General features: G+C 36.0%; 2 protein-coding genes and 2 long non-coding RNA genes across 25 annotated transcripts; all 4 read left to right on the top strand.

Moving 5' to 3' along the window:
- Window positions 1–17,375: 17,375 nt before the first annotated feature.
- On the top strand, window positions 17,376–20,414 carry LOC147566787 (uncharacterized). 2 transcript variants are annotated; one of them, XR_015237481.1, is made up of 7 exons: window positions 17,381–17,706; window positions 17,893–17,960; window positions 18,133–18,374; window positions 18,670–18,748; window positions 19,053–19,076; window positions 19,191–19,408; window positions 20,019–20,414. It is a non-coding gene; the product is annotated as an uncharacterized LOC147566787 (long non-coding RNA). The 2 variants fall into 2 exon arrangements; XR_015237480.1 differs by lacking the exon at window positions 20,019–20,414 and having other exon boundaries at window positions 17,376–17,706; window positions 17,908–17,960; window positions 19,191–19,493.
- Window positions 20,415–28,308: 7,894 nt separating this feature from the next.
- On the top strand, window positions 28,309–30,596 carry LOC147566786 (uncharacterized). Its single transcript, XM_086653335.1, has 2 exons — window positions 28,309–29,285; window positions 30,279–30,596. The coding sequence occupies exons 1-2, from the start codon at window positions 28,569–28,571 to the stop codon at window positions 30,393–30,395; spliced, it is 834 nt and encodes a 277-aa protein (XP_086509461.1). The 5' UTR covers window positions 28,309–28,568; the 3' UTR covers window positions 30,396–30,596.
- Window positions 30,597–37,642: 7,046 nt separating this feature from the next.
- Window positions 37,643–56,680, top strand: LOC147566785 (mediator of RNA polymerase II transcription subunit 13-like). Of its 7 annotated transcripts, none has more exons than XM_086653341.1 (24): window positions 37,643–38,157; window positions 39,007–39,152; window positions 39,917–39,990; window positions 40,083–40,222; window positions 40,313–40,399; window positions 40,853–40,940; window positions 41,033–41,113; window positions 42,012–42,089; window positions 42,239–42,321; window positions 43,253–43,331; window positions 43,488–43,829; window positions 43,902–43,961; window positions 44,649–44,883; window positions 45,601–45,852; window positions 46,401–47,771; window positions 50,250–50,511; window positions 50,590–50,740; window positions 51,396–51,483; window positions 51,563–51,641; window positions 52,490–52,773; window positions 53,927–54,293; window positions 54,384–55,010; window positions 55,119–55,508; window positions 55,790–56,680. In XM_086653341.1, exons 2-24 carry the CDS (start codon window positions 39,129–39,131, stop codon window positions 56,407–56,409), a joined length of 5,862 nt encoding a protein of 1,953 aa, XP_086509467.1. In that variant the 5' UTR covers window positions 37,643–38,157; window positions 39,007–39,128; the 3' UTR covers window positions 56,410–56,680. The 7 variants fall into 7 exon arrangements, with proteins under 7 accessions (XP_086509467.1, XP_086509465.1, XP_086509462.1 ...); XM_086653339.1 differs by having other exon boundaries at window positions 53,927–54,302; XM_086653342.1 differs by having other exon boundaries at window positions 37,791–38,157; window positions 39,052–39,152.
- Window positions 56,681–61,835: 5,155 nt separating this feature from the next.
- LOC147566784 (uncharacterized) lies at window positions 61,836–64,813 on the top strand. Of its 15 annotated transcripts, none has more exons than XR_015230559.1 (10): window positions 61,836–62,090; window positions 62,247–62,322; window positions 62,461–62,527; window positions 62,896–62,982; window positions 63,171–63,243; window positions 63,393–63,462; window positions 63,824–63,895; window positions 63,969–64,040; window positions 64,134–64,242; window positions 64,527–64,813. It is a non-coding gene; the product is annotated as an uncharacterized LOC147566784 (long non-coding RNA). The 15 variants fall into 15 exon arrangements; XR_015230556.1 differs by having other exon boundaries at window positions 63,378–63,462; XR_015230551.1 differs by having other exon boundaries at window positions 62,419–62,527; window positions 63,378–63,462.
- Window positions 64,814–72,089: the final 7,276 nt, after the last annotated feature.

Below are 72,089 nucleotides of genomic sequence, written 5' to 3'. Positions count from 1 at the left end.
CGCAGTAATAAAAGACAAGGCTTCGAAACAACTCAGCCGAAATCAGTCCCGGAAAACGGAGCCTACAAAATCAAAGTAACGACCGAGCTTCACGAAACAGCTCTAGTCCAGGTATACCCGTTGTCTTCAGGGTTACTTAAGTTATTTAATGCTTAAAACTTGAGAGTACTTCTACTCCTTAGTTTCTCTACTTTTGACTAAGGAGTGTTGGGACTCGTGATGATGTATAAAATGTCCAGACATTGACTGACGTGACATCAAAAAGTCAAAAATAGACCAGAAGTCCAACGGATAACCCCGGCTTAAGGCAGCAGGACTGCTGAACCCACAACGCTCCGCCACCTACGCCCCTAACTAGGAGGTCAACCAGGATCAACTAAGAGGTATCAGCTCTGTTTCGTCTACAAACACGACCAGATCAACCCTGGAATCTCTAAAGGAATGAGGGGGTCCACGTAAGCTAGGTCGATGCCTCACGCCCTAAACTGGGGAGGCAGAAGTGCGCCCCAAGAATACCGACTCAATCCCAGAATCTCTCTAAAAGATCTCAATCGATTAAAGATCTTAAGTGTTTTAGCAAGCATGGACTTCAAGGGTCTCAGATGAGGAAACATCTCCTAAAAATCTATCACATCAGCAGAATATCTATGAAGTATCCTTGAACTTAGAAACTTCTATTTATCCTAGATACGAGATAGTCTATAAGGGAAACCCTAACCACGAACAGTGGAAAACTTCCCCAAACTGTGGATCACAACCGTTTCATCTACGTCGTCTATCACAGTAGACCGAATTCAACCTATAAACGGGTCCCCATCGTCTTCCACAAGACAAGTTCACTCCATGGAGTTACCAGAACTCGCCCCCAAAAGGTTCAATCAATATTCAATCTTTTACTGCAAAGAGCAATCTGATTGTCTTAAGTGTCGGAATGGTTTTTCAACCTTTTCCCCCCAGGTTTACAAGGAGCAAGAAGCAGGAACAAGAGCAGGAGCAAGGAGCAAGAGCAAAGAGCAGGAACAAGAGTAGGCGGAAGGAGCCTTGATCAACTTAACGGAATTTTGTCCACCACCCTTTAGTGTAACGGTTGGACACCCCTCTTAAGCCCATGAGGTTGTGGGATCGAGTCTTGGTGGAAGCAGTTGCCATCAAGATTTATCCTATGTAATTTAGGCTATCAATAATGTAATAATTTGTCGGGCTTTAAGCCTCTTTGTTGTCGGGTTTTATGTCTCTTTCATTCTTGGTTTAATAAGGCGGTTATCGTGCTTATTACTTCTTCATGATGCATCAATGCCTTGTAACGACTAACGTAGATCGTAGTCGAATTCTCAAAAAAAAAAAGACTTAACAGAAAATTCAATCATAACGGATGTTGTCATGCAACAAGTCCCTATTTCATGACGGATTAACGGAAAACCATTTTTTGACATCAACAATTATAACGGTGGTTCTGGATTCTTAGATTTCGAGAAGAGAAGGAGGGCTTTTAATCAAGGTTTTCTCCCTCTAACTCCTCATCGTGGATCAATGTTGGTTTGGTGTTTAGGTTCTTTCCATGATGGTTTTACTTTCTTTCACTCTTTAAGACAAGCTTCTTTGTCTCTCTAACTGCTCGTTGTGGATAGATGACTAGAAATTTGGAATTGAGGTTGTTTTGGTGATGATAATGAGAAGAGAATAAGGAAAAACAGTAATTAGGGTAGTCAAAGGGGGGGGGGGGGGAACGGCCACTGGGTGCCTAGCCGTCTTATCTGGTACTAACAAACACCGGGCGTGAATAGCAATTCTGTCATGTGGCTTTGGCCAGACCAAATATCAATAAATGTTTGAACCATTAGAAGGGGAAGGATAAGATTATTAGGTCGTAGAGCCATAAGAGAAGCCCTAGTAATGAAGAAAAAGTGACCCACCATGTATCAGAATGTAACCCTAGGAAAAAGATTAATTGGTAGAGATGAAGAAGAGGACTGAGTCATGCTGGAATTCAAATAGAAAACATTAGATAGATACTGATACACATAACACCTTAAAAGAGTTTGGACATTGGACAAGTCAAGAATGCTCCCAAATAAGCACTTCAACTTCTCTCTCCCAAACATCGACAAGAAGCTAGACGTTGGTTGCTTGTCATCTTGTTGTTTACCAATTCACAAGGAGAATGGATATAGAAGAGTTGGGTATAGAATATGTATCCTTTTCAACACAAATGCAAATAGCAAATGTTATATCTATTTCAGATCATCCGCGTTATTTGAAGTTTTACAAGGTTCCGAAAACAAACTCAGTTATTACATCCATTCTATCAAGCATTCTAGTTACATCCCTAAGCCAATGTATTTTCTTCTACACCAAGGTCCAGAGTTTAAATAGTTACTAACAAAGGAAAGCAAATGCAAACAAGGCGAAGGAAATTTGAAAAACAAAAACGTCAAAGAAAGACTAGTTGATTATTTATTTTTTTGGAATTGTGAGCGTGCCTCGAACCTTTGACCTCTAGGGTGGAAGACTAAACGTCAAAGAAAGACTAGTTGATTATTTTTATTTTTTGAAAACCAAAAACGTCAAAGAAAGACTAGTTGATTATTGCTACTACCAAATCTAGAACATGCATGCTAACTAGAGATTCATAATTTTTAATAAAACAAGTACTAGAATGAAGTCAATAGTTTTTAATTCTAGAATGAAAAAAACTTCGGACATGTCCGTCTTAAATTACAATCTGAATAGGGTACTAGCAGTCGGTTTAGCTAGAAAAGGAACACGATAAGCTATACCTTGTTTAATGTCCAACGATCCCGTTCGAACATTATATACTCCCATTTGGTTAGCATCCAACTTTTCGGTTAGCATCCAACTTTTCGAATATAAAACCAGTAGCTCACCGTTATAAAAAAATGGCCAAGAGAACCGATCACACATTAACTTAATTCTCTTTGTAACCCAACAAGTCTTATTCTCGTGATCATCATAGAGCACTGAAATTATCGCTTCACCCCCGTACTGGATAACAAAATTAAGTCGATCTTCTACAACTCCAACCCAAGTACGTATTTGTCTAATACGATAACAAGGAACCTCTTGTGGTGCTTTGAAAGTGTAACCCCTCTCTTTATTCACATCAAATGCAACAATAAATCCTGTTAAAGAGTGCCAGTATAATACTCCTTTAATACAAACAGAATAAGAACCATACATATATACTGACCAATAAGTGTGTTCACAAGTTATTGTCTCTTTAGAATCTCTCCAACGCATTGTATCTGATGTAAAAATCTCTCCAACCTTGACACATAGACCATCCCCTATGTTTCCTCCTATTCTAGAATCATTTTCTCCTTTTTTTTTTTTTTTTGTTGAAGTACAAACAAAACAAAACAAACCAAGAGGACCTAAGTAAAATATTGGTACAAAGATAATGGAAGATCTGATAAAGAAAGCCACACCCAGGTTCCCACGTGCATACGACTCCATTTGGCTAAGTGATCTGCTTTATAGTTTCCTTCTCTGTGAATGTGAGTGTAGATAACTTGGGTGAAATTTGCTTCTAGCTGATGCACTTTGTCTATGAGTTTGCTTGTCTGCCTGCCAGGAGATATCTGATTTTTCTTTGTTTAGAAGCTGAACTATATTACTGTTATCACTTTCAATATGAAGATAAGAAATTTTCTTTTTCATGGACCACTGGAGAGCTTTGATGAAAGCCCAACATTCGCATTCTTCTGCATTTTATCCTCGTACATTGCATGCCGTAGCCGCAAGAAAGTTTGCTTGGTCATTATACATAATACAGCCAACCCCTGCTAATGCCTGCTCATTCATAAAAGAGGCATCCACATTAATCTTAATATAAGGAGGTTTTGGAGGTGACCATAAGATAGTCCTGTCAGTCCGCCGTGATATGCTGTGAAGATTTGGCATAGTTGTAGTACACTTGATTTGATCAATAATCGTCATTGGTAAGATCCTAGTATTAGAAAAGCATTTATCACATCTTGCTTTCCATATCTGCCAAAGGGTATTCGCAAAAAGTCCACTTATTTGTTCATCGATATCTTTCTAGGAAATAATCCAGTCAAGAAGATTAGTGATATTTGTTGAAATGATATTAAAATGAAACCAAATCACAGTCGCCAAGTCACAATGTAAAAGGATATGAATCATCGCTTCGTGTTCCTGACAAAATTCACAGTTATATATATGACCAACATACTTACCAATTTTATCTCTTACCGGTAGGCTGTTAGTACAACATTTCCATAGGAATAGTTTGATTTTAGGCTGAATAGGCAAATATCAAATGAAAGACCATTCCTTTTGTTCATAAGGATAGTGTTCAGTACGTAGATAGTAGTACATGGATTTAATAGTGAATTTACCTGATTTTGTAAGTGACCATCTAGCTATATCATCCATCTGTGCCTGTAAATTAATACTCAAGATAGAATTGCATATATCACTGTTAAAGCATTGAGTTAATATATTCGTATTCCACATATTATTACTAATAAGTTGTGAAACCACAGTGAGGGTGCTATTAGTAGTATTGCTTATGGGAGGAGGTGATTAGGGATCCAGTAATCATGCCAAATGCTAATCTTCTACTACAATTTCTATTTCTCGCTCTCTCTCTCTTTGTAACTGTGAAGATAATAAATCCAGCACAAAACAATATTGATTCAATGATAAACTTTTATTGATAGATTGTTCATGTATTTATATCTTTACAATGGGAGAACTTAGCATAATTAAATCAACATGAAATAGGAAATCTAATTACAAAGAATGGAAATTAATATATTTATTTACAAAGGAAGGTTAATGGATTTTGGAAGGATATTTCCTTTGTGCTAGATCGAGTTGATGGTGGGAGGTGACGTTTGCTATGCGCACCTCCAATATTACTTAAATACCCCCCCCCCCCCCCCCCCCCCCCCCCCCCCCCGCAAGTTGGAGCTGGGGAAGAAAGCTGAGTCAAGCCTAACTTGGAAGTTAATCGGTGGAATTGGTCAGAACCAAGGGGTTTTGTGAAAACATCAGCGACTTGATCTGCGGAGCGAACATGAGACAGCTGGATAAGACCACTTTCAAGTTTCTCACGAACAAAGTGGCAATCGAGTTCGATGTGCTTCGTGCGTTCGTGGAAAACTGGATTAGCAGCTATATGCATAGCCAGCCGCCTTATTGTCACAGAAAACCTGAAAAGGTTCTGGAATGGAAATCCGAAGGTCCTGAAAAGGGTATTTCAACCATTGGAGCTCGGCAGTAAGGAAAGCAAGTGCACGATATTCTGCCTCGGCAGATGATCGGGAAACAGTCGGTTGTTTCTTAGATTTCCAAGACAACGGACTCGCATCAAGCATTGTGAAGTAGCCGGTGGCGGAACGGCGTGTTATGGGACAGCTGGCCCAATCAGAGTCAGAAAAACCCGAAAGTGTCAAAGGGCTAGATGACGAAAGAAGGTGATATCAGGCCTCGTTACAGTGACATAGAGAAGTCGACCAATTAAATGCCGAAAAGAAGTGGGATCGTCTAAAGGTGTACCATTTGTAGGTAATAATTTCAAGTGTTGTTCCATAAGAAATAAACTCGGTTTGGCTCCGAGAAGTCCAAAATCACGGATAATGTCTAAAGTGTACTTCCGTTGATAGAGGAAAATACCCTTAGGGGACCTAGATACTTCTAGGCCTAAAAAAAAATTGAAGTCGTCCGAGATTTTTAAGAGAAAATCGTTTCTCAAGACGTTGTCGAAGGGAGTCAATTTCCTTGTTGTCATTGTCTATAATGATGATGTCATCTATGTAAACAAGAATATAGATAGCAGCCGGACCATTAAAATAGCTGAAAAGAGAATGGTCTGACGAAGATTGAGAAAACCTTCGGCTTTTAAACCGGATGAAAATTTAGCAAACCATTGCCTAGAAGATTGTTTCAAAACATATAATGATCTAGTGTCACCTTTGCTGCTAAAACCTGGAGGAATGGTCATATAGACTTCTTCTTCCAAGTCTCCTTGGAGGAAAGCATTATTGACATCTAATTGATGCAATGACCAGCCATGGATAGACGCAAGGGATAAGAGGACTCGAACAGTTACCAATTTGGCAACTGGAGCAAAAGTATCATGATAGTCGACACCTTCAACCTGGGTATACCCTTTGGCGACGAGGCGTGCCTTATAACGTTCGATAGATCCATCAGAACGATATTTAATTTTGTAAATCCACTTACAACCAATGGATTTCTTGCCAGGTGGCAAGGAAGTCAGAGACCAAGTATTATTAGTTTCGAGGGCTGAAATCTCTTTAGTCATCGCCTCACGCCATTCTGGAGAAGCAGAGGCGATTTTGTAAGATTTAGGTTCTTCCGTGGTGATGACGGAAGTTATAAAACCTTATGAGAATGACTAAAACGGTCGAAACTAATATAGTTAACAAGTGGATAAGTAGTGCGTGAAGACGCCGTTTCTGAACTAAAAAGAATATAGGCAGCCAAATAAGTAGGCGGATTCCTAGCACGAATGGATCGTGTAGGATTATCAGATTCCTCGGCGAGAGAGTCAAGTGATGAAGTGTCACTGGTGGTAGAAGGCGGAGGAGAAGCGGAAGCGAAAAAGTCTGGAGAAGATGCACTATCAGATGAAGCTATAGGCACCTCTAGAGGAGATGGTGAAGATAAATCCTTGCTAAAATCAGAGTGAGTTAGAGGCTCAACCAAAGTAGGAGGTGATGGCTCTATAAAAGATATATAGGGAGAATCAACCGAAGGCGGGGGAGAAGACTCTGCCAAAGGTGGAGGTGGAAAATTTTTGGGTCGCGGCGGAGACCGGGAAGTGTGGGGAAAAGGCACAGGGTCATCCATAATATTTAAAGGAGTAAAAGTTTGCGAGTCAGAGGAAATGTCATTAATCGACTCAAAAGGGAATTTATTTTCAAAAAAGGTGACATTTCGAGAGTCATAGATGGTTTTAGTCTCTAGGTCATAAATGGTGTAACCCTTCTTTCCATAAGGGTACTCGATAAAGATTTCTGGTTTAGCTCGCATATCAAATTTAGTAGTAGCTTTGACATTATGAGCAAAGCACAAACACCCGAAAACACGGAGGGTCGAGTAGTCTGGTGGAGTGTCGTATAAAACCTCATAAGGTGACTTCAGTGATAAAATTGGAGTTGGCATCTGATTAATTAAGTAAGTTATCGTTTTTAAACACTCACCCCAAAAACTGAGGGGGAGATTAGCTTGAAATCGCAAGGCACGGGCGACATCCAGTAAGTGTCTATGTTTGCGTTCAACGACCCCATTTTGTTGTGGAGTATGAACGCAACTGCGTTGGTGGATTATACCATTCGACTGAAACCAAGATTTTAAGTCCTTGGTGAGAAATTCAGTTCCGTTGTCGGAACGAAAGGTCTGAATAGGGCATGTAGAGTGGGTTGCTGAATTAGAAGAGATGGACTTAATAGTATTTTGATATTGTTTAATTGTGAAATTAGAAAAATATTCTAAATATTTCTTAGTCTTAGACTTGGACTGCATAAGGAATGTCCAAGTATATCTGGAATAGTCATCAACTAAGGTGAGAAAGTATCGCTTATTTGTGAGTGAAGGAACAGGAAAAGGTCCCCAAATGTCAGCATGAACTAATTGGAAAGGAAAAGTACTAACAGAATTACTTTTATGAAAAGGTAATTTAGATTGTTTGGCCATAGGACAAATTGTGCAGTCATGCGAGTGATCAAAGCGAATAAAATCAAAACGCTGAGATAAGTGTTTGAGACGATCCAAACTAGGATGTCCCAATTGTCTGTGCCAAAGGTCAATCGACTTATGGATAGTAAGTGCTGAAGATTTATGGCGTAAAATATAGAGGTCGCTAGCTTCAACAGCCTGTCCAATCAGGCGGGTTGTCACAACCTCTGTAAAGACACATAGGGTCGGCGATGTAGACGGTAAAATGTCTACGGGTCGGAAAGTCTGACAGTCAACAGGTCGACGGTCAAAAGTCTTGTCGGGTCGGGTCGGATGGTTCGAGGACCAGCTACGTGTCAAAAAGAACCTGCACACAAAAAGAGAGAAGAGATCGTGAAGCCTCTGGGACACCGGGATGGTGCCGGCCTAAGGGGGCTCCGAGGTCAATTCAGATACAGATACTCGATCAAATATAAAGAAAATGAAAGTGGGCGATAGGGAGGTAATCGTCGTCAGAGTGCTTAGGTGTCGCGGCTCATGGAGTTGTCGGAACAGATCTCCACAGTAGTGATATCGTGACGATAACCTGCTGGTCGTAAGTGGGTTTTGCAATAAGTCGCTGGTCGTAAGTGGGGTTTGCAGTAAGCCGCTGGTAGTAGATGAGCCTTGCGATAAGGCTTTGGTCGTAAGTGGATCGAACGATGATGATTGGTAGGTGGACGGTGTTGATACGCTTAGCTCCTTGTCGCTAGATGTGGCAAGAAGGTGACCGTATTAGGATGGTGATACGGCCAGCTAGTTACTGCTGGATGGGTGTTACGGTCAGCTAGTTACCGTTGGATGAGAAGTATATGAGACCAGAGAGCTCTCTTATGCAATAAGGTGGTGGTCGTATGGTATGGATACGGTTAACTAGGTGTCGTTTGATTTGTGACTACCAGACTCTTATCTCCCAACTTCTAAGACGATGAGTCAGAGACTTTGAGAGAATCGAAAGATCTTTGAGATGCTTATGAGAGAGTAAGTGAGTGGAGAAAATGGGTTTAGCTACTCGAGTACTGTTGTCGAATATTGGATGCCCTGGTCTGGTTGTAGCCTCTTGTATTTATAGTGGTAGAGGAGGGTCGTCTTGATGACGGTCAGCTCAAAACCGACGTAATTATTCCGCGACATTACTCCTGGGAAGTGCGTTATGAGGTAGGGGATCTGACGTATCGACCGTCAGATGAGTATTCGAATCTCTTGGAGGATGGTCAAGATGTTACTGCGTGTGCGATAAGCTACTGGCCGGTAACGTCCGCCTTTAAGTAGTAGATACGGAATATTTACCTTCAGCGTGGTTACGGATAGCGCGATAATCTTCTGGCCGTAAGTTAGCCTAGTATTGGCAGGTGGCTATCGCGTGACACGTGTCAGATATGCTTTGTGTCAAGCCGGTATGGATTCGGTGACCAGAGTAGCGACTTGGGCCATTATCGGGCCTTCTTATTTAGCCCCGCGGGTTTTACCCTTACGAAGCGGTTGTTCATTTATTCTACAGGCCCCTCGTGGGGCGAATATTTGCCCATACAGGCGAGAAAGTCGCAAGACAATTTAAAGATTTACATAATTGTCGTACAGAAATCAAGTTAAACTTGAAATTAGAAATGTGATAAAAATTTTCGATATGTAAAGAGTTGGAAAAAACTACTTTACCGATATGTTTAACAAGAAAGGGGCTCCCATTAGGAATTTGAACGTAAAGTGATGGAGGAGCGAGTTCGTACGAGCTAAAATATTATAAAGAAAAACAGATGTGGTTCGAAGCACCACTATCGATAATCCATGAAGTAAGATGAAAAAAGATTCAAGAGGCGACAACTCTAGTAATGTTGTCATTATAGTCGACGTTAAGATCCTTATGCAAAAAATATCAAATATCGACATAATGAGCGACAACAAAGTTAATGTTGTGTTTGAAGTTGACAAGAAAATCATTGTCAGATATCGTATGAATAAGAGAGTGACAATCATTGACTTAAGAAATGTCAACAAAGTTGTCGTTGTAGTATTTATAGTCGACACGAAACTCATCGTCAAATATAATAATGTCAGAAGTATAATTCTGAAGTAAAAAAGAAGTCATCTAGACTAATGATGGCCGAAAAAATGATCGTAAAGAAGAAAACAAAAGGACAGAGTTATTCGCAACAGTAATCCTACTGTTGGGAAAAATAGTGACAGATGTGACTGTCACAAATATGGGAGATGATGTGATCAATTTATGATCGGAAAAATTGATTGTGAGAAGGTGATTAAGTGGTTTGAATCAAAACAAAACAGTAAGTGGTTTGAATCAAAGCAAAACAGTAAGTGATTTTAATCAAAGCAATTAGTGGTTTTAATCAAAACACTCTTATGTAATCAAAATATTAAGTTATGTAATGAGGCTATCACCATGAACAAGTTAGTGAGAGAAAATTCTGCCAAAATAGCCGGAAAAGAGGTGGTGGCCGTCAAAATAGCTGGTCCGAAAAGGTATTTACGGTTCTGAAACTATGTCGTTGTCTCGATGGACGATCGAGGAACCGATCTACCAGATTGGTCCTCTGAGGATCTCGAACTGTGGAGATGTAGAGAGAGAAAAAGGTGCTGCCAAGGAGGAGATATGGAAGGCGGCAAAGAGAAACACCTATATGGTGATGTCCAGGCGCCAATTTGGTGAGAACGTGAGAGATTAGCCGCAAACCCTAAAGGCACTGTGCACAGTCGAGTGAAGGTCTCGAAGAAAAGGAACCAGGTAGGGTTCAATCTCGGGTTGCTAGAATAGGTCGTCTCGTGGAAACGAAACAATAAAATTCCGAATCTGACAACAATGGTAGATTCGAAAAAAAAATTAAGTAGTTTGACCTACTCCTTGAATCCAATTCAGTGATAAATTTTAACCTAAATTTGATCTTAGGTATGATAAAGGGTGGGTGGCAGATTGTGGTTGGAAAGAACTAAGTTTGTCGTCAAATCAGTTAAAATCAAAAGTGAACTAAGTCTGGCCTTAAGTCTAATGAGGTATAGAGGTCAGACTTAGTCGAAAGTGAACTAAAAAAAAGACTTGAGATTCAAAAAAAAATGACGATGATGAGTGAAGATAAGTGGACTGACCTTTGAGTGCAGATAAAAGGTCTAGAATGAAGATAAGAATCCCAAATAATATCAAAGAGACGAAAAGAATTCCTTATGCTCGTGATACCATGTGAAAATAATAAATCCAGCGCAAAACAACAATATTGATTCAAAGGTAAACTTTTATTGATAGATTGTTCATGTATTTATATCTTTACAATGGGAGAACTTAGCATAATTAAATCAATATGAAATAGGAAATCTAATTACAAAGAATGGAAATTAATATTTTTATTTACAAAGGAAGCAGGTTAATGGATTTTGGAAGGATATTTCCTTTGTGCTAGATCCAATTGATGGTGGGAGGTGCCATTTGCTATGCGCACCTCCAATATTACTTCATTAGTAACTGTTGTGTAAACATCATATTGCATAAATCTAGATATAAATCTAAATCACTTATTTTTCTAATTTAAATTAATATTTAACTCGAATTCGTCAAAATTTATTCAGGACTATGTCACTTTTGCTGGTTTCTAAGTCTAAATGTGGTGGTTTGATTCCAATGTGTATGGGAAGAATCTGAGATTACTACATTTCTCAATCATTGACCAGAGTATGAAAGGTAGTTCATCAGTTTGAATTGTTCAAATGCTTCTTTTAAATATTTCTCCAATATTTTTAGGGTTTAATGAAAATATAGAAAAAAAATCAAAAGAAAGATGGGTTTTATTAGAGTTATAAAAATGGAGTGGAGATTTGGGGAATAACGTGAGAAATTAGAGTTTCTACTCATAAATGGAAAGAAGAAAAAAACTAAAGATGGAGGGTTATTTTGTCCTTCACCATATGCGGTGCATGCACAAGCACCCTTTCGCAGAAGTTTTGATGTAATTTGTGCATTTGGGGTTTTAATGAGACATGAAAATGTCTCATTTGAATCTCTTAACTCGAGTTAGTTAGTCCAGTTCGAGCGGTTACTCTGATGATTTATTTGATTTTCTTTCTCAGGTCTCATTTACGGAGTTCGATGCGAAAACATCGTGATAAAGACATACTTGAGGGGCATTTTGGTCATTTTAATGACAAGGGTATTCTGGTCAGTATTAGTGCTCATGGGAAATTAGAGTCAAAGACGAACTCGGTGGCGAAAACGAAAGTCAAATCGGAGTCTCCGCGAGAAAGTTATAGCATTTCAAGTTTGGGTCAAAATACGGTCAATGCCACGTGGTGGGCTCATCCTCTTAGATTGCTACATGATACACAGAATTGTTCTCATTACAACTCCAGCAAACAAACCTTCACGTGATTGTTTCCAAAGGGTATTGTTCCATATTTTCTCTTTTTAAAAAAAAGATTCCATATTTTATCTTCTTTCTTTTTAAAAGATAACAGGTAAGAGAAAGTGGGGATATTTAAATCATGGAAGGATAAAGAGATTGATGGAAAGAGAGAATAAAAGCTTAAAAGGAAAGCTGAAGATTGGAATTATATGAATGAAATTAAAGATGGAAAGGGAGAATAGCTGGAAATATTTCCAGAGAAAGAAGATTTGAGAGAGATAGGAATTCGAATTCTCTTGTTCTCTGAGTCTCGGTTAGTGATTTTTAGTGAGAGAAAATTGAAGAAAGAATCAATAGTTATGGTCTTGATGAGGGAGGAAAGATATTTTGAGGATTGAAATTAATGGAAAGAAGACAGAGAAGAGATTAAGATAAGATATTTTCTAGAGAGAACAAAGAAGGAGCTGTTATCTTCATATCTCAAAGAGAGAGAGCTGGAAATTTAGACAGATTAGAGAGAATTCTTCTTTATAGAAACAGTGGAGATTGAAAGAGATTTGAAGATTTTTTGTGACATATTTATGGAGGAGTTTATGCTTCCTCTTATTTCTATAAAAACAGAGGAGGCAGGGAAGGATAATCATCTTCTCTTTGGGGACAAAAGCAGGGAGTGGAACTCTAGCCATCTTCCTCCTCTCAAAACTTACATGACATAATTTTCAGAGAGGGAGAGAGAAGAAGGAAGGGGCTTCAACATCAATTCTCATCTTTAGACAGGAGGCACCATCATTATCTATAATCTTTTCTTTCTTTTCTTTGTGAGAGAGTGAAGAGAGAAAACAGAGAAAGAAGTGATTGTTGTGTAGAGAGAGAGAGAGAGAGAGAGAGAGAGAGAGAGGGTTTGTGAGAGACTTTCTTTTATCTCTTCTTCCATTAACAGAGAGAGGTGTGTAAAGAAAAAGAGAGAGAGAATTTCAGAAAAGAGAAAGCTTCTTATCTATTTATCAACATCATCAAAGAGTTTAATATTGGGTGACTTTCTTCCCTTTATTTTTTGTTATACAATGATAATATTTTCTATAATCTTGATGATGCAAATGCCCAATATGAGTTGCTAATTTTTGTATCTAGAGTGAAGATGAAACTTCAAGCATGAATAACTTATTCTCTTTGTTTTCATGATTCTTATGATGTGCGTCATTGTTTAACTATGTTTTAATCAATTCCTTCGAATTATATTAGAACTTCATCGTTTGTGCTTATATCTTGATAGGTCATGCTTAGAAATAAACTTCTTTGATGGTTTATACTTGTCGTTTGATAGACGATAGTTGGGACATGATTATGTAGGATTTGGGATTAACATAATACATCTTGAATAACCTTGTTTCAACGTTTGATTTTCCGATATCTAGATAAGGCTATTTTTCTAGATATTGAGTTATAAAAATTATAGAATCATTTTAGAAAAGAGTTAAATCATTTATGATAGTTTGAGGTGGACTCCGATCTCTAGACTTCTCCCCCCATTTGAGTTCATCTTTTTATTTGTTTTAATATTTTATTTATTTTAATTTATTACCAAAACCTCATCAAAACCAAAAACCGAGTTACTTCCAAGTCTTAGAATAGGTTTCACTTAGTCTCTAAGGAACGAACCGGTCTTACCGGAATTATCACTTGACGCCCGTATACTTGCGGGTGGTGACCTATTTAGGGTAACCTTCTAGGCCCATCAGGTTTTATCACCTATTTTAAGAAATTGGGGGTTTGGTTATAGTACTCATATTCAAGTGGGGGTTAATGTCAAAATGGCCCGAGAAAATAAACAAATTGCCACGCCGATTTATACGAGATATGGCACCATTTTTTTGTATAAATTTTTTATGTTTATAGACCTCGTGTTTTATAGAAATTTTTTATGTTTATAGACTTCATGCTCTGTGGGAATTGAACCGAATGACCAAAAATAAATATCAAATAGAGAAAGAGACTTCTACCAAAGTTAAATGAGCAGCAGGTCCAAATCGGTGCGGTGAGCTTGGTTGGGGAAACATGTATTTTCCCCGCCACATAATGTGATGCCCCAACTCTTAGCAGTTAACGATATTCACCCCGCTTTTTTGACACCCCAGGACCCTCAAAGTACGTATCGACACCGTGGAACCCCCCCCCCCCCCCCCCCCGTACGATTTTGTCCTCACTTAGCCACCACCCGCCGTGGTGTGAGGTCTTTGTTCCATGCCGGGAGGCCTCGAAACTTTCTAAACCTTAGCGTTCACCTATATCACAGGCTCTGGACACTCTCACAAGCGATGTGGGACTATCATAACCCCTACCCTCAACGAAGATGAAAGATATGTCCTTTGACCAAAGCGACAATGCGAGTAATTTGTCGGATAGTACAATTTGTGAAGAAAATCATTTAAGTCCGGACGATTTAGGGATCGTATTGTTTAGCTAGAAACCAACTACGATCGTCGAATCACTAGGTGATTTGCCTTTAACTTCGTCTGAATTATACATCGGGTTACACCAAAGAGTGTCGATTTGATCGGAAGATGTGACTATAGGGATGAGACATATAAGTGTAGCTTAGACCCATAAATATGTCCAAAAGGCCATAGGCAAAGATAGCAAAACCCCAAGACGAAAGGGTAATGGGTCGGGCAAAAGGCCCAGGCATAGGAGGGTCGGCCATGTTATAGGGGTCGGCCCAGACCCATCCCAATAAGGGTCAGATTTGGTTGACCGCCCTATTAGGGTTTTCCAGATGATATACTCATCTAGGAATCCTAATCTGCATGGGATTCAGGTACCTGTTTATGTTGCCATTAAGGAATCCCTGTCTGAATACTCCTGGGATTCTATTTATGGGTCTCTTTAGAACATAAACAAGAGTGTAAAATTCTCAAAGAGATTTCTGTCTTTACAAGATCAAGTAAAGAAAGAAAGTGCAGTGAGTAAAAGTCAGAGAGCGAGAGAGGGGTAGCAAGAGCGATAGAGAGTGAGGAAAAGAAAGAATGAAGAAAAGAAGGAGAAAGAGAAAAAGAAAGAGAAAGAGAGTGAGAGAGGGAAAGATGCAAATGATGATGGTGGTTGTCGGATTTGGTGATAAAAGAGAGATGAGGGAGAAAGATTTGAAAAAAAAAATTAAGGTCGCCAGCAATGGCAGTTTACCGGTGACCCTTGCCTGTATGGAGAAGAAATGGTGAGCAAAATTTTATTTCCCATAACAATTAGAAAATATATTGGTCAATTTTAGTTGACTAATTTTTTATCAAGTCTTTGCACCCCGGATAATTTTCTTATTTTCCCAAATAAGCGACCTTAAAAAAATGATGTAAAACATTTTTAGCGAAATCAAAAAGACAAACAAAAGTGAGAAACTTAACCGGTTGAAAGTACGAACGTTGTAACTCCTTTTAATAATAGCATAGATAGTAAGCAACCACAAGCAAAGAAGTCGTGGGGCTTGTACCAACCTTAAACAACTTTTGTTTAATAAATTGGAACTATTTAATACACACATTTATACAAAGCAATCAAAACAAAAATAAAAAAAAGGAGGATGAATGTTAGGTCCAAATTCACAGGGTCAATAGGTTTAGAGTCCAAAGATAATATTAAATAGAAAATAAATCCACTACGAGTAATAATTTACCTGTTTAACCTCTCTTTTTTCTACTACCTAACCAATTTCATGTTAAATAAAATTACCTACATTAGAATATTCAAATGTATTTTTAGTTTCATGAAAATAATTCCTCAATTGGAAGTTTTCCTCAATTGGAAGTTTTCATTCCTCAATTATATGATAGATTCTTCAAAATATATGCAAAAATTAAATAAATGCTATAAGAAAATTTATGAAAAAGTTTTAACAACGCATATCATGTTGTTAATATTAATAAAATGCTACAAGAATATTGAAAATGTCAACAGTATATATATATATATATATATATATATATATATATATATATATATATATATATATATATCAGCTTACATGCATATTTTAAATGAAAACAAGATTAATAAAAAATTTATTTTAAGATACGATTGTGTTGTTAAAATCAGGTAAATGCTTAAAAATATTGAATTTGTATAAATTTGTAGTTTTTTTGTACTGATAGAGTAATGACCGAAAACATCTCGGTAGACTTGAACCCCACCTTCATACTCTTGACCGATGTGGGTGAGAATTGGACCTCACGCATGCCTTAGTTATTTTCCATTTAAGGTAACAACTATAAGAATTTGCATCACAGAAATTCATTCAATGATTGAATAACTGCCCATAAAAATGTAAAAGCATTATAGTGTAATAAGAATAAAGAAAATAAATATCAGATTGCAGTGATGGAAAATTTAATTTCTTTTCTTACGAAAAGAAAATGATAAAAAAAAATGTTACATTTAAGTATGTTGTTAGAATTAAATAAATGTTTTAAGAAGATTTGAAATTTAATCAACATACATATACTTTTCATAATGATTTTCAAGACAAAATAGTTTGTAGAGATATAAATGTTGTAAGAATATAAAGAGGAAAAGGAAATCTCGTTTTTAGGACAAGAATGAGTGATTTGGTATGGACTTAACAAACTATAAGGTTTGAAAATAAACATTAAAAATAAATTTTAACCATAAATTTTTCTCTTTTAAAATTTGTGGAAACAATATATTTATTAACTCAAACACAAAAAACCTTTGGTTTACTATAGGTTGAAATATATTTATAAAAGGGCAATAAAGAGAGAAAATAAATGGCTTGAAGCATGCGAACCATCAAAAAGTACACTGTTGGACTTATTTTCCATTTCATGTTTTATTTTGGTTTTATAGTGTTTATTGATTTAGGAGTGGATATATGATTAATTACCCCTCCTATTTTTGGACCTTAGACTCAAGAATTCATAAAAAAGAAACACACAAAAAAAGTAACAAATAAATAAATAAAATTTAAAAAATGACATAAAAACCATGTAAAGAAATACTTGAAGAATGGATGACACCCGCTAAACAACTTTAAAGAAATTCGTTCAAGATGTATAGGTAAAGCTTACACGAAACAAACAAATAACTGAAAGTCAGACTGAATGAAAATAAAACCACTTCAAAACTCTAATCTATATAACAAAACACAATGTTTTGTGCTGACTGGGACAAGTCGAAAGACAAATCCGATCGTCTGTTTCGTTTTCGGTCGCATCTTTACCCTTTGATCTATTACCTACCTCAAAAAACTAAAATTTGTTCACCCACTCGATATAAGAAAGTAAACAAGAAGATGAATCTGCGTCGTCACACTTAGATAAACCTTCAACATCTCCACCGTCAGGTTTCTTTCATGGGCGTTACTATCTTCCCTCTCCTGTGTATATCAGCTACATTGGCACGTTACAATCTTCCTTGGTAGTCAGGGCTTCCAAACGTTTCTCTCTTTCAACTTCCCAAATCAATTCCAATTGTCGAAATAAATTTTCTAGAAACCGAAATCACTCTATCTCCCCTTTTAATTGTCGATTTCAATTGCCCTAGCTTTAAATTGCCAAAATCTCACATTTCAGTACCTAATTTCAGAGACTGCCCTCTTCCCCCGAAATGAATCAGCTGAATTGATCGTTAGGTATTTTTTTCCTCATCTAGCTCATTATTTTTTTTAAAAAGTTTTTATTTGATTGTTAATCTTAAGGATGGATTGTTGGGTAACTTTTCTAGCTCTTCACTTTCCTTTTTATGTTTCTCTCTCTAACTATGGCGAACAACATATTACTTACTGTTGGTGTTGGTTATATGGGTATTCATTTTGAAGTTGATGATTTGCCAGTTGGTAGAAATTATCGATTTGATGCTTACCAAGGTGTTGAGGCTGATTTGGAGGTTAGTTTTATGTTCTAGAAATTTCTGAGACTTTAATCCCTCCTTTCATAAGGTTGGTGAATGAAATCATATTTTTTTTATTATTTGTATGGTCAATATGTTAAGAAGATTTCAGTTATATTAGGTCTGATTTGTGGTTTTTCAAGTTATTTTGATTTGAAATGTCTTGCAGGACTTACCTAGCTGTTACTTTTGCAAAAACAAAAAAAATGTGTTTGTCATTAGCATTTGTGGAAAGTTGCAAAAACAATGATTACCTAGCAGACGTTATTCTGAAGGATCGCTATATATGATGGTTCCGACCTGTAGTCTCTGACTCTTCAATTATGTGTTCATTTTTCTCGGACACATGCAATGCGGGAAGGAGGACTTGCGATCAAATGCGAGAAGGTTTCATTTACTTACTCGGAATCGGTGAGTTTCTCTTTAATGAATTTTCTTTTGTAAATCTCTCGAGGCTTGTTGAAGGGCTTAAACGTCTGGCCAAATCTGATCCTATGGTAGTGTGTTCGATTGAGTGTGGTGAACAACTGAACATATCGTTGCAGGTAGTCTTGGCAATCCCCCCCCCCCCCCCCTATCTCTCTCTCTCTCGATTGAGTACCAATTTCTTAATACTTATGAATTTGAGATTTTGTTAATCACAAAGATGAAACTGGTTAGGTGATAATTTTCTTTCTATAATTGTATGATTTCTTTCTTTAATTAGGTAACAAGAATGTGTATGAAACTTCTGCTGTTTGGATTGGACTACCTCGACATAAATAGGACTATACAGTGACATCAAGGTAACTGCCGATTATTCAGTTAGTTATTCCAAGGGAAAATAAAAGTGTTAGTCTACTACTCTTTGGTGAGGAAACATATATAATACTCAATGTTATAATGGCATTAGTTTTTCGGTCTTCACTGTAGAAGAATGCCAGTAATATAGTCATTGTGCTTTTTGTCATATAAACATTTATATTATTGTAAAATCAATGGCGAACCATTATTTGAATTATCTTTTATATTTAGTGATTATAAAGACTTGATTTGTAGAGATTTTTTGATTTTTTTGTCCTTTTGTATGTCATACCGAATTTGGATCAGTTTGACAATGAGCTTTCAGTGAAGGTGAGACTTTTATTCCACCTCTAGATGCTGTTGTTGTAATTGAAAAATCTTTATTTTTTAAACCTTTGATTTTTTATTCTTAAACCTTCGTCTTTTTTGATGTTACACAACCAGATGTGCTAAAGAGGTCTTAAAAATGCATTACAACGATGGCGACAGGATTTCGTTTTCGTATATCGTCATCGAAAGAGCAAGCATCTCAACTAATGTAGTAGAACATCTCAGTTTGCGGGAGAAAGTGATGGCAAAAGCATTATAATTACAATTTGTCTGTTTCAACTCAGTGTGATTTCATGGTGAGATTTTTCAATGTCGGTTTATCGGATAAGCAGGTTAGCATCATTCCTATTTTATAATATTTGTTCTCTTGATGGAATAAGTTGGTACAAATAAAATCACACATCTTAATGGACTTAATCTGGTTATTTTATGTTTCTGTTTCTCTTGATGAGTTTCTTTTATGTATTTGTTCTCTACCTAGAGAGTTATGGTAGTTAAATACATATGTTTTGCCAAACAACCCTTTTGACTACTCTATTATCCATTACATTTTCATCATAAACAATTACTGTAATACTATATATTGGTCTTTTTATTGAGTAGAGTTTTTGCTTCTTTCTGGCTCTTGCGTCTTTCGTGTGTAAGTTGTCATGTACTTGTGGTATTGTTTTTCTTTATCAGGAGGTGCTCCTGCACGAACTGCATCTTGAAGAACTAACTGGTGGAGATGCCTTGAAAAAGTGTATACATGTACATCTATAATTATGTAGTTTATTAAGATTACAGTTTAGCTCTTTCTCTTAGATAGAAATACCTGTTCTTTCTTAGTGTGAGTTGAAATGATTGGGAGTGCATCCTTATTTGGCTTTAAGTGTAATATTTTACGTATTAGTTGCTCCCCTCAAAATTTTGTTTTTATATAAACTAGATAACCATGTACAGAGGGATTTTGTTTCGACGCAATCAAAAGAGGCAGCGAGTAGGATTATGGTTGCGGAAAGAAAAGCGTTTGAGTTTGAAGAACTTCCGAATCTTAAAAAAGCACTTGATATGTTGTTCAAATTATCAGGAAGATTTACGCAGGTTGTGTATCTCATTTTCTCCGTACTCTATGCAGGTAGCATGTCATGCTTCTCTCCTCATTGCCTTTTATCTCTCTTTGTTTTGTTTTGAGTTATCCTTGACATAGATGCTATATTTTATTGCTTTGTGTGAAGTTGGTAGTAAGCTAAGACCTCCATGCTTACACTGGAAGTCCATAATGACCTTTTCTCACAAGTAGTTTGTAAGAAAAGAATTTGACTGTGTCGGTAACTTATACAACATTCGTATTTGCAACCATTGACTTAGTTACTTTTTTGGTTTTTATTTTTGCAACATATATAGCATTTTGGACTCAGAAATGTAAAAACCGAGTTGGTATTCTAATAACAAATGATGTCACTAGAGGATTTTGTAGTTTAACAAAGCTTTAGTTTGCAGTGTTAGTAGAATAGCAGTGTAATCACAAATTCTCGTGACGTGTTTAAAAAGAACTATTTGTGTCCTATAAACACTGGTTGCATTGATGTGTTCCAAGCCACGTGTTTAAAAGCAGTTTTAGGTCTTTTGTGTTTGAAGAAGGTAAACTGAAAGGTCTGTTTATTTGAGCTTATTTGCAACCAGAGAAAGAGTTGAGATTTTGAATACAAAGCTTATCTACTGAAGCCACTTAGCATTCGACAAAAGATGAGACTTCTAATCGTTTGTATGTGCAGACTAGCATTAAAGAAAAGATGAGACCTAATACGTTTGTATATGCGGAGTATAAGGACTTTACAGGTAAGCACTCCGCAAATATATAAGTACACATATATTTCAGAGTTAGTAATAGATTCGTGCACCAATACAGATCCAGCTGTAATGTAATAAAAGAACCTTCCCGTGCCCTACGGGCACGGGATATACCTAGTCTATTATATAAAACAGAAGGGAAAACGATGACTGGGACAAACATCCTTATTTAATAAGAGATATTGTCTAGAAGCCCTTCTCAAAATTTAAGATATAGTCCTTCGTAGAAATAAAGTTACCTATTTAAAAAACAATAATCCTTTCCTTCTTAGAAATAAAATAACTAATTTAAGAAAAAAAGAAACAAAATAAATTTGAAGGGTTAAAAAAGAAATTAAAATCTCTCTCTCACATAATAACTAATTTAAGAGAAAAGAAACGAAAAAAATAATAAAAACAATAATCTATATAATAAAACAGAAGGGAAAACGATGACTTGGACAAGCATCCTTTTTTAATAAAGGATATTGTCTAGAAGCCCTTCTCAAAATTTAAGATATAGTCCTTCGTAGAAATAAAGTTACCTATTTAAAAAACAATAATCCTTTCCTTCTTAGAAATAAAAATTCTAATTTAAGAAAAAAAGAAACAAAATAAATTTCAAGGATTAAAAAAAGAAATTAAATTCTCTCTCTCTCTCAATAAAATAATAACTAATTTAAGAGAAAACAAACAAAAAAATAATAACAAATAAAAATCTCTCTCACAAATTACTTATTATTTTTAAAATAAATTAGTAACTAATGTATTTAAAATCTCTTCTCAATAAAATAATAACTAATGTATTTAATTAGTTATTAGTTTAAAATAACATAATGAATTTAAATAATAACTAATTAAAATCTCTCTCTCAAATTAGTTATTATTTTTTTCCCTAAGAAATAAAATAATGAATTAGTTATTATTTAGTCCTTCGTAGAAATAAAATAATCTATTTAAAAAAATGATCGCGTCCTTCTTAAAAATAAAATAATGAATTTAGGGTAAGAAAGTTTCTACTCAGATTTCCATAAGAGGAGTTCTACACAATTTTGGAAAAGTCTCTACTTAGATTTGGGAAAGTTTCTACTCAATCCTCAAGTATTTATGGTGAAAATAAGAGGAGTTTTCTCAAATTTGAATTGAACTTCACTTCAGGGTTTTAATCTTCACTTTCTTCTTATGCCTTTTTATCTTAAATTATCATCTTCTTTGTTAATTACTAAGATTTCTGGGGAGCCTATGAAATCTCCATAGTTAAGTTGGTTAATTATGAAACAACTATTACGGAACAACATATATACCGATTGAGTTTAAGAAAACTAGAGAAAGTTCGGGTAGGCCCACATGCGACACATATGCAGACACATAAATTTACTACCATAGTTTTTTTGTTGTTGAAAGTTTACTACCATCGTTGTTAATTAAATATCATTGTTCTCCAATAAAATGTTGGTGAATTAACATAAAGTTCTTTTTTTTACTATCATTGTTGTAAATCCATTGTTAAGTTGTTTGTTGTAGGCTTTGAATTATCATAAACTTTAGTTTTTTTTAAGTGTTTGTTTGATTAAATTTCTGTTTATTTCGTTGTGGTTGCATATGTTGTTTGATTTAACTGAAGACATATTTTTATCAATACATTTCCTACCCACTAAATCTTTGTAAATCTCCATTGTTAAGTTGGTTAAGTTATCATCTCAATTGTTAATTAAACACTATGAAATTTGTATTGGTTATTTACAAAGATTTGTGGTGAGCCTATTGAAATTTGAAAAGAACCTTATGCTATTTTAGATGTTCATTACATAAAGTTTTGTATGTTTGATCTCAACCATTTTTCCTTATTTTTATATATGTGATTTTTGTTTTAGTTTTAGTTATAGTTTTAATATTTTTATTTAAGAGCTAATTAGAGTCACACATAAGACAAAAACTTTGCATGCGAAAAATATTCACTGCAAAACATTCAACTATTTAAATACTCAACATTTTAACAAAAAATTTAAATACTCAACAAATTTCGTCCGTGCCTTGGGCACGGGCTATACCCTAGTTTCTTCTAATGGCAAAAGATTACTCTTAAATATAAGTAGCTTCTCCTTTCAACAACAAAAAAGAAAGGACCACTATTTCAGTTTGACTAACGGAATCTTGGCCGTGGGGGCTAACTTGGAGCATTGGATAATTATAGGGGCCAAATTTTGAGTTGGTTATAAATTGAGGGTCAAATTGAAATTAACCCATAGTTGTTTTACCTCACGAGAAAGGACCACTATTTCTTCTAATGGCAAAAGATTACTCTTAAATATAAGTAGCTTCTCCTTTCAACAACAAAAAAGAAAGTAGCTTCTCTAGTGGTTGTACATACCAGCAAACCTGAGAGTAGATTGATTGCCTCAAGGAAGTAATAGATTAGAAGAACTTGCAACATACCTTATCAGCAAACATGGGAGTATATTGATTGTGCCACCGAAACAGCAGATTTGAACAAATTCAACATACCTTGCTGGGACGCCTGTGGCTGGGGCAATGTCTCATACGACAAGCAGTTTAAGAACAATGCTGGTAGTGCTCAGACCATTCAGTCTACCATAGGAAGTTGTGTATACGTGTACATTATACAAAATTCAATTGTAAGAAAAAACAAATATGAAAAAAAAAATAATAGAACTAAAAACTAAGACTGATTAATGATTTTACAAAAATAATTTCTCAATTCCACTATACAGTTTGAAATCGGGAAAAATTTTAAAGCGAGGTAAACTCTTGGCCGCCACTTTGAAGTAAAAAGTTTTTTTTTAATTTTAATATTTTGGGAGAGAAAATATGATTACATGCTAAAAATTCGATTTGCCTCCTTGATGATTCAGATTCTAGTCGACATTTGTTTCCCGGTTACTCCGTTGACTTCTTGACTCTGCCAAAGCTGAAGATTTTTTGGCTCATCACGACTAAGTAATAATTCAGCTAACTATATAAGAAACAATGCCAAGAATAAGTAAGCAAATACATTTACTAACCGGTAGTTCGTGATATATTATTCTTGTATGGAATTTAGTGGCTAATCATAGCCTATTGAAACTATAACAACAGATGATGTTATGTTAAAATGGGATTTCTAACATTAGTTGTTCGGATTGAGCCAGGGACATAGAAAAGTATAACCATTAACGTAACAAAAAAACAAAATTTGTGAAAATTAAAATACTATTGTCTTAGGAATTTTCTCAAACCGGTTGTGTGAGAATTAGGAAAATACTGGGATAAGTAGAAGATGATAGTCGTGAGTCAGTCTCATTCAATACTCAATAATAAAAAGAATACAAACAACAATAATCTCATCTTTACAAAGATAAAAAAAATAAGGGAGAAATCGACTAATTAGAAATCAAATCGGAAATAATGTGGGAGGAGTTAGTACAAAGAATTAAGATAGAAAATAATTATAGAGAAGTTGATAGTGGATGAAGAAGAGGTAAAGATGGAGAGGTAATAATTATCGAGAAATTAAAAGGAAGTAAATCCATATCCTAATTTGTCGTAATCACATATTCTAGTCAAATTCTTTTATATTAATTATGTCTTAGTCATATTAATATGTTTTGTAATATAGATTTGTTATCTTGTAAACCTAACTACAACCAATGAAACCCTAGACTCCATTAAAGGATTCTCACTTCTCTAACCTTCCTCTCTTTGCATATTAGTGTGTTGGTATTGATTTCTACAGTTATAGCTTATTATTGTTATTTCTTGTTGCTCCTGTGTTGTTGTTGATTCCTTTTGGTTTTCATTGTTATTTTTTCATTGTTGTTGCGTTAAACACTTCAAATTGTCGAAATGCTTATTTTTTGTTGACTTAGAATAATTTGACCCTGTAATTTTGTATGTTCTTTTGGCAAGTGGAGCTTCAGCACTACTTTATCTTCATAATTGTCTTCTGATGACTTTGATCCACTGACATGTTTCAATTTCGAAGTTTTGTATAGCTCACTAGATCTGAATCTTTAAGCTTATGAAGTTCATAAGTCGATTCAATTGGAAAAATATATAAAGGCGAGTCAAAATCGAAGTTTCTTCTGAATGATAATGTTATCCTTCAACTTTTTATTTCGTAGTAATTTTAGTTGTGTTCTTTTAAATGTAAGTAGTTACTCCTCCTAGTTAGAAACTTCTTTCAGGTTTGTTCGTCTACATAAACGGAAGTTCCGTCCATGCAGTGACTTGATTCCTACCACCATCCAGGGGCATGGGTGAGGGGGTGCAGCCGGTGCGGCCGCCCCCTCTACCTAAGGGCCCCATTTTGATAAATGCTAAGTAAACAAGTTATAAAACAATTTATATGTCTATCTAAAACATAAAGTGATATGCGGCTTTGTTGGTAAGGAACTTGTCCTACACATTTGAGTCCCATCATCTACCTAATTATGTATATTTCTTTTTATCTTACTATATCTTACTAAGTTCTAACCTCTATATATAGGCGCCTCTATATTAGGTTCAAAACCTCTACATGCCATACACAAGATAAAAAGCCCACTTCAATGATTTTGTAACTTATAAATAGATATTCTAAAACCTCTATAGGCAGCCCATGCATGGTTTTATTGGGTTCCAACTTCTAAAGAGGTCCCATACTCAAGAAATAAAGCTACTTTAGTTTCTAATTTTTACCTTTAGTCTTCTCTCTACTATCTCCCTTCAATGCTTTCAACAAAAAAAAAAATCTCCCTTCAATGTGTAATAGTTTTCTATATTTTATCTCCCAAATATACATTATTTTCTTTTTCTGATATTTTACACAAAACAATATTATTGTTACCTGTTGCAGCAGATTTTCTATATCATACTTATTTTACGCGAACATTTGTTTTAATTTATGTTCTTAGACGTATATAACACATCAAGTGTAGTTTAAATATTTTTAATGGAGTTAGTTATGTAATTACTGCAGATATTCGTACGTTTTCTTTTGGATAAACATATATTTTTCACGAAATTTCAATTTCTTTGGACAAATTATTTAGTTATTCATCTATTATATTACACGTAATTTAAGAGCCCCGAAAAAAATTTCGCACCGAGCCTCCGAAATCTCGGTCACGCCACTGCCACCATCTGCTACAGAAAGGTAGATCTAGGTTAGATTTTATGTAATATAGTATAGTATACGTGTTTTTCATTAAGAAGAAAATTGTGCTAGAAGTTTAGAACCCTTGAAAGGCTTGTCAATCAATAAACCCAAAAATGGCTTTCACTTTCACTTTTCCCCTTCAAACCTTCCCTCCATTTGTCCCCCGTCCTCTCTTGGAAATATGTGATTCCTTTCGTTCCCTACAAACAACCGACACCCACCTCCCTTTTCCTTTCCTGTTAGATTCACTGAATCTCTTTTATTTTTTTTAGATCCCTCCTTCATACGTGGAAATTTATGAAATTTTAATCCATAATCATCAAATTAGGTTTCTTTTCAGAAAAATTGGTTTAGTAAGATCATATTCATAAGTCTCAACTCGATTTCACTCTAACTTTGGCATAGATATTCACATAACACGATTAGTTCTAAGATGTTTGAGTCTACTTTTGTGAAGTTTTTTTCTTATTTTCCTCTGTCTTCTACCGTTTTGGATGGGATTTCCTATTTTATGACTTTGGGGAACGATCAAACGTGAATTACTTTTTAGTTTAAATGAAAAGGTTAAAATCAATGAATAAATTTGAATTTTGATTTGTCAAAAGTGCAAAATACCTACAGTCTAATGCAATACAAATTGAAATTTCTGTAATACAAATGGAGCTTCAAGAAAAATCTTAAATTTTCTTATACTTTGTGTAGGTTGTTTTTTTCGTAAGCGAGTGTAATTCATATATAGTGAGGTTCTCTATAACATTAAAAGAACGATTTGATCAAATTAGATGGAGCAGATATTCCATAGTCAACTTTCAAAGTCTAATCTTTTTTTAACCCTATTTTACACTGGTGGTGGTGGTGAGAGGAATAAGACTAAATTGATTTATCTCTTTGCTGAAGGTCCACCGGTTTACTAACGACATTTTTCGATGATCCATTTCGATAAAATTAAAGAAAGAAAATGTAGAAGAAAATACTTTTCAAGATCAGGTAAAAATGTTGAAAAAATTTAACAGTTAACATTGACTTTCGAAAATATAATCTTGAAAGCTATTATAATAAGTTTGAAAAATATATAAATCAAATTTTCGAGTTGCCTACTATTTGAGACTAAAATTGAAATCGGTAGAAAAAATCCCCTCCTAACTAAATATATTGTGAACATTGAGAAGGATCGTAGAAAAACACCATCCTGAGAATGTGTCCCTATATGTACCTCAATTAATCACCTAACAATCGGCCACTAATGTTCTCACATCGAACGGCTATAAATCATGAGTCAGGTTTTTCGTGTAGGCACTAAATACAAGTGACCGGAAGGTATAACCCACAAGTGTATCTCAACAAAAAAAAAAAAAAATAACCCACAAGTGTAAGTAAGTGAACATTATTGAAACTTGAAAGAATAGAGGTGTCTACTCTCCCACGTGATCATTAGGCCCACCTATAAAATCGTAACGGAGAAGAATTGATTTTCAGTTTTGATCTCAAAAATCAGGTCAAGAGTCCCTGTCTTCCACGTGGTCTTCACATTTAAAAAATCCCCTCCTATATACTAGCCACTTGTCAATGGAAGTCAAAATAAGACTAAGTACTAACCTCTATAAGAAAAATAGTAAAAATAATAGTGTATATTTATATATAAATATATATTTATTTATTTATGAATTAGATGTAGTAGAAATATTAGATTACTAGAATCACATAAGCAAACCCTATAAATATGTAAGTTATGAATGATTCAAATGGAGATAGATATAAGTGTTAATGTGAACTAATTTAAGTTAGAATTTGTGTGAACAATTTTTATTATGGTAATAATCATTTTACAATAGTTCACATGAGCTAGGTATTTTGAAATAATGGATTAATTTTGTTACCCTTTTAGATTGGTCATACGTGCAAGAGTTTTTTCCAAGAGAATCACATTTGGGAGCTCCGATTGTGAATGCAACATTTATCAATGACAACTCGAAACTTTATGTAAAAGCAATTTATTTCAAGAGGATTTACATTCTTAACTAGTCCATTATCAGCTCATATTCATAATAATCATATGTGTAGATTATGTATGTTACTCTATAGTATCCAAAATACAATCTAACAATAGTGTTTACTCCTTTCTTTTGGGGCTCACTTTGACCTCATAGGATAGTGTAAACAAACTAAAGAATCAAAAGAAAAAGAAAATGAAAGAACCACATTTAGTAAAAGTGTAAAAGAATTACAAGGAAATATCTAAAGAAATACCTTATGAAGAAAAGTCTTGTATTCCCATCTTTTGGTGTGGATCCCATTAGACATTTCCAACTTTGTCACTATTGGGTTGGATAAGCTCTTACTCCACTTCTCTCTTCCCTTAAGCTTTCACTTCATGAACAAAAAGACATGAAATGATGGCTGCTCATAGAAGAAAAAATATCAAACACCAACTCCATGAAAGCTCATCTTGTTAATTTGGATCCAATTTAAACCCTACCCACCCTTCACCTTCATCATTGAAAAAAAAAACCCAAGAAAGAAAAATAAGAAAGAATCAAGAGCAAATGGATTTAGATGAATGGGAATTTCTTTCTGATCATGAAGGTTTACTTGATTTTCATCATTCTCATCATGAAGATGATAAAAAGGGTTTAATTGATCAAAACAAAGATGCTTTTGATATGAATTACTTTGTTATACCATCACCAAAATCAAATTCAAGTGTTATTAAGGGTTTAAATCAACTTGTTCCAATTTCAATTGAATTGGAACTAAAAGAGAAGAAAGAACCAGAACAAGAAATACTAAAAGAAGTAACAAAACATCCAATTGTTGAGATAAAATCTCCTAAAAAGAATTTGTTAGTTATGGGAGAAGATCAAGAAACAATTTCACAAGTCTTCTTTAAGAAAATGAAGGAGAATGAATTCGTCGACATGAAATTGGATTCACCAAAATCCGGTTCTAGAGGAATCAAGACTCAAATTGAAACAGGATTTATTCAATTTGAGGATAAAGAAGTGGTCAAGAAAAGTGATGATGTCACTGAAAGTAAGAAGATCTCTACTCAAGAGAGTGGTGGTGATGGTGGTGCTAGTGGCGGTGCCGGAGGTGGTGGTGGTTTAAATATTTGGAGGTGGAGATTAACTGGAATAGGAGCACTCTGTTCTATTGGATTTACGGCAGCTACTATCTGTATTTTAATATTGGGAAGCAGAAAACAACACAAAATTAATCAGCAAAACCAGAAATTCAGGATCCAAATTTTCGCAGAAGATAAGGTATGAAATTTTATTTACCCATTTCTTAATTTTCATAACAAAACTTAATTTGAGAGATACTGTGAAATTGATGGAATAATAATTGAAGATCAAAAAGTAATTTTAATGATTATAAATAAGTTATATTTTAGGGTTTATATTAAGGTTACAGTATAAATACAAAGATAAGAAGTACTAAAATCAAATTAATCTGGATCTGAAATCTATTTTTCTTTGTGAAAATAGTGTAGTTTTTATGATTGATTATATTTTTTAAAATAAGAGAAGTTGTACAATTAAATGGATTTTTTCCTCCTTACATATTAAAAGAAGATTTGGGTCCTGAATAAATGGTTGAATAGAAGAGCTTAGATCTGTAATCTGAAAATTGGATAAAACAAATGTAAGAACATTTAAAATTTCAGTATTTATGAACATTGTTAGTGTTTGTTTTTATTTTTCCAAAATCAAATCTTAAATCTCACTTGATACCGAGTCGTACTAATTGTTTATTTTATTTTTGTTTAATTTGTGGGATGTCGGTTTAACTCAGACGTTATTTGACAAATTATATGCATACTACTATACTAGACTAGGCTTAAACTAAAAGAAGCACTAAATAATAGTATATGGGTTATTTTTCCAATGACTCCTAATTTATGATCAGCTTCTCGCGTAGTCTCTTAATTTATCAAGAATATTCAGATATGTTTGTCTTCTTCACCTAAAAAACTAAAAACCCATATTGACCCATTCTCCATGATGGAAGGAATTCTTTGTTCTTTCTATTGCTAATGAAGGAACAGTTAAAGAAGATGCCGAGAGAGAAACACTTGCTTTATCATATAGCAATGCTCTAGCCCTAAGTTGAATTTAAGCCCTAGTATTAGAATCATTAGTTCTCAAGAAGGATTGCCATTTTGTAATGGAGAAGATAAGAAATTATTGTAATTTGATTTTCCATTTTCAATTTAAAAAAATCTAAGAGTAAAAAAACTTGTGATATTTGTGCAGAGGATTAAACAAGTGGTTCACCATGCAACCAAACTGAATCATGCAATGGCAGCTGCAAGAGGCGTGCCTCTTACTAGAGGTCATATTACCTTTGGAGGTTATTATGATGGTTTCTAAAGCTTCCAATATATATATATATGTTCTCAAATAAATTATGATATTGTTTCTTAGAGTTTAGATGGTGAATTTTATAGTATAATAATTTGCTTATAATGATGTAATTATGAAGTGAACGTTATTCATACAATATCTTCGAACTCTATGTACATATGGATAGTTTACTTTCAATGGTTTATTAGATACATAGTTATTGAAGAAGATTAGGTGTTATTTAATTTGTCATTTGTACTTATGAATATATATATATATATATATATATATATATATATATATATATTATAGTCTCTCTAAAACCTAGCTCTTCATCTCTGACATTGACTCAAAAGATTCAGCAATGGAACAACTCTAAAATCAACATTTTCTTCTTCTTGATTTTGTAAATCAGGGTGATTTTCTCCTAATTCAGTTGCTTCTTCTTCTAAATCAGAGTTCATTCTTCCAGATTGAGTAGAGATAAGAGAGAGATCAAGAGTCATAGAGAGAAGAAGAGAGACCGAGAGTTGTAGAGACAAGAAGGTAAAGGAAGCGAGAGGGTGAGAAGCTGGGTCGACTGAGAGCGAATGCGAGAGAGAATCAATTAGGGCACAATATTTTGTTGGCGAAAGATTTCTACGAAAATTTGACGAAAAGTTTCCTCCAAAATTTGGGGGGAAAATTTCCACGAAAATAGAAATTATTTTCGACGGCAAACGAAATTCAAACCGTCGAAATAAGTACTTTTCCACGGAACAAAATGTCGTGAGCATATTCAAGCAGTCGCCAGAATATACTATTTTCGTTGGTATTCTGAAATTCCATAAAAATAGCCTTATTTTTTACGGCGGGCGATTTAACCCTTCTCTGAGAAATAGTATGCCACAAAATTACGAATTTTTGTGGTGAAAGGTGCCACCTAGCACTCTAACATGTCCAAATATATGGACTTAAAGCTCTTGTTAAGTGACGAAGGATAGAACTAAACTTGGTTGGCTCTACTTAAAGATCAATGCAAACATAGGTTCAACAATATGAGGTAGGTCTCCCTTATTAACCACAATCTTTAGTTCTAAACTAGATAGAAACTTATAATCCATTAAAATTAGTGGTTAACTTGACTTAAAAGTCGATACAAATACATGTGTGTTAGCATTAACTTGTACAACCGTGTAGATCACATATTTAACTTCTAGTTTGACAAGTATTTTACAAACAGAGGTTAACTCGACTTCTGCTCAATCAGACATGCAAATCTATAGAAAGCATCAAAGAGTTTCACTCTTTTATCTCCTGCCCTAATTTAGTCGGGATCCACAGCCACAATAGGTAACCGGGACTAAACAACAGGGACATATATAACTTCAACAATCAACTCTTATCTTCAATAAAAGACCAAGGGGGAGTCAATCCATGTCAAGCTATTTGTACAACAGGAAAGCAGACTAGAGAAGACATCCTTAAATAACATGCGGGCCACATCAATCCAGGGAAGACATTCTCTTTTTTAACTCTTATCTTTTTCTGATCTGCAATTCAAGTGCCTCCTATTAATTTTTTTGGGTGTGTTCGGTTGGTTTATTTTCCGTGATTTTGCTGTAGTTTCTTAGGATTCATAGTTTAGGGCTTTCAATTTACTAGCTATTAGGTGGGGTCTATAGTTTCATCCTTGCTTTAGAATTAGGCTTCGGTGCATTTCTTAGTTTAGGTCGAATCTTGATTTCCCTTGGTAGGTTTTCTCTGCATAAGTTTGATCCTAACTAGAAGCAGCAGCCGAAGATAGAAGTAATCCCTAATTGCAACTGTTTATAAGCTGAGTCAGGGAAGTAATACTCCACTAATCCTCTTTCACCATTAATTTTTCTATCATTAACTTCAGCAGGTCACTCTGTTAATCTTGGTCCTAGATACTCTGTGTGTGATGTTATCTTCTATATGTTAGTATCATAGTGGTTAGCCTTGCTCATCACTCTAATAAGTTTATATTTTCAGATTAGTTAGTTTCTATATATTATTTTTGGTCATATATATATATATATAGAGTTATGTTAATTTCATAATATTGTTGTTTTTGTGTTCAAGAAAAGGAAGTTGATAGTATTGACCCTCCTGGTCTTAGTAGTACTGTGTTCTCTGTTGCCTGTGTTATCGTTTAGTAGTTAATAGTATTTGTAGTTTGTATTTTCTTTTCGCTTGTTTTCTGTTTTTTCTTTTCCAGTGGTGCCTTTAGACCATTCATGGATCTTCCGAAGCCTGACCTATCCATCCTAGCCTGGAATATAAGAGGGTGTGGTCAATATTTAAATCGTAAACATCTGTACCGGCTCATTAGAACTAACAAACCGGATTTCATCTTCCTCTCCGAGACTAAAAGCACCTCCCAACAACTTCACCATAACCTTAGACTGCATGACAACTATAATAGATTGGTGATTGAGCCTAAAAACAAGGCTGGTGGGCTTGTCTTATATTGGAATAATGACTATGAGACTAAAGCCATTTGGACTGATGATAACATGATTCATACTATTTGCACCCACATTAGCTCGGGCCTTAAATTTGCTTTAACTGGCTTTTATGGGAGCCCCTACAGTAAAAATAGAATGACTCCTTGGGAGACCATAAATCACCATAAGCCGGATTCCTCTATCCCCTGGGTAGTGATTGGGGACTTAAATACCATCCTTCATCCTTCGGAAAAGGACGGAGGTAGAAAAGAAGTCCCTAATTATGTCACCAAGATTAACCGGGCCATTAATCAGATGGGACTTAGAGATGCGGGGTTTAGAGGCTCTACTTTCACTTGGACCAATCGGCAATTTAAGGGCACCCTCATCAAGGAGAGATTGGACCGTGCCCTTATGAATCATACTTGGCTTGTGGACTTCCCCTCTTCCCTAGTTACTCACCTATCAGGAGTGGGCTCTGATCACAGCCCGATTTTACTTACCACTAATGCCACCTCTAACCTTTGTAATAGACCGTTCAAATTTATCCGGACTTGGATGTCTCACCCTGAGTGTGGTGACTTTATTCAGAACCACTGGCCCCCCAACACCAATCCTATCCAGCCCAAGCTAAACCACCTTGCTACTAAGCTTGCTAAATGGAACAAACTAGTGTTTGGTAACCTCGACTATCGGATTCGCAATCTGACCGAGGCGATCCAAAACACAGAGGATTTTGAGAACTACCATAAGTTAAATAACCAGTTGGAAGAAGCGTATATCCAGCTGGAGAGTTTGTGGAAAGAGAAGTCCAGAAATGATCAAATCCAGCTGGGCGACCAAAACACGAAATTCTTCCATGCCAAAGCCATCAATCGTAATCGGAAAAACCGTATCACGGCCATCAAAGACAACAATGGCAATTGGATTCAGGAGACTTCTGAGATTGCTAACATTTTCTCTGATAATCTGCGCAGCATCTCCACTACTGTGGATCCTATTTTCTCTAACGAACTTCTTGATCTTTTTCCTAACCAGATTACGGAAAACCAAAATTTCGTCCTTACTGGAATTCCTACTGAGGCGGAAATCCATAAATCCGTTAAATCTCTTAAATCTGATGCGGCTCCTGGCCCGGATGGTTTCCCTCCGTTCTTTTACCAGTCTAACTGGAATACTGTAAAACCAGACATTATCAAGCTAGTCTCTGATTTTTTCGTCCATAATCACCTGCCTGATCAAGTTAACCACACTCACATCTGCCTGATTCCCAAAACCAAAACCCCTCAATCTACAGCCGACTATCGTCCGATTAGTCTGCTTAATACCACTTACAAAATCATCACCAAAATCCTAGCTGACCGTATCAAGCTAGTCCTTCCGAACATTATTTCCCCGTTTCAAGCTGCTTATGTTCCTGGGCGGCAGATCACGGATAACATCATCATCAGTCAAGAAGTAGTTCATTCCTTCAAAATCAGTAAAGGCTCCAAAAGTTTTTTTGCTCTCAAACTCGATATGTCTAAAGCTTTTGACCGAGTCGAATGGGTCTTTTTAACCACTATCATGAGACAGATGGGTTTTAGCTCTAAGTGGATTAGTCTAATTCACACCTGTCTCTCGACTTCCACCATGGCGGCCCTTATTAATGGTCGACCGGGACCCACCTTCAATGTTAGTAGAGGTATTAGGCAGGGAGACCCGCTTTCTCCCTTCTTGTTCACCCTGGCTATGGAAGGCTTGAGTCGCCTTCTGGAATCCCCTAGACTGACGACTCCTTTTCAGGGCTTCCCCATCCCAGGTACTAGCATCAACCTTAAGCATCTCCTCTTTGCTGATGATTGTATTATTTTTGGGCAGAACTCCCTTGTTAACATCTCCTCGCTCCAGCACATTCTGGATATATTTTGTCAGTCGTCGGGGCAGATGATCAATTTCAACAAGTCTACCATCTTCTTTTCTAAAAACACCCATCCGAAATTCAAGCGGATTATCATTCGCAACTTTAAAGTGCATCAATCCTCGAATCTCGATAAATACCTCGGCACCCATCTTTTTATTGGAGCAAATAAAAGGAAAGTCTTTTCGTCCCTTACTACCCAAATCCAAAATAAACTCTCCAAATGGCATTCTTCTCTCCTCTCCCCTGCTGGCCGCTCTGTTGTGATCCACACAATAGCAGCGGCTGTTCCCCGATACCAAATGCAATGCTTCGCCATCCCCAAAGGTATAAGCAATCGCATTGAAGCTCTCCAAAGAGCTTTCTGGTGGGGAAAAACCCGCTCCATCCATACGATCAACTGGTCTGCTATCTGTCTTCCGAAAAAACTTGGTGGCCTTGGATTTCGTGTTCCGTATCTTGACAACCAAGCTTTTCTTAGTAAACTGATTTGGCGTCTTCTGAACGAACCTAGCTCCCCGTGGACAGAGGTTCTTAGAGCGAAGTACTTCAACAAAGAGCATAAACCTAAAGTGGCAAAAAATCATCACTCGTGGCTCTGGAAATCCCTTTACAAACAGGTTGATAACGTGACTAAACTAACCTTTTGGGATATTAATAAAGGTACGAACATAAATATCTGGCATGATTACTGGATTCCTAACCACCCCCCACCCATTAGTAATATCAATAATAGTACTCTCACTGTAGTATCTCAGCTAATTAGTAATAATACGTGGAATATGACCATTTTATCTCAATGCTTTAACAGAGATATCTGTAATTCTATTTTGAGTATTAATTTACAGGAACAGATGGAGGATGTACCCAGATGGTCTCTTACAAAATCAGGTAAATTCTCTATCAAATCTATGTACTACTATCTTCGTACCGAACACTATCCTTTTGAACAAAAGGAATGGGTCTTCATCTGGACCATGCATATACAGCCTAAAATCAAACTATTCCTATGGAAATGTTGTACAAACAGCCTACCGGTAAGAGAGAAAATAGGTAAATACGTGGGCAATATTTTCAACTGTGTTTTTTGTCAGGCACACGAAACGATAAACCATATTTTACTTCATTGTGACTTGGCCAGAAGAATCTGGTTCCATTTTAATATTATCTCAATCAATATTACGAATCTTCTTGACTGGATTATATCCTGGAAGGACCTTGATGAACAAATTACTAGTCTTTTTGCTAACACACTTTGGCAGATTTGGAAAGCAAGATGCGATTCATGCTTCTCGCGCACCCAGATTGTACCAATGAAAATCATTGAACTTATTCAATGCTCTACTTTTGTGTCAAATCCTCCAAACATCAACAAGAAGATTGTCAGAACTATCCCATGGTCGCCTCCAAAACCGCCCTATATTAAGATTAATGTGGATGCCTCCTTTTTGACTGAACAGGAATTTGTCGGTATTGGTTGTATTATGCATGATGATAAAGCACAATTCATAGCGGCAATGGCCTGCAACGTTCGTGGACAAAATGCGGAAGAAGGGGAGTGCTGGGCGATCATTAAAGCCCTCCAATGGGCCAGGAAAAAGAACATTTCGTATCTTCACATAGAGAGCGACAATAGCAATATAATTCAGTACCTCAACAATGAGACCTCAGATATTTCCTGGCAAGCAAACAAATTGATAGACACGGTACATCAGCTTGACGCAAACTTCTGCAAAGTTCTCTATACCCACATCCTCAGAGAAGGCAACCACAAAGCGGACCAAATAGCCAAATGGAGTAGATTGCATGCAGGATCCTGGGTTTGGCTGTCGCTAACCGATCTTCCAGACTCTTTGTACCTTGTTTGTTCTTAGATTCTGTTGTTAGACTGCTTTTATTTCAACAAAAAAAAAAAAAAAAACTCGACTTCTGCTCTTATGTGACGTGTGTTGACCGATGGGGGGCGCTGTTCTTTTTTGGTACCTAGGTTGAGAGGGCTTCCTTGATTAGAATGTGCCACCTCCTTGATCCGAGACCGTTAGCTTGAAATTTCTATTTGTAGCTTTTATATATATTTTGAGATAGGTAGTTGTTTAGAGTTCATCTCCTATAACTGTTATTAACTTATTAGTTCTTTTCAGTTTTGTTTAGCAGATTCATATAATTAGTTGTTTTGAAGTTTTGAGACTAGTATAAACGTTATCAACTTAATTTATATGATTCTCATATACTCTGATATTAATGTTGTTGACCATTTCTTTGGAGTTCATATTTATGGTGTTCATGTTCTGTGGTGGAGTGACTTAAATCTTGATTTCCATGGCAGTCAGACGTAGAAATCGGAACTTGAGCCCTATTGTCTCCTAGTTGAAGAGGGTGTGATTGGTTTAGAAGAGTGGATTAGGGTTGGGTGGGGCTTGTAACTGATTTGACTTCAAAATTCCAAAAGCATCCCTTTTTGTCCTTTTTTTTCCCCTTATATTAAAGGAGGAAGAAGAAAATGAAAATAAGGGAGAAGAAAAAGAAACAAAGATGAAAATGAAAGAAGAATACCAAACATAAAAGTAAGACTAAACATAACAGAAAAAGAAATAGATGAGAAAAAAAAACTAATATGTTCAAATAATTCGATGACAAACATATTTCAAATTTGTAATCAATCACCCTAAAATGGAAGTTTATGTTTTTTTTGTCATCCATCACACACCTAAAAGTTTGTTATATTACAATAGTTGTTACAATTTTAGTTAAAACAACAACAACTACATAAGTCGGAGTTAATGAGACGGAACAAAATTAACACAAAGTTGTTTAAGTTGGAGGATACCCTAACTAACTTGTTGGAAAACTCGAAAAAACGGAATATGCAGACAACACAATCTTAATTGTAGTTACTTAACATCAAATATCGACTATATTCGCATATTATACAAGTTATAACATCCACTAGGCAACGACATCAACTTTCCCATAATCAATTATAACAATAGGTATGCAGAAGATTTACTAGAATAGTTATAGTTATTGCAGCAATCTTAATGATATACTTACAATTTTTACGAGGCTTCAAATGAAAACGTAAAAGTTTGTAATTAGAAGATGTCATATGAGTGAGTGTATTATGAAAGAAGAATCAGCCCTAGGTCATCGTTTCTAAGGGTCAACAGTCGTTGAATAACAGTCTAGGTATATAGAAGGTCCAAGGGTTGGAACACAAAGGGCTTCTGTTCTGTCTAAAAAGTAAAAAACCCATGCGATCAAGCTAGCTTCAGATTCTGTTTCTGGTACGCAACTCGGAACTCAGATCACTTGAAAAAAAAAACCTTGCCCTAAAACCCAAATTTCATTTCCGCAAAGCCCTAATTTTTCCCTTTGATCTTCTTCATAATCCTCAAATCAATCAATTCAATTCAATTATTCCTCCCGAGATTGTAATCAGGTATTCTCTCTTAATTTATTCATCTTTGTTTTACTTTTCTTATTTGATTTTTGAAGGATCAAGCCAAAAACTGTTCAACAATAAACAACAATTTTAAGTTTAGGTTAGTAGAGAGAGAGAGAGTAAATACTCTTACTTGGAAGTATGTATTCCTTTAAATTTGTGAGAACTACTTGAAGATCCAAATTGAAGTGAAACATTTTGAGATTGTTCTCCGAGTCAGTTGTAATTCTGAGAAATTTTGAACTTGAATTCTGGTTCTTGACCAGATAAGTTTGTTTACCTTTTACAGGATAGAAAGGTTTACCATTTCTTAATTTTCTTGAGTTACTAAAGTTTGTGATATTATATGATTAGTTAATAACAAGATCAAATCTTGTTATGATGTTAGTTCTTCTTAGTGTGTTTCTCAATATTTATGAACTTATAAATCCCACAATGGTGAATTAATGTATTTATGCTACTTAATTTTAGATCCACAGTTTGATATTAGTTTAAGAGAATGATTCAATTTCGAGCATAGAAATAATTTAAATATGTGAGGGTTTTAAGTTTCATACATCATTAGAAAATATGCAATTTGGGATGCTCTCGGGGAGATATGTTGCTGGTTTCTGTTGGGAAGGTCTTTCTATTTTTCTCAAGCTATGATAAAACTCGTTTTTCTTGGACAATCAAGGTGCAAAGTGATTTATTTTTATTGGAAATGAAAAATATTTAAGTAATCGTTACTAAGGAATATGTTTTTTGTTACTCATACAAAATATCTACTGCTAATTTAACATGTGTGGGTTCAGTTTCTTATGTTATGTTACACAATACTTTATAATCATATCCACATTTATGCAGATCACTTGATTTGTTTGAGGCTCTACTATTTTGTTCTTGAACAAGGCTATACTATTTCTTTGGAATGAACTTTAAAGCCTGAGAAGCACCTGTTGGAGGAGGGGAACTGGTGTTATCAAGTAATGTGGACGAATGTCTTCAAAATTGTAATGTCCTCAACTCTTTAAATACTTCAGTAGGTTAGTAAATTTTGATGCGTTGGTTTGTTCCGTAATGCATAGTTGCTTCACTCTTAGTGTCTATAAAGGCAACGCACGAAGCAAAGCTTCAGGGTCACACGACAGACATTAACTTCATGTGCAGACCTGTTTGAATAAAGTTGTAACTACTCAGGAAATGCTGGTGATATCTGATGGGCTAACTTTGTAACGCTTGCATGTGAAAAGTGGAAATGCCTTTCACTTTAACCGTTTAATCATGGAGACAAGGATTAAAAAGTGCATTTTCTGATAATTACGTGCATCAGTATCCTAATCAAACGTTTAGCAAAGGAGAACATAGCATCTGCCAACCGAAGACCACAGAATACTTGCTTTAAACTACCTTGAGTCATTGGATTCCCTTGTTATTTTGACTTTCTCGCCCATAGACTTAACCCTCAATCCAGGTTATTTAGCAGTCTAGCTAATCCACCTATCCTCTTTTAGAAGAAAAGGAATGCGGGAAAATGCATCGAATGAATCATGAACCTAGAGATTTGTTTTTAGTAACATCCAAAGTAAAGATCAGTTGACAAAGTCATAAAAGAAATACAATTATTTCCTTTTTTTCGAAAAAGAAGACAACGAAAGAACAAACCTAAGCCCAACTGCCCAAGCTAGGCTAAAATTGTACTTAAATCACCTGGTTATGTTGATTATTGTTATTACATCTGTACCTTGGAATTCTCACGCATTGACCACTTGTGCAGGGAGGCCTACATCACATTTCCTGGTTCCAGTTTCTCCCCTTTGAATCTGATCTGAGCCCTCTACCTGAAAAAGGGTTTGACACACTGCTTCCTTTCTTAGTTTAACAAGAAATTCATTTTTAGTTTCTTTGCTTGAAACTAAACCTCCCTACTGTTTTCTTTTCAGTGTTAAAGGAGACCAGAAAGATGCAGCTACATTGTTGGTACTTTTATCACATCTTCAATTACAGAAGGAAGGATTTCTCAGTGCATGGACCAACTCCTTTGTTGGTCCATGGGACCCATCTCAGGGTATTCACAATCCAGGTTAGAATTCCTTAGAGATATTAGGGCTGTTATTTTGCTTTGGTTACTCATTTATGTCCTCTTACTTAACTCTCATTTTGAGACTCAAAGATGAGAAAATCAAGCTGTGGCTGTTTCTCCCGGGGCGCCATTCGTCTATTGTTGAAACTGCTCAGGCTGCAGTATCTAGATTAAGAGGTACACTCAAATGATTTTTTCTTCTGTCGCAAGTATACTTTTCTTATTCTTTAAATTTTTCTATCGGTTGTAGCGACTAATGCATTTTCTCTACCCACCCCCCACCCCCCCACCCACCCACCAACAGACACACACCCACACCTCTCTCTGTACATATGTATATATATACAAGGAACGAAATATTGATAGACCTGATATTTCGAAATTTATTTCCTTGACAAGGCATTGTTAAGAGACACTTAGTTAAATTTCGGTAGGCATGGAAATAGAAATATTTTGGTCATTTCGACTGAAATATTTTGAAATTTAATTCCTTGTATATATACATATATATCTTTATTTGTTGTCATGAACTCATGATACTGAAAGTATCGAAAAATCAAGTCATCCATAAGTTTAGTGTTTATTTCGTTGATCAATGATAACGTATGTTATTGGTTGTGTTTGGTGAAGTTGTTGGATCCGGACTTTGGGTGGCTCCTGGAGACTCGGAAGAAGTTGCAGCGGCTTTAGCGCAGGCTCTACGGAATTGTATAGAAAGGTCTGAAACTCTCTAATTAGGATATTCTTGGGTTCTTCTGTAATTTTCGCAGGCGAATTTGAAAGTTCTGTTTTTTTTTTCTGGAAATGCAGAGCTTTAAGAGGGCTGTCTTATATGAGATATGGAGATGTATTTGCAAGGTTTCATCCATTTTCACAAAGAAAATCTTCCAGGTTTGATAACACACACCTAATAATGGAATTTATTGTTCATTTGTTTGATTAGAGTTTATCTCTCGATGTTGTAAATGTTACGATAGTACAAGCTATTTGAAGGTATTTTTCTTTTTTGCTACAAGGTTGATATTTTATTCTCATGGGAAAACAAATACTCCATCTTTTGATTGCACTATCTGTATGAAAATGATGTAAGCGCATTCAAAGAACCAACATAATTGGAAGTTTATGATCTCTGAAATAAACAACTACAGTTCAACCAATTCATCAACAATTGAATAAACTAATATAAATCCTTTTTGAGTTAACTTCAAATAAGCTCCAGTGTTGCCAAAAAATAAAGAATAATCACCGGTGATGACCAGGTCTCTATGTCTTTTTCCTTTTTTCCTATTTCCTTTCTGGTACTCTTTTCTTTAGCTTGGGCCTTATGGTCTTCTTGGTTTACGTCAGAATCAGTCTTATTTTATTATCCTTCAATGAGGGTTATTTGTAGGTGATGTTTTGGTACCTGAACGTTTGAAGCTCTTAAAAGAAATGAGTTCTTGTTCCTTTTTCCCACTTTTTCTCTGTGTTACATTTCCTTAGGTTCCTTTTTTTCTTCTAAAGGAATGGGTTACTTTTCCTTTTCCCCAATTATATGCATCCAATTTTTTTTTTTTACGTTACAACCATCTCGGTGTACCACTTTCATATGTTTTATACCTACAGTACTGCCTCCTTAAAAATTTGATTTTACCTTTTCAATTTTTTCTTTAGTTTTGTTTCGATTTATATTATTCTGGCATGCATATAATTTAGTGAAAGATGTGTAATTAATTTGTTCATCCATTAGTGTTTTTTGCATCTTCACAAGGTTAACATTTATTAATCAGTCAAAATTTGTGTTTTCTAGGAGAGTGCATCCTACGGTTGAATTTATCTTTGCCGCCACCGAGGAAGCAATCTTTGTGCATGTTATAATATCTGCGAAGTTAGTCTTTCTTGAACTCTTCTATTTTTTTTCCTTAATTCGTTATTTTGTTATATAGGATCAGTTATTTCTGCATGTACATTGTACGGAGAAGTAAATGAGGGATGATCTTGCCCCAGTTCACAATTCTTTTTTCTCTTTATCTCTAGGCACATCCGGACACTTTCTAATAGTGACATGGAGAGGGCCGTGAGACGCCGCTCTTCTAGTAATCATGGAGAAAGGCTTCCTGGTAGGTTCTTCACCTCCACAGCCTTCTGGACACTATGGTTCTTCATCTTTCAATTATACATCATTTACATTTTTAATATTTTAGGTTCACTGTTCTCTCTTAGTGAAAAACACCCTAAAATTGTAATGACAATTTCAAAAGAGAATCTTAAGCGATCATATGAAAGAGGTTCAGTTGTTTTTAAGAGTAAAGGAAATATAGGTTTTCTATGGAAGTACTTAAGCATACTAAGCACTACCAAGAAGATAACAATAGTCTATTGTGACGTTTGATGTCCTCGCCTAACCAGTTTATATTGCATATTTGCATGCTATGACTCACCCGAATTAAATTTTAGATGGATCTCCATTATGAGAAACTAAAGCAACTTCTCTTGCACTAATATAGAAGGACTCGTGATACTCATAGAAACTTTGGTGGACTTGTGAATTAATACTGATCGAAATAATGAAAAGAAAAGAAGGGGATAGGGTCTTAATTAAATCAAAAGAGTGTATTCCTGTTTGATGTCGTCTTCTTTTTGGGCCTCTCAATTGGTGGGCATGACCATAGTCACTATTGAAACAGGAACTCAAGATTTTTCTTGCTTGGCATCTAAATTCCTTTAAGTTGGTTTATAGGCCCCATACAATCTTCTTTATGTGTGGACAGGCTACTCATTATTATTCATATCCTGTAATTATGTTAAATCACATATTGTCTGGAATAACGTAAAATATAACTGATCAATGAATTCTATTTCTTTCTTAAACATCTTGTAGACACATTTCTGTACTTAAAGAAAAAGGCTGTGAGATTTGTGATTACAACCCAAACTAATTTAGTATACATCATGAATCAAACTAACTTAGTTGTATTGTTAAGGGAATGCAAGGTTTCTTACTACAATACTACTATCTCGTGCTCATGAACTTTGTACTTGAATTGGCAGTTATTGTTGCTCCTCATGGAATGCGAGGTACACTTACCGGATGCTGTCCGAGTGATCTCGTGAAGCAAGTTTACTTCAGGTATGTAGTTGGAGCAATTCCATGATTTATATTCCTTCTATAACTTTGGTACTTCAGAAATACAAAAAGAACGGAAATAAAGATAAGAGAATAGGCTGGGAAGTAGTAATATTGTAAATTCATTTTACTTTGCTTCCTCTTGACATGGTTTAACAGTTCAATTAAGGGTAAGGATTCAAATGGGTTCTCTGTTCTCGGTATACCTCTGCATGTTGGTCAAGATTCTGGATGCCAGTTGAGGGGGCAAAGTTGTTATGTTGAAATAACCCTTGGCTGCCGTCCCGGTGCTGACAAATCATTGAAGTCAAACTCCAAGTCCAATGGGAACCTTCCCCAGTACCATTCTACTGAATCACCTGCAGCTGTCCTTGAAAAAGGTGACCAGGAGCATGGACCAGGAGATTTTTTAGGAGTGCTTGAAAGAACATTTATTTATCCAGCTGAGGCAGTGCTGGTACCTGTCATACATACAACATCTGCTAGATCTTCTATGAAAAGGTATGTCATCTTTCATCTATTTGGTCATGGCATCGTTCAATTCTGGATTTAATTCGGTTACATGATCTGCAGAATCTGGCTACAGAGTTGGGCAGGAACCCCAGTGTTTGGTTTGTCTTTCTCGATGAATTGGTTAGTCTCAATATATTATAGTTCCCATAGTTTTTTTTTTCCAAATTGACGCGTTTCTTAAGTGCATGATTAGTCACTGTGATTTCCATGTGTCAACATTTTCTGGACAAGCAATTACTGTTAGCATTCATATTTTCGAATGTATGAGTGTTACGAGGTTTACGAAGTTGACTGCGTGTTTTGAGAATGCTCGTTCGTATATGCTTATCGCTATAATATTCCATCAGCATAGTTATCTGTGCTTGACAGACTCAATATCTTGCTTAGAGTTGTTAAATCCCTGTTTGCTTCAGGCGTAGCCTTGACCGGCCAAGGTGCACGATTTAAGGTACTGAAGCCTCAATGTCATTAGGTATACCACATCTTTCTTGCTTTGTAAAATGATTAATATGATTGACTGATTGAGTCAAGCAAATCGTGTAACAAAATATAATGCTGAAGAAAAGGTTTGAGATCATTGGACAACAATTGTGTGTGCCTAACATGTGCTCAGGTACTTAGAATTGACATGCATAATAAATGTGACCATGCACTCGTTTTGGAAATTAAAGTTTGAACCACGCTTAGACATCTTTCTATTATGGTATGTGTATTTTTTTTGAAATGGTATGTGTATTTGTGTTGATATGGAAGTAGTAATTATCTTGAGATCTAGTTCCTGAACTTTTCTTTTTCATTTTATCCCAGTTCCGGGTTTGATGCTGCTGGAGCTATTGGATCTGTAGATGGATGGACTGAATCAAATGGGATACGCTCACAGCAGAGTCATAGTAGTAGTGACAGTAATTGTAGTAGCAGCATTAGTAGCACATCTAGTGATAGTGACTATCGAATGACCTCTAAAGTTGGTGACCTAGAAGCAGATGCTGATTCTTTAGTTTGTAGGCAGACTGGTTGGTCTTCTAATGATGGCTGTCAACAGGTATATCAACTTGCCTTTTTCCCATTTGAATGATAAAGCAACTTCGTTTCCCACTGGATGGATTATTCCTACAAACGATGTTACCATAATTGTTACATTTCAATTATGCTAAAAGCCTAAAATATGCAGACGATATATATCCTGAAGTTTTCATCTCCTATGAAGACCACATTGCATCTCTATTAGGACTCACCATTTCTTAACTTTGGTGGTGCGACGTCGCTACGTCAGTCTTCTATCTGATAGACTGTTAATACTGATAATAAGTTAAAAATGCCTAATACTTAGATATAATTAGTTTTTACAACTACTAAAATATCACTTGAACACCACCACCGTAGTTATATTTATGACCCCTTTTCAGAAACATTATAAATGAAAAATTATCTATGAAGGCTTTCAATAAAAGAGCACCCAAAAGAAAAATAATGTTTTGCAGTAAAAAGAGATTTTGTATGCCATTAATGTTCTTTATATATGGTGCGAGTCTATGATTCTCTCTCCATCGTCTCGAGTGTGTAAGACCATATAGATGAACTATTGAATGGAAGTCAATAGGAGCTAGTTATAGTGTGCGATAGTCTAACACTCTAATATAATGTATATATATATCCTTCACTCCTAGACATGCTTTCTGTTATCTATTTCCTTAGTACTATTAGTATCTTGAATAATTGGGTAAAATGAGTGAGTCTGCTAAAGCATGTATCAATGTAGGTGGCTAAACGCCCCCGGATTGACGCAACAGAATCATTTGGTGGACCAGGCACAGGCATAAATGCAACTTCAGAGACATACAAGTCCGACTTTAGTTCTCTGGAAGTCAAAAACTCAGTGAATGATCTGTTTGGATCTCTTTGGGATTGGGATGATGACGACAGAAGTGGGGGTGTGGACATTCACATACTTATTTCTGATTTTGGAGATTTTAGTGATTTATTTGAGAATGATACTTTGCCTTTCGGGGAGGTAATTTCCTTGGCTTTAGAGCTATAATTTGTTATATGGTTCTTGTGTCTGTTTTCGCATTAATTTTTTATCTGTAGTTTTTGCATAATAGTTATATTCATAATGTAAAAAGTTCGTTTACTACACAAATAGCACATTAGCACTGAGGGTTCTTCTCAAGACACCTTAATTTTTTGAGTCTAATAGTTGCAACTTTCATGTCTATGAACTCTATATTTTTTGGCTCATCACAAGATTAATCAGTACATTCCATTAGTTCTTCATAAGAAGCCATGGACATGGCATGCGGACAAAACTTGCAAAAACCTCGATTTTTTTTATTATTATTTGTTAAGTCACTTTATCCTCGAGAATATCCAACATTATCAATGACGGGGAGTAATTTTCTTTAACAAGATTATCTCATTTTAGGTCCTCCGGAAGGACACTAGTTTGGTTGCTTTTACTCCTGATGAAAACATAAAACCTATGTATGTGGAATATTTTAGGTGTAAATATTCTATTGCTATCTGGGTAAAAAAAATTTAATCAGTTGTTTCAAAATTTAGCCCCCAGGAAGTGCGGAGTCCCAGGCCTTTTCGGTTGCAGAATGTGGTGAGGTAGTTGGTAGTCCTTGTACAGGGGGAATGGATATGACCGATCAGATGCTCTTGCCAGCTTTGGGGTTTTCTCCCTTCGAAAGCCTCAACTCAGCTCCCCCAGCAACCTCCGAAGAGTTTCAGAACAAAATTCAAGACGTTTCAAAGGACTTGCAGTTAACAGGTTTAGTAAGCAATTGTTTAGCACCTATGACTGGAGAATTTGACCATCTGTCCAAGGCTGAAGCAACAATAACATTTGCCCCAGAATATAGAGCAGTTGAAACAGCTGGTAGTGAATTGTCTTCATCTGTCTTTAGCACTCCATACTTGCCTAGATCAAGGAAGGTGGAAAGTCCACATTCAATCTCCAGTGCTTATACTTATGGTGTAACGCCTCCTGCTCGTTGTTTGGATCAACCCGATGAGAAGCCTGGCGTTGGAAATCCAAAAGCCGGTTCTGGTAGGCATGAATCAAATCCTAGCCTCCACTCAAGAAAATACTATACCCAAATCGGGAATGGGAAACAACAGTACGATAAAAGATCGTTAGCTTCTAATAATAGCAAAATTTCACGTGATGGGACTGCACCGCAATTTTCAGGTTTTACTTCAGCAGATCATGCCGCATTTGTCCAGGGTAAAAAAGCTGATAGTACTTCGGATGCTGGGAATCTACTCCTGTCCTTGAAGACTACACTGGCCACTGAAGTGGAATGTATCACATTTCAAGCTTCTATGTGCAGGACAAGGCATACATTGTTGTCTTCCTGTAGTTTGGGTGCCGGACTACATAGGTCAATTGGAAGCAATGTTCTAGATCAGCTTCGAGGTGATTCAAATGCTACACCTGACAAGGTTTCAAGCAAATATGAGATGAAAAAGAAAGAAACAATTCCTGTCAGAATAGCTGGTGATATTGATGGGCGGATGCTTGATAGCCCTGTCAGTGCACCTATTAGTGCACCTGTAGGTGTTTGGCGTACTGTTGGAGTTCCTAAAGGAGTGAAACCTACAAATTCACCAAGTATTGACAGTAAACCATTTTCACATAGTGCCTTCAATGAGGATGGTGTCCTTACGTATGGGCAACGACCACCTCTTTGGGACCTTCTTGATGGCATGGCGTTGCTTGTCCAGCAAGCTACTTCATTAGTTGATGTGTCGCTGGATGCTGACAACAGTGATGGCGCTTATGGTTGGCTTGCACTACAAGAGCAGTTTAGACGTGGATTTTCTTGTGGACCCTCGACGGTCCATGCAGGTTGTGGCGGGCTTTTAGCTTCTGGTCATGCTCTGGACATTGCTGGTGTGGAGCTGTTTGATCCAATAACCGCTAATGTAAGTACACTCTACCACTATATGGTCCCTGTGATGCTTTGCTAAACTTACATCCAAATGATGTGATGTTATTAAAAAGGAACGAAATTTCGGTAGACATGGAAACATTTCGGTCATTTCGACCGAATTATTTCGAAACTTATTTCCTCGACAAGGCACTGTAAAGAGAAATTTAGTTAAATTTCGGTAAGCATGGAAACGGAAACATTTCGGTCATTTCAACCAAAATATTTCAAACTTTAATTCCTTGGTTATTCCATAATGATTTACTTTTGAACCAAAGTATGAGTGTCATAAATCTATTGTAAAAACTGAATATATTAATATTGTTACACAGCTGTAGTTCACATGTTGATATGTACTATTCATTCTTCCATCCGTTGCTGGTTTTATGCACTCTTGCGTTGATATTCTGATACAATATTACTGTATTTTGTTTGTTTGGTCGTAGATAGGGTTTGATGTCAATATCATGTATTGTGTTGTTAAAAATGAGATCCATTAGATGTGAAATTACTTTTGCACGAGATAACAAGCACTAACACATTGACACAGTCGGGTTCAATGTTACCTGAAACGCTGCCGCATGTGGTACGGTACCGATCACAGTACGCTACCGATGCACAGTGCGCTACCGGGTGAGTATCTGGTGCGCTAGGGGTATATCTCTTTCGTACAATATTTGCGGTTCCGGTATGTTGTGGGCTATTTTTCCTAGACAACATATAGTCTCCATCATGCAAATATAATAGTTACACATACTCTCAGAAATTCCACCTAAATAAAACTTAGTCTTAACCAGTTAACAAGAAAATCATGTAGTTAACTACTCAACTAGATGAGCAACATGAGCTTGTAGATTGTTACAAAGATGTTAGGGTAACTAAAGCTGAAAATTCCGGAAAGCCAAATTTGGAGTACTGGGTCGCGAACCCGCCCTAAAGTGGTACAGGTTGATTTGGTACGCTGTACGCAAGGGGGCGTAGAGTATCTGGTAACAGTGGTTGAGTTCAAATTAATTTGAAATGATGTATCAGGTGTTGCTGAGAACATATCATACGATTGGTAGAATTAGTTTACTTCATGTGATGGCCTCAATATGTTAAGGACGTATCATCAGTCCTTATCGCTGTACTATCTTTCTCTCTATAGTCTATACCATCCCAGTAGCAATCCTAAAAATTATAGACAAGAAAATGTGTGATTCCTTTGGGGTGACAAGGAAGAAACTGCATTGGGTGGCTTGGAGCATCATATGCCAAGATATCAAGCAGGGAAGTCTAGGGATCAAGAATATCAGAAACATGAACGATGCCCTATTAACTAAACAGTTCTGGCGATCTGCTGGAGAAAATACAGCACTATGGCGGAAAATCATCAGTGGTAAATATGGGGAAGACAAGGGTGGGAGGTCAGAGAAGAGCTTGAACACTCCATATGGATACCAGAATGACGCGTTTTAACAACATCATGAAGTGGAAACTTGGAGATGGGAAGTGCATCAAATATTGGAATGATAAATGGTGTTTTACAATTGCCTTTTCTAGAGAGAGATGCCCAGCAATCTATCACATATCTTCGATGAAGGAGGCATATGTATATCAACTATATGATAATAATCAGAGAGGATGGAACATTCAAGTCAGAAGGAATCTCAACGACCGGGAAATCCCAATTTTACTCCATGAGCTGGGCACTATTGAAGGCTATTACCAAAGAAGCGGATACCAGAGTCTGGAAGGAAGGAAAGAGGAAGACTATCAGTAAAACATTTTTACTGAAGAATGAATGCGATAAACCAAGGTATACCTGTACAATTTCAAGCCATGATTGGAAAAAACCGATCCCCCTAGAGTCAGCTTGACTCTGTGGGTTGCTTGTTTACACAAGACTCCAACTTTGGATCAATTGAAATGCTGGGGAATTCAGCTGGTGAACAGATGCATACTGTGTGAAGACAATGAAGAAACCTCAGAGGCATCTGCTGCTACACTGCAATGTGGCAGCAGGCTTATGGTATTATTTCTTACACAGTTTCAACAACAGGTGGTGCCTCCCAAAATCAGTAGACCAAGCTACGCAATAGTGGAATACTGCAAAGATTGGAGAAAAGCTATCGAGCCTCATCCCTATGGCGATCATTTGGACTATGTGGAAGGATAGAAACAACAAGATATTCGAAGACTCATCCTCTAAGTACCATAGGGGTAGAGGATGTGACGGGCCTATTATTTCGTTGGAGTAGAAAAATGAGTTGGGCAAACTATAGGCTTACAATGATTTTGTTCACAATTGGGAGGCTATCATGTACATTCTTTTTCAATAATTATTCAAAGTTTCAAAAAAAGTTACTTCTAGATATAATTGAAATGGCCAAATTTTGATGAATCCTTTGTGATAAATAATCAGCTTTTCTGTAAAATATCATCTAAGCAACCCTTTGAATTTATATAACTAATGCAGAGTTTCTTGCAACAGGTTCATCCATCATCTGTGATTAGTTTGCTGCAATCGGACATAAAAGGAGCTCTAAAATCTGCATTTGGGAATTTGGACGGGCCACTCACTGTCATTGATTGGTGCAAAGGTCGCAGTCAATCTGGTGATGCTGTAACAAGTAGTGAAGGATACATTATTGATTCAATTGTAGGTGAAGCCAAGGAGTCTATAAGTTCTGTTAGTCTAGGTGGCGGAGAACCAATAAGCCCAAGCCAATCATCTGGTGGTTCTTGCCTTAAAGGTGCATCTCTTTATTCAGTGTACGTGAATAGATTTTTGTAATTATTTGTATCATCATATGTTGCACAATTGCTTTCAGTGACTAGTACCTTGGATGGAATGAGGATGGATGAATCAACCCAGAGGAGATCAAACCTAGAATCTGGCAACATGGAGTCAGAGCAGTATTTGAGCTTTGCTCGTCTCAGACCGACCCTTTTTGTGCTTCCATTGCCGGCTATACTTGTTGGGTATGTGTACTTGTTATATGACAATCATTCTTTTTAAACTAGTAAAAACAATGATGACACGAGAAAGTTAATAGAAAATCTAGGATATATTGTGCTATACCTTTACGACTACCAATCTGTGTCCTACTGGTATGTGATAGTCGTTGCATGAAGTATATGTCAATCATTCTCTGCACATTAGTAAGAACAATAATGACATGAGAAATGTATTTGGTTAAACATTAGGACTGCCCACCGTGTCCTACTGGTATGTCATCGTCGTCGCGTAAGATATATGTCACCTACCCAGTTGAGCAGTCCAAGTCTGTTTTAGGAAACATACTGCTGTACTTGCTAAGATGATTGTTATTACATTATCCATGATGTCGTTCTTTGTGTTGTGGAGAATATACTTAACTTAAAATGATTCATGATCACAAACTGAATAAGAAACAAAATTTTCATAGTGAAATTTATGACATGAAGGAGGAATGTCCGGAGATGTTTATAAGTTAATGACAGTTGAAACTTGAAAATATATCAAGCTAGCTATTGATGTCATGCTTGTGCATCATCTTCAGAACATATGGCTTATTGATGAGGGTTATCTCAACTTTAAGAGATTCTGTTTGTTACTTTCTATAATAATAAGCACTAGTAACAATTCCTGCAATAGGTATCAGGATGATTGGCTAAAAACATCCACAAGCTCTCTACAACTCTGGGAAAAGGCGCCTCTTGAACCATATGCTTTGCCAAAGCCTGTAAGGTTCTTAATAAGTCAATTTTATATTCCTCGAGGATATATGATTTACTACTAACATTTTTCTTATCGTACTGCAGATGACTTACTCTGTTGTATGTCCAGATATTGGTTTCCTTACATCTGCCGCTTGTGATTTTTTCCAACAGCTTGAGACTGGTGAGTGTAGTATTGGGCGTTTCTACTTTATATAGTTAGAAGTCTAGACCCTCCTATTTGATGTGTAGAATGGACAGATAGATGATGCCGGTGACTATTGGATGTACACTTTGTGATGAATAATCACCTTCTCGGATTTACCAGTTATATGGTACTGTACATTTCTACTATTTGTCACTCAAACCCTTCTATGTTAGGTGTAGAATCGATTCATCGATTCACAATGATTTTTTAGTCAGTACATTGGATGGACGGTACGTGATAAATAGCAAACTTTACCAGGTACCAGCTAGGCAGCTACCTACCATCTTGCAACTCTAAACTTTTCTATTTTTTTTTAAACTACTCTAAGCTTTTCTATGGCACATTAACTATATAGTTTCAATAATATCTTGAATAGCACTTTGTGTATTATGAATTCCAAGGGCCCGTACCTAACAGTGGGTGCAACTGTTTAGGTGTAATGGTATTAGCTGGTAGCAGCATCATTTGACCCTTATGTTGTATTACTGTGAAGTTGATAGCTATGTTTTATGACTAGGAAAGAAACTGGTCGAATCCTATTCCATATGGATGATTCTAAACCTTTTCTTAAATGTACATACTTGATTCATCATTGTTACGAGGTTACATGCTTTCGTCTACTTGAATCAACGAGTTGTTGCGATTCAATTAAGGCCCTCATAAGACCAAGTTTTCGCTGGATAACATGAGCATGAAATTTGACTTTGTTGCTAGTGTTTCCTTTACTAGTTATTTAATTGCCCACATACTATCTTTGTTACTACTGGTTTTGAATATAATTATTGTGCATCTGGAGGTCTGAACTTACTTATTCACTTTCTCAGTGTATGAAACTTGCAAGCTGGGAACTCATGTACCCCAAAATATTGGGCAACAAGCCTCTGAGCAACTATCATCTTCAGGATTCGTACTCGTTGATTGCCCACAATCGGTGAAGATAGAAGGTGGTAATACATCTTTTATGGGCTCAATAAGTGATTACCTTTCAGCTGTATCTAATGGTTGGGATTTGAAGAGCTTCCTCAAATCACTTTCAAATGCTATGAAGACTCTAAGAATTGGATTAAATTCCACAGTAAATCAAAAGGAAGGCAGTTCTCCTACGACGGTAAGTTTTACGTCTTGCTGAATCTCTATGATTACTTCATGCAATATGCTAAAACTAAAATATTTGGCCTAGGTTATTACGCTTTGTAGGACACCTGTAAAGAGATAACTTAGAATCAAGTTGCAATTGGTTTCACCTACTTCAATGTCCACTTTGGACCTTGCGAGTAAACAAAAATTCTTCTTTGCCTGTTGCAAGTAAAACCTGGAGGTGAATCATTGGGTTCCAAAAAAATGTATAAGTATGTATACATAATAAAAGTGTAGGTGGCCAACAACAGGTAGCCCAGTTGGTAAGTGCATCTACTCTGCAATGCGGAGGTCCCAGGTTCAATCCCATGGCAGTGCAAATCCAGGAATATTGAACTTGGGTATGAATAAAGTAGTTTCTGTGGGCATTAGGCCATTTCATTTTGTCGGGCTTTAGGCCATTAATTTCGTCGGACTTTAGGCCATTAGTAATTCGGGAGTTATCGTGCTTATCACATCGTATCGATGTATCAATGCTTTTGTAATGACCATTGTAGTCATTATTCAAAAAAAAAAGTAAAAGTGTAGGTGTAGGTGGAATATGTGCAATAGTTAGAAGTACCAACCAACCTGGCACACTTGTTATCTGATAAATATTTGCCTATAGCATTCTTTTAAACTTCGCCATCAGGTGACTGGTTGCACATTGTTGTATGTTCAATATGTGCGATAAGGTGTGATGTTCCATTGATTGAGGAAGGTACAGTTTCTTACTACCTATTTTGGAATACGCACATAATAAATACTATAAATAATTTGGTCGCCTCTTCCATGACTTGAGTCACTCACAGAGTGGCTAAAACTTGAAACTGATCTTAGGGTAAGATCACATTGGGTCTGGTGCTCTAGTTGATTCTTATTGTAATGCGTTGTACCACAAATTTTGATGTGTAGGAGTAACCAAGACTGAAAAGTAACACATGGAACTTGAGAATAATACGTATTGAGTTTCTTGGTTCTCTCCTTATCCTTTTATGGGGAAATAACTTCATATTCGTAAACTAATCATAAGAAAACAAACCATATTGGTAATACAATTTGAGTGATTAATTTTCTCTTCTACTTAGAAATCAATTCATGGACCTTACGGAATGATGGATGAGTAACCCCAATAAATGAAACAGGTAATATATGTGGTTTGTCCCTTCCCTGAGCCTGTAGCAGTTCTGCAAACTGTGGTGGAGTCGTGCACTGCCCTTGGGTCAATCATTCGCTCGTCGGACAAGGAGAGGTCTCTTTTAGGAACTCAAGTTGGCAAGGCTCTTAGCTGCTCTGCAGCTGTGGATGAGGCGTCAATATCAAATGTTTTAACGATTTCAGGGTTCGTTATTCCTAAATTAGTCTTGCAGATTGTCACTGTGGAATCTATTCTTAGGGTAACTAGCCCATCCCTAAATGAGCTTGTCCTTCTTAAGGAGGTAGCTTTCACTGTTTACAACAAGGCTCGACGAGTTGCACGCTCATTTTCTAGTGAAGCAAATCATTCATCAGGTATCTCAGGTAGATCTCCTTCCAGTTTGATGCATGCTAGTTCTCCCATCCAAGGAATGTGGAAAGACTGTGTTACCTCTCGAGTTTCAGGATCATCCCTTTCTAGAGAGGCTGAGCTCGATACTGCCTTGAGGCCTTGGGACAATTCATGGCAATCTTCACGGGCTGGAGGAGTAAGCTCTGAACCAAATAGATCTGGCGAAAGTTCCTTCCACGATGATATGAAATACTCGTTTGAACCACTTTTTATACTAGCTGAACCTGGTTCTACGGAGCTTGGAGTTTCTCCCGTAGTATTCGACTCTTCAAGACCATCTGCTGATGATAATAATAGTGGCAGCTTTATGCAGACTTCAACATCATCAGGGTGTGCAGACACTGGACCTAGTTCGGTTCTTGACGGGGCAGATTCAGATGGCTTTGGACCTAGCCATCAAAAAATCGCTAGTCTTCATTGTTGCTATGGTTGGACAGAGGATTGGCGTTGGCTTGTGTGTATTTGGACAGACTCGAGAGGAGAATTGCTTGATAGTCACATATTTCCTTTTGGAGGTATCAGTAGTCGGCAGGACACAAAAGGTCTTCAGTGTCTCTTTGTTCAAGTTCTGCAACAAGGTTGCCAGATACTATCATGTTCTTCCCAAGATACTGTAGCTACTAAACCTAGAGATATTGTGATTTCCCGTATTGGATGCTTCTATGAGCTTGAGCGACAAGGTATATAAAGTTTTCATCTTTATGCTTTCATATTTCTGCTTTTGTTATTACATAAGTATGAAGCATTAATCTTTCAGCGTCTAACTACTAATATTTTATTACACCCAGAGTGGCAAAAAGCAATTTACTCAGTCGGTGGAAATGAAGTAAAGAAATGGCTTCTGCAACTACGTCGATCTGTACCTGATGGTATATCTGCAACTAGTAATGGTGGTTCCTTGCATCAACAGGAGATGAGTTTGATTCAAGAGAGAACAATACCTTCTTCGCCAAGCCCTAATATGTACAGCCCACAAACAAAATCTTCCAGCTTTACAAAAGGTGGTTTAGGACAGACCAATACAAGGAAGCAGCTTATGGGTGGGCAGCTTATGGGTGGACAAGCTACCCTCGACAGTTCTAGGGGAATGTTTCAGTGGGTTCAGAGTATTAGTTTGGTTGGAGTTTCGATTGATCATACCCTTAATCTCATACTCCCGGCAGATGCATCTCTTCCAGGTATTACCTTATTGCTCCATAATGAACCTAATCCTTAAATGATAAAGGTTAACCAAGGATTATACTCAAATGTTTAGTTTGAACTTTTTTTGATATCTTGATATTAAGAATCTGCCATGATATTGCATTTAAAAGCTCGGGTAGACTGTCTTGATGGTTATTTGACTGAGGGATAGGTATACGCAAGTTGAACAAGTCTTTGAGTGGAAAGTTAGAAGTATAAACCAATAATCGAGAACTGAATATGAAATTGTAGCTCTAACAGCAAGATCATTGTGCAGGAGGTATTGGAACTCAAGCCGGTAGTGGAATAGGTCCGTCTTCTAGCTATTTGGAAGGTGTCAACCCTGTGAAATCTCTTGGTTCTACATCTTCGTCCTATCTACTTATCCCTTCACCGAGCATGCGATATCTCCCTCCAACTCCCTTACAACTCCCGACATGCCTGACTTCCGAAGCCCCACCCCTTGCACATCTCCTACACAGTAAAGGTTCTGCAATTCCTTTATCAACTGGTTTTATAGTCTCAAAAGCAGTTCCTTCAATCAGGTCAGATTTAAGAAGCACCATGAAAGAAGAATGGCCTTCGATTCTCTCAGTCAGTCTTGTCGATTACTATGGTGGTACCAACATGATCCAAGATAGGCTAGTCAGAGGAAATACAAAGTCTACTCGGAGTACGAACTCAGTTTCTCGGGACCATGAAATAGAAACTCATTTGATTCTTGAATCATTAACTGCAGAACTTCATGCTCTTTCATGGATGACTGTAAGCCCCGCTTACTTAGATCGGCGATCTGCATTACCTTTCCATTGTGATATGGTTTTAAGATTGAGAAGACTTTTACATTTTGCCGATAAGGAACTCTCCCAGAAGTCAGATGACAAAGCACAGACATAGCAGCAGAATTAGAGGTAATCAATCTGTAGTTTTACTACTCAAAATTAGTTCTTGAATTGGGTTTCTGTCTCATTAGTAATGAACAGAGAAGGGCGGTAGTGTGTAGTAGTAGAGAAATAATAGGTGTAGTAGTAGTAGTAGTAATAGTACTAGATGTGTAACAAATTGTTTGTACTCTTTACCATATCATTGTGGTGTCCCGATTACTCCTAATATGTATGTGTGTACTCATGTAAAGGTAAGGAAATGTATCGTCGTTCTGTGTTTGTCAGAATTTCTCCATTTTGTGTTTTTCCATTTTCACCGCTTAGGATCTCTTTTTTACTGTCTTGGATTTTTTCTCTTCACAACTAAGGGTGGTTTTCAGAGACCAGTGTGAGTTTGACACCGCCGTCTTTTGTATCTTTTGTGCTTTGAAATTGATTATGGTCGTTCTACCTTCTTGAAATCGATTGAAAATAGGTCCGAAAGGTGTTTCACTGTAAGGTATAGCACGAAATATCGTATTCTTCATTCCATAACTAAATTAAGAAAGATTTGTGAAGTTTCTCTTTAAAATTTAGACTTCATTCACAGTAAGGCATAGAATCCCTCAATTTCGCCATTATATTCATGCATGGGGAACTAAACAAGACTAAATAAGAAAAGGGAATCCTGGCTTAGGTTTCATCAATACTGTATAGAACAGTTAAATTATACAACTCCAAATCTTTTACTGGGAGATTTAAATGTTATATTTCATCAATCTTTTATTAGGACGCTATAAGCGGGGCCGGGCCTAATTTGCGCGCCTAGAGACTCCCGATTTGCTTTTCGTTTCGAAGTGTAGTCAGCAAAATCTATAGATCTGAGATCTGACAAGACTGACTGAAGCAGATCCTCAGTTCGTGATAAGTCTGAACGTAGTTTAAGATGGCGAATAAGGGTAATCAGGGAAATAAACAGGACTTGGGATAAAGAAGTCGTAAATAATGGCACGCACTAAAACCTAATTATGCCGTGTGGGTCCCCATAAAACTTCCCCTTCCCTTTAGCTTCCAAACAACACCTTCCTCTATACCAACCACATGTTCTTCCTTACCCTAGAAACCCATGTGCACCAACTACCTTACTTCCAACCTACACAACCATCATCATATATTCCCACTTTCCCTAATTTTCGACCGTTCATCTCAAAATTTACACAAAACTCTATAAAAATTGATTCAATTAATTTGCTACTTATGAGATGAATCGATAGGATTAAAACACAAGATTCGAGGATGAATCGATGAAGAATAGATCAAAGGGTCAACAAGATAGTAATTAAAGAAACAAAAGGAATAGAATTTTATTACTAAAATAAATGAATTACAAACAAGTCCCTCACTGAAAAGTTATTATGATACATAACCCATCTTTCATCATCATACAACAATCACACCCAAAACAAATTTCTCAATCCCAACAAAAAAAAAAAAAAACCCAAAACAAATAATACCCTCCTCATCTTCTTCTTAGTTCTTCTCCTCAAGCCTTCCAGATTTATCAGATCTATTCATGAAAAAATAGATCAGATCTATCTATAAGGAATGGCTTGAGAAGAAAAGGAAGAGAAAGATAAAGAGGAGGAAGTTTAGAGAGAGAGAGAAAATAAATCTTTTTTTTTCTATCTAATAGTAATGAGATCTAGAACAAGAAACTGAAAGCAACAGCAACCAATGAAGCAAAAGCAGCAGGAACAAAGGTGGTTCCATCAGAAGTAGGGCTTGGTGCAGGTGCATCAGCAGCTGCAACATTTTGGATGGATGAAGCTACCATGACCATGGCGATAACTGCAAGACAAAGTCTCATCTTCATGGCTTCCATTTCTGATTTTGTGTTTCTAGAGAGATAGAAAAAAGAGGGTAGTTGTTTTTTTTAGCAGATTAGGCTCTGCGAGTTCTCTTTTTTTAGAGAGAGAAAGAGAAGCTTGCAGAAGCACTAAAATGCAGAGAGAGAGAGAGAAAATGGTTTTTCAGATGGAGGAAGAATTGTTAGGAGTTTTAAGATTTTTATACAGGTACAAAGAGAGGGATTTTCGGGCAGTTAAGGTTGTTGCCCGTAATGACCGTTCATTCGACAACGTATTGATTTTGTGTTGGCCTAATTCAAGTTATGCCCTCAATTTGTGACCAACCGTAAAGTGACGTTTGTATGTTAGGGTGTCAACCAATGTTCAATCGAAAAACGGAATATTAAATTTTAGGTACATTTAAGGGGGTAGTGGATCAGGACATTGGGGACATATGTCTGTGTTATTGGTTGGAGATATTTTAAATGTCCTTAAATGTCTGTGTTGTTCGTTTGGGACACGAAATTAGAGACATTGCAAGACAAATTAGTTTTGGAGACATTTTAATGTAAATTTTAGGATACATTTAGAAATTATTCGATCTTACAAGTTTAATTTTAAATTTTTGTTATCCAGCGAATAATACATTAACTTTTTTTCAAAATTTTATACCTTATATGTGGCAGGCTGGCTTAATTTCTAGGTAAAATTTTGAAAGAAAAATTCAAAATATTGATACCTTATGATTTGAAATTTTGTAATGAAGTATTAAGCTATCAATTTAAAATTATATGTGGAAGGCTGGCTTGATTTGGGTTATGTGCGTATCCAGATGTTGATTTTAGCACCAATTTATTTCATTTTCTAGTTTAACTCTTTTATTTTTAATTTCTTTTAGTTATTTCTCTCTACCTATGCCTGGTTGAAAAATAGTAAAGAGGAGGTGAGTAAAAGAAATAAGAGAAACAAAAAAAGAATGGAAAGAATAAGATGAAATAAAACTAGTTAAAAGGAACAAACTAGAAAGATAAAACTAGCAAATGAAAAACAAACGGAGAGTTAAAATTGTCTTTCAGAAAGATGGGGTTAAATTTGACCTCCATGTGAGGGGTGCAAATTTGCTAGTGAATCATAAATTGGGGGCAAAAATGAACTAACTCTTTTAAGTTTGAAAAGTCGGGCAGATAGGTGCCCGTAGTAGACAGGGTGTCTGCCTAATTATAGTGACATACAGCTGTCCTGGTGTGATTGTTTGTGGGGGTCCTACAATTTTGCTGTAGTACCTTCTTTTCTCTTGAAAGTTTAACCACTACCACCAGCTTTTATTTCTTTACTATTTTCAAGGGTGGTAGAATATACATTTGCCTCAGACAAAGTCCCACCAACCTAATTTGTTTGGCTACGCTTGTTTGCAGAATACAACCAATAGTTGTGAGGGGGGGGGGGGGTTTGGGCCATTGGTCCAAAAAGGGGGTTAAAATGAAAATTTCACCCAAAGTTGCCTAAAAATGAAAGGGAGGTCCAATGTGTCAGTTTGGGGGTCAAAATTACGTAAAGGGCCCTTAGAAAATAAAGTATTTTACCGTTCATGCCATTGAAAATTACAAAATTGCCATCGAAAATTCTCGGGAAACGATTTTTTTTCTGAAAAATAATCTGACAACCCGTCCATCAGAATGTGTAATGTTCAGAAAATTACGGAACAACCACCGAAAAATTCCCGGGAAACGCAATTTTTTTCGGGAAATTATTTTATTTACTGGAAATTTTTTTCTGTACTAGACATTTTTGCTGGGCGGGAATTTGAAATTTCGTAAAAAAATTTGAAAATTTGGGCGGGAATTTGAAATTTCGTTTGAAAATTTCATAACTTCGAAAAAAAAAATTTGTGACCGGGAAATTATTTTATTTACTAGAAATTTTTTTCTGTACTAGACACTTTTGCTGGGCGGGAATTTAAAATTTTCAAAATTTGCCCGGGAAAATTTGGCAGGGAATTTGAAATTTCGTTTTGAAAATTTCGAAAAAAAGATTTCGTTTGAAAATTTCAAAAAAAAATTGAAAATTGGAATTTTTTGTGTACGGGAAATTATTTTATTTACCGGGAAGAGATGGTTTGCTGGGCGGGAATTTGAAATTTCGTTTGAAAATTTAAAAAAATTTTGAAACTTTGAATTTTTCGTGTACTAGTAAATTATTTTATTTACCAGACATTTTTTTTTTCAGGAAAACGTCAGCATGTCCCGTCCAAGGGCAAGAGGGGAATAAAAAAAAAACTGACATTTGGACCTGCAACTAATTTTTGGGCAAGAGTGGATTTTTTTTGGGTTTACCCCCCAGATTTTGGACTGTTGACTCAAAAATCCTAGTTGTGAGGTCGTTTGCTTTAGGGATTACTGGTGAGAGAAATTATTCGACAAAATTTAATAGTATCTTAACCCTAGTTTTGTACTACCAATTCATTCAAAAGCCATAGATTCCCATGTTCAATCAGAACTCATAATAAACTAAACATCACAGTAGAATCAACAACAACCATTATACATCAATAAATCAATCAAATTTTTAAAAAAAGTTTCCGACTTTTGGTCTAACTGGAAATTGGAAGTACGGAGAAAGAGATGAACCAAAAGATGGAGGTGACGGTGTTTCAAAGTAGAGAGAGATAGATGAAGAGTGAAGACGAGTAGTGACGGTGAGGTGAGAAGACGATGAGTAGTGGCATTGTGACGATGGCGGTGCCGGTGAGCCATAAATCTAGTGAGATCTTTTGATAGGGAGAAGCATTTAGGGGTTTTCCAGTTCTTGGTTATTTTTTGTTATATCAATTTTTTGATGTGTGTTAAACAACCCTCAAATCCCCACCATCCATCATATATATTTATATAAATAATATAATCTATTATATTAAAACAGATCAGTCGGTTATCAGGGGATGAGTCTGACCCGTCCACTTTATTTTAGAGATTTAGTTGGGAACACATCCGACGGATAATATAAAATCATTTTATGTAAATACACTAAAGAAAAAGAAGGGTATTTATGTAAATCAGTCAATATTGGTTAGAATTACTACCCACATATTTCTCTCCTTATTTTTTTTTCTCCCACAGTTTACATCTTGGAAACTACAATTTTACAGTAGAAAATCGTGGGAGAGATCTAAATAACTAACCCACTCTCCCATATCTTCATAATTTCTCTCCTAACTATTTCACTTAAAATTGAAATTAAATCTCCCAATTTTTTTTATCAAATCTTTTCAGTTAGTGATATTTCTTCCATAAATACAGTTTTCTCTCTCTCCTTTTTAAACACACGGTTATCTCTCCTCTATTGATTTTGGAATATGATTTGCAAATTAAAGGAAGTTAATGTAATATGTTGTAATTTAAATTTATTTTTCTCTTCCTCAAAGGCGTTAGCCAAGAGGGATCTTCCCCGTCCTACGGACGGGGAGGAAACCTAGTATCTATTATATTAAAACAACTTAGTTAGTTATTCCGGGTATAAGTCTGGTCGTCCATTTCTTTTGTTTAAGATTTATTTTTTATTAGATCGGACGGTCGATACAAAATACACTTATGTAAATAGAATAAAAAGAAAAGGGCATTAAAGTTGTTTTATACATCTCCTAACATCTCTCCAACCTCCCAACTCCCCACGATTCTCAAACTCCCCACGCTGCCCAATTTCTCAAACTCCCCACGATTCTCAAACTCCATGGATTTCTCAAACTCTCCACGATTCTTAAACTCCATCGAAGTTTATCCAAAATCTCTCTATCTCCATCGAAGTCTATCCAAAATCTTAGTTTGATCTGCTTCTTTTCAATCTCTTCGATTAACAGAGGTTTCAACTGCAGTAGGTAATGCTTATCTCTTTTATTTCTTTTTGTTCTTTTGGTTTTAGAATCGTTTTTACTGAAAGCCCTAAATACGAATTTCAGTTTGATCTTCTGAATCTGATAGTAGTTTTTTTTCTTTTTGTTCATAAGATTAACTTTGATTCTTTAAAATTGTAGAGAGAAATCGTAACCGAAAGGCTATAAGTCTCTTAGGTTAACTGAAGTTTCAACTGCAGTAGGTTAATTTTGAATAGTATGTTGTCTACTTAATCATTCTCTCACTCAAGTCTGTATTTTTTTCACTTGGTTTTAGAATCAGTTTTACTGAAAGCCCTAATTCGTATTTCAGATTTGGGTTTTTTGTTCCTCTTCTGATTCTTGAAAATTTCAGAGAGAAATCGTAATCGAAAGGTTCTTCTTCATGCCTAAGAGCCCTTTCAAGCTGGAACACCCTCTCGGTTAGTTATTCCTTCCCCCCAAACCTATGTCTTTTGAAATCGGTTATCTTTTGATTCTTTGAAATTTGTTATCTTTTGATTCTTCATGGCTAAGAGCTCTTTCAAGATGGAGCACCCTCTTTGTCTTTGACTTATCTCCTATGATATTATTCTCTTCAAATTCTTTTAAGAAATGCTCACAAAGTGTTTGAAAATATGCCTCACTGAAATCTTGTAAGCTGAGTGTTACACGAATCTTCACGGGAAATTATTTGTCTGTTGTAGTTAGGACCTAGGTTGGATTTCAGTATATAAGGATCGTTTCTATTTTACTTTGTTGCACATTTAGATTATTAAGCTTTTTCGAATCACATTGTTTACTTTTGCAGGAAAACTAATTCCATTGTTTACTTTTGCTGGAAAACTAATTACAATGTATAATTTTGCTTAATAGACAAACATTACTGCAGCTTCAGGTGAATGTTCTCTTTACTTAGGCGTTCTTGTAATATGTTGATGTGGTATAGTGACTGGAAAGGCCTAAAATGTCATTAGAGTTCAAATAGACAGTTATAGTGCTCATTTTTATATATCTTATAATTAATGATCTTTCTTGGTTGATCTTCTGTAATTTGATTATGATTTTTATGGTTTTTAATTGCAGAGAGGTTATTTCATGGCATTTTGAAGTTTTGTGGTCTATTTTTTTTCATTTGATTTTGATCTTTTGATTTAGTGTAAGCAATTCTTCTTCATCTAGATATTTGGATTAAATAATTTTCCTCAATGTTAATGACTTCAATGATATTCTTCTCATAGATTTGTAGTTGTTTCTTCTCATAGATTTGTAGTTGTTTCTTTCTTTCGTAAGTCTTTTGAATTGCAGGGAAGTGTTTTTAACTTGGACGAAATGCTTCATTGAACCTCTATGCTGTCCAAAGTGGTCAATACCTTCGGTGAGTTGTAGATGCATAACTTTTATACTGCTGTTCTCTTTATCAACCATTTCTTCTTCTCGATTTGTTGCATAATCTCTTCAACTGTGGTCGAGTCAGACTGGTCAGATATTTTGAAATCTGATTCTGCCATGGTTAAAGGTTTTATCATGTTTGTATATAGTGCACCACCTCTGTAGAGATGGGACAACTACACCCTAACACGAATGTCTAAGGTGGAGGCAGATTGGTTGGACTTTAGGTCTTTTATAATGGCCCAAACCGTCGTTAGAGTTCAAATTAGATAGTTATAGTGCTAATTTTGTATCTTCTTGGTTGATCTTTAATTTGATTTTGATATTTGTGGGGTTTTGAATTGCAGGGAGGTTGTTTCATGACCATTTGAAGTTCCGTGTCTACTTCTTTTCATTTGATTCATCTTCTGAATATGATAGTAGGTATTTCTTTTTTTCTTTTGGTTTTAGAATAACATTCATAGGATTAACTTTGATTCTTCAAAATTGCAGAGAGAAATCGTAATCGAAAGGCTATAAATCTCTTAGGTTAACTAAGCAACTACAGTAGGATAATTTTGAATAGTATGTTGTCTACTTAATCCTTCTCCCCCTCAAGTCTGTATTTTTTCGTTTAGTTTTAAATCAGTTTTACTAAAGCCTTAATTCATATTTCAGATTTGGGTTTTCTGTTCGTCTTTTGATTCTTGAAAATTGCAGAGAGAAATCGTAACTGAAAGGTTCTTCTTCATGGCTAAGAACTCTTTCAAGATGGAACACCCTCTCGGTTCGTTATTCCTTCCCCCCAAACCTATTATCTCTTAATTCTTTGAAATTTTTTATCTTTTGATTCTTCATGGCTAAGAGCTCTTTCAAGCTGGAGCACCCTCTCGGTTTTATAAGAACTTGGTGCTATAAATTTAGGACCTAGGTTGGATTTCAGTATATAAGGGTGGTTTCTAATTTGATTCAAATATATGGATGCAATGTAGTCTTGCTGTCGAAGTGTTTGAAAAAGTGTCTGCATCAAATTTTTTATCTAATTAACCTTCTTATTTTCGTTTTATTCAGAAGGGTTCGTTAAATTAATTCATATTTAAGGCCATCCATGCTCTTCATGTCAAGGTGTTCGAAGAAATGGTACTCAGGTTGGTGTATCCCCTCCTTATCTCACTTATCGTTTTGGTTTATTTGTTTATTTTGAGAGTTGTCGTTGTTGTTGTGTTGTCGTACGCGCAATAATGCGGGTATATATTGGGGTTGGACTGTATATATTTTTAGTATTCTTTTTTTTACTGAATTTATTGTCTTGTAATCTCGATGATTGTCCGAATCCGATTGTGTATGGATTTGTAATAGTGAAGGTGTTCTAATCTCCCAGAGTTGTGCATGGATTTCTTATAGTTACTCCAACCTGCTATGTTATTCGTTACTTTGAAGTTTGAAGATTTGAGTTGGATTAATCATTTGGTTCCTCTTTCATTTTATGAATTTTTTTTTATCTTAATGTAGTTTGCAATTTTTTTATCATTTGGTTCCTCTTTCATTTTGTCTTGAGTAAGTGCTAAAAGAGCCAGGAGATACAAAGAGCCCGAGAGGTGTTTATAGAGAAAGAGAATTAAGAGAGGGAGTTGCGGAGAAATGTTGGTTGTGTAAGGGCCAAAGAGAAGAGAACAACCATTGACGCGGAAGAATACTGTTCTTCATACGTCGTTTAATCGATTTTTCTCTTAATCTTTCAGTAAGGATATGTATTTTGTGACCATTTATTTATTTATGAAGGATACGATTTTATTGTGGAAAAATTAGAAGACATGAGAACCAACAACAAGATTTTACCTCATAAACTTGTATTTACTTAAATACATGGGTATGTCATCGCAAGTTCGGAAGCAATGAGAGCCCATGTATAATTAAAATTAGAAGACATGAGAGCCACTTTATACTTAACTAGGTTACCACTGTGGCCTACGGGCGCGGTGGGAACCTAGTATATATAATAGTATGACCGGTTCGGTTGTGTCGGTTATCCGTCATGTACAATTGTAGGCCGACCCAAACCATTCGGTTTTGATTTTTTTTTATTCGAGCCAATCCGGATAAACTATTGGATTGGTCGCCAAACCGCCAAAATCCGTTTGGATCGATTTGATTTGGTCAGTTCGGATACTAAATGTACACCCCTATTTAGTAGCGCCCCACCAACTTGATATTTGATATTGAGCACTAACCTGTCTATTTTCACTTCCATCTTTTGATTAATATTATTGAGTGTTGGATAGAAAAAGATAGAAAACAATTTGTAGAAACAAAATATTAGTTCTACAAAGTATTAGATTAAACAATCCAGCTTCTACCTAAGACAAATTTTAAAACACTATTTTTATACTCTAAATTATGCATTTCCTAGTGAACTTGGGTTATAATATTCAATTTTAACCTAAGTTTTAGAGCCGACATCTCATCAAAAAAAAAAGTTTTAGAGCCGACAAGTAATTAAAAATAGAAGCACCTAGAGGTGAAGTTTTTCAAATTCACACATGGCAAACAACCATCAAATCCTCCAATACATTGGTCTAAGGTTGTCCGGTTGGGCCATAGACCATGTGCAGAATGCATATAATCATTTATGGTTGTTCAATGATTCTTTTCTAATCTCTTAATTAAGTAATATTGTTTTCACTAAATATTGAAGATGTGACTTCAACAATTTGCATTGTTCTAGCTATTCATGCCTAACTTTGTTGGACCAATTAGCATTTTTCTAATAAACGATTATTACTTGTTTAAGCTGGTCACTAATCAATTAAGTGATCTCTATTTAGGGTTTAATCAACTAGTACCAAAATAGAACCAAAAAAATGGAGAAACTTTGGAATGAAACAATCGTATTTTTATTGAGAAAAAAAAAGAACTTTTAATAAATTAATTGTAACAACATTATCAACATCATAACCAATAATAGTACAAAGTAATTAAGAAAAATTAATCTGAAATAAACATAATTAATTAACAAGAACCAATAAAAACCGCAGAATTAGAAGAAGAATCCGAAGGCAACGGCGGCTAATGAAACGAAAGCTGTAGAAACCATGGTGGTTGAATCAGATGTAGGGCTGGGAGCTGGTGCATCTGCTGCTGCCACATTCTGAATAGTAGAGGCGGCGGCGGCCATGATCATCGCCACAGTGAAGAATCTCATCTTCAATGATGCTTCCATTTCTCTTGTTTGATTTGTTTTAGTGAGAGAAACAAATAAAGAGATCTAAAGAGAGGTATTAATAATTCTTTGTTAATCACTGGGGGGATCAGGGATGAAGAAATTTGTGAGGGAGGTGAAGGGTTTTTATAGAAGAATGGGGATTACGGGCAGATAATTAGACTCTGGCGTTCTGCCCGTTTTACCCGAGACGACCGTTTATGATACCTAACGGATGTGAGATGTGACAGACTGTTCTCTATTTTAAACAAATAGAACTTAAAAAAAAACTTGGAGAGTGGCCACCATTTCGAACAAAGAAGAAATATTTTGAGGTTCAAAGTTTGGAAGAATTTTCTTTTGTTTTCCCGAACACCCACTACCATTCATTTTCCGTTATCATAATTGAGAAAAGTCGAACGAAGAAAAGTCGAATAAAGTTTCTTCAGTACTGAAATATTTACAAAATGATAGATTACTTAACATGCTTCGTCATATAATCTCGACAAAACTGACCGAAAGGAACTTCTATTGATACCACCCGACCCTTTCCTGTAGGTACTCAGAGTCCACTTTGAGACCTGGTCAAATTTGTTGCAATTAACACAAAAAAAAAATCTTTCTCTCATAATATAAGTGTTAAGGATGTTCAGATCGCCCTCCTACTTCTGAAATGTTTTCTCGGACAAGAGGTAGTGGACCACGAGCATTCCTTAGCTCAATGATCAAGATGACAATAAAGAAAGAAGAAAAACTCTAAGATTTCAGTCGAGATACATGGACAAAGATTCGAGGGAGAGAGAGAGATCATAGAAAAAGAGAAAGATCTGAGAGAGAGGTTCGAGAGAGATTAATCCGCCAGACAAATCAAAAGACATTAGAGAAAGAGAAAAGCGTGATGGTTGTGGTGGTCGGAGGCAGTTGCGTGACTGAGGATTTAGGGGCGCGACGCAAAATTCTAATCTGGTCCCTTATATATTGCAATAGAAAAGTAAAAAAAAATCATACCTCTGGAATAATATTTCAAAAATTAACTTTACAAAATTATTAAATAAAATTCATCCTTATTTATACTTGCACTATTTGTATAACTAAATTAATTTAAATATATTCAAAATATATTTGATGTATTTGGTGTAGGGCCGTATGGTGGGGGTGTGGGTCGTGCGCCCGCAGACCCCCACCAGAGAGGGTCTTTCCAAACTGAAGTTCGGAGCAGTCAATTAGATTTGTAACAGAATAGATGGGATGCAAGTTGGGTAGTCTAGTGGTTTGGTAGAAGGTTTGCACTAGAGGTTATAAGTTCAAAACATGTGGGGGTTATTTTTTTTATTTTATTTTTTACTTGAGAGATTTTATAGGCAATGCCCAAAGTTGTAAAAGGCAATCTCGGTAAAGGCAATTTCAATTTTGGTTAAAGGGAATGTGTTTAAGAGGCAATGTCTCAACCAAAGTTGGACTAGCCGTCGACAGGCTCCGACCAACGATCTTGACTGCTTTTTTTTTTCTCTCTCTCTTCTTCCTTCATCTTCTTCTTCTTGTTCTTTCTTCATCTTCTTCCTCTCAAAATCTAGAGGTCATTATTATGTACTATTTTATAGAAAACGACGAAATTTTCCCTATCATGTCTTGAAGAAACTTGTGACAGACATAAAAAAATCTGCAGAATATGTACACACAAGTCTTACAGACAACCACTGGAGTAGAAGGAAAGGGGAAGATGAAGATATTTTAAATTTTTTTTCTTGAAATCGCGACAATCTTCGGCCGGTGATTTTTTGTCGGATAGATGAAATTAACCTTCAAAAATAGCATTACCTTTAACCAAACTTGGTCATAAGAAATTGACTAATACAAACTTTCAAAATACATTGCCTTTAACAACAAAGGGCATTGCATATAAAATTACCCTTTTTTACTTTCACAAAAGTCTTTCAAAGTTTAACAAAAATGGTTTTCAACCTGGTTCCCTTGAGTTCAAAACATTATAGGGCATGTTATGTTTATGTAATACTCGTATCCTTCCCAACTAGATACTTGTCTTTCTTTAGGGCTTTGTTAGAGACTTTCAACAATCAACCATCGTTTGAACTCAAGGGAACCAGGTTGTTGGGTTTTCTCACTGGAAAACAAGGAGACCAGAGCTTCTCTTTCCATCTATAGAGAGAGAAAGTAGATCCAGTTCCTCCTTATCAGGAAAAGAGTTTTATCACAGAGGTGAAGGACTAAAACAAATTCATCCTCATTGTTCTCTTGGTCTTCGTTCAGTCAGGAGCAAGGCTTTGTTCAGCCGGGAGCAATGGCTGGTCATGCCTTTAAATGACTTTGTGTGGTGCTTTCTTGGATTTTATGCTTCACTTTAAGCTTAAAACCATGTTTCATACTTCTTATCTCTGTCTTCTCAACCCAACATCAGGAACTTCAGACTATTGTTTTTGCGGCCTAACGGACGGAAGGGCGAGGATTCCGGTGGCCTCCACACATGCCATTTCCAAACCACCCCTAGCTCCTTTAGTTGACACGTTTACAGTGAATAGGTTTGCCCTTGTGACAACTGGTTCCCAATATTTTCTGGACCCAACTTAGTTTCATGTTTTTGGGCCTATAAATGTTACTGTTTGGGACACCCTTTTGATCCTGGAGCATCTTCTTGAGCGTGGGCCTTATTTTTGTTGGGCAGGCCGTTTGACCCTGGTAAATGACCAACTTCATCTCTCAAGCTACTACTACAACTGCTTGCTTCCTAGAAGCTGAATACATTTCTTTATTGGCACTTCGAAATAGATTTGGTCTGCATTTGTCTTGGAACACAAGTTTATTCTCACTCTCTCCACCTTTAGTAGCCTTGCTGCTTCCTTTAACTGATTCAGTCGGGTCTTTCGATTTGGACTGGATCATCAACCCTAGACACCAGGTATCCAATTTTTCCTCATTCAACAGACAGTTGGATATTATTTCTCTATCGAGAGAAGTCTGGAGGGTACCCCTGGAGTTTGATGATTCCGAACTCTGGAACTTTATTGTCTTCTTTGAAGATACTAGATTCCTTTTTCACCCTACCTTGGAGTGGTTAGTTTTTTGTGTTTTCGGGACAAATTTGGATTGGTCTGCTCGAAACTTTTATGGAGTGGCGTTGGCTTCTTGAGATTTCATGCTTGATTCAAAATGAGCTGCAGTGGACTCTAACTTTACTAAACACTTACTTGTGAGACTCCGTTGCTACTCGTTCTCTTTTAATAGATGGTTGGGTCGTTGTTAGATACAAAACAGTTAGGCCGACGACTTATCACACAACCATGAGGGTTACAATCAGAAGAATTGATTTCATGTTGCGCTTTTCAGTTTCTAACTCCTATGTTGTAGCTTCGTTTCTTTTCCATCTGTAAACTTCTGGCTTATAAATAATACAATGTTTACAATTGTCTTTAAAAAAAATATCCTTCGCAACTACTATTTTTATTTTGATTTCCATATACAAAACAAATCCTGTTCAAATACTAATGGCCTTTTTTCTTTGTCATTGTCAAGTTCAAACTTGACTATTTTTGTAATCTTTTCAAATTCAATTCTTCACACAAAGTAGTAAAACAAGTATGGAGAAAACGATGAGTTTAATTTCATTTCTATGTATTCATAATGACTCTTGTCGAAAAATAATAAAATATATTACCACATGTATAAATTTTATTGAAATCAGACTATATGAAATAATTATGTATTTAAAACTAAAATGAATAAAATAACTAGTAGATAAATAATATTTTTTCCCAAGTTAACTATTCTCTTATACTTATACCATTTGGAATTGTTCATTACTTTCGGTGTAGTACAAATTTTCGCATATTATGTAATGGGGCCCTAATAAAATTTGGCACATGATCTCCGAATTCTCAACCACGACCCTGATTTGATGTATTTAATGTAAATAATGAATATAAAAATAATCCAAATTTCATTATATGAATTATAATACAACAAAATAAGCATAAGAATTTACATTAACAATCAACATTAAATAATCTTACTTAAAAATCAATAGAAAATAGAAGAAAAATGATTCTAACTTGCTAAAGGAAAAAAACAAACGTATTACATTAAAGGAAGAGCGGAAGAAAAAGAAAGATAAGGGGTAGAGAGGAGGAAAATAATGGTGGGTGCTTTGGGGAACTAAGAAAAATTTCCGAGAAAAAAGAATGAAAATCCAAAAAGCATCCACCAAACACACCCCTCAAGTCGACGGCATAAAACCCCTGGATCTGGTTCTTCCAGGTCTAGACAAAGCTATCTCGTCTGGTTTTCCAGACCCTACTCGTCTGGAAAACCAGACGAGTTTCCACGCGAAGGGGATCTCCTCTTCGCCGGAAGTTAAAAGAAAATTCGTCAAAATTCACCTATTTCCTTTAAAATTTTCTACCCCGGATAATTTTCTTATTTTCTCAAATCACCTACCTATAATCTAGGTGGAAATGGATCGAGAGAAAGAATGTTGCATCTTCATTTTCGACGGATTTTGGTCTTGCTTTAATCAGAGAATTAGTTCAAACAAAGTTGATGCCAAAATTTAAAAAATTAGGATTTGTAAAGGATATTTTGCAGAAGATGGGAGTTAAAGGCGGTTCTTTTTTTATGGGAAGAAAAAGCTAGGAAAGATAATCATCTCTATGTCGTTTATTGGTGAAAAATATAATTCGCCACTTATTAATTCTTCAATTAGTTGGAAACACAAACTTATGATGGATGTGTAACTTAGATTTCTTCTTTGTGAAATTTTCGGTTGTCAAATCTTTATTCAATTCTGTTTCTTCATCTTCCTTGGAATTTCTTATTAATGAGAACCTGCAATTACGAAATTATTTTTGTTGTAGAGATCCAGGTTACATCTCTTTGGAGGAGAGACACTATGGGGTAAAGGATATACCGACCTACAAAGGTACTTCATTGGTTGTGCTCGAGTCTGTCGTTTTTATTTGTAAGAATAAGTGGTGATTGAAAATGGCGGTGTGGCGAGAAGTTGTGGTGCTGGAGGTTAAGGGACGATGAAGATTAGAGCATCTCCAATGCAAGACTCAAGAGAAGCTCTAAAAATCTTATGTGTCAAGTGTGAAAAGTGGATCTCTAAATGGTCTTTGTCCTATTTTTCCATTTAGAGACACTCTATTGGAAAACCCTCTCCAATGCAACACTCAAGAGAAACTCTAAAAACTTTTATTTTAGTATAAAATTACTTGGTTAGCTTATGTGGCACTTAGAGAAACTCAAGAGGCCAATTTAAATTTAGAGTGTCCACTTAGAGCATCTCCAATGCAAGACTCAAACTCTAAATCTTCGAGTGCCACATAGGATTTTTTAGAGTTTTTCTTTAAAATTCATCTCTAATGCAAAACTCAACATGAATCTCTAAAGTGATGTGTCAAGATTTATTTTAGAGATTCTTA

This window comes from Eschscholzia californica, unplaced genomic scaffold, assembly GCF_041429995.1.
Source record: "Eschscholzia californica isolate CP2 unplaced genomic scaffold, dmEscCali1.0.p SCAF_1, whole genome shotgun sequence".
Classification (NCBI taxonomy): domain Eukaryota; kingdom Viridiplantae; phylum Streptophyta; class Magnoliopsida; order Ranunculales; family Papaveraceae; genus Eschscholzia; species Eschscholzia californica.
The sequence above is the reverse complement of the archived record's forward strand: the minus strand, read 5'-3'. Positions and strand labels throughout refer to the sequence as shown.

Coding starts and splice junctions, on each gene's coding strand:
- LOC147566786 (XM_086653335.1), top strand. CDS start 28,569: ATGGATTTAGATGAATGGGAATTTCTTTCTGATCATGAAGGTTTACTT. Junction 29,286..30,278: donor AAATTTTCGCAGAAGATAAG/GTATGAAATTTT, acceptor ATATTTGTGCAG/AGGATTAAACAAGTGGTTCA.
- LOC147566785 (XM_086653336.1), top strand. CDS start 39,129: ATGTGGACGAATGTCTTCAAAATT. Junction 39,991..40,082: donor AGCCCTCTACCTGAAAAAGG/GTTTGACACACT, acceptor TTTTCTTTTCAG/TGTTAAAGGAGACCAGAAAG. Junction 40,223..40,312: donor TCAGGGTATTCACAATCCAG/GTTAGAATTCCT, acceptor TGAGACTCAAAG/ATGAGAAAATCAAGCTGTGG.